This window comes from Lynx canadensis, chromosome E2, assembly GCF_007474595.2.
Source record: "Lynx canadensis isolate LIC74 chromosome E2, mLynCan4.pri.v2, whole genome shotgun sequence".
NCBI lineage: Eukaryota > Metazoa > Chordata > Mammalia > Carnivora > Felidae > Lynx > Lynx canadensis.
Window position 1 is genome coordinate 59591237 of NC_044317.1, and position 72089 is coordinate 59663325.

General features: G+C 45.3%; 1 protein-coding gene across 3 annotated transcripts; it reads right to left on the bottom strand.

The window, feature by feature from the left end:
* Positions 1-6436: 6436 nt before the first annotated feature.
* On the bottom strand, positions 6437-39270 carry PEG3 (paternally expressed 3). Of its 3 annotated transcripts, XM_030297788.1 has the most exons (12): positions 39121-39270; positions 34855-34947; positions 32474-32514; positions 32128-32257; positions 23916-23992; positions 21171-21650; positions 20477-20566; positions 19627-19776; positions 19433-19542; positions 15414-15516; positions 14257-14349; positions 6437-14087 (listed from the first exon to the last, which is right to left on the bottom strand). In XM_030297788.1, the coding sequence occupies exons 6-12, from the start codon at positions 21562-21564 to the stop codon at positions 10063-10065; spliced, it is 4965 nt and encodes a 1654-aa protein (XP_030153648.1). In that variant the 5' UTR covers positions 21565-21650; positions 23916-23992; positions 32128-32257; positions 32474-32514; positions 34855-34947; positions 39121-39270; the 3' UTR covers positions 6437-10062. The 3 variants fall into 3 exon arrangements, with proteins under 3 accessions (XP_030153648.1, XP_030153646.1, XP_030153647.1); XM_030297786.1 differs by lacking the exons at positions 32128-32257; positions 32474-32514; XM_030297787.1 differs by lacking the exons at positions 32128-32257; positions 32474-32514; positions 39121-39270 and adding an exon at positions 37896-38066.
* Positions 39271-72089: the final 32819 nt, after the last annotated feature.

The window sequence follows — 72089 nt, forward strand, 5'->3', positions numbered from 1 at the left end:
AAGTTCATTGATTTTTTTTCTTCTGTTTGCTTAAGCCTGCTTTTGAACTCCACTCACAAATTTCTCAGTAGTTATTGTATTCTTCAGATCCAGTGTTTGGGTGTTTTGTTTGTTTTTATGTCTGCTGATGTTCTGCTTGTTCATGTATTGTCTTCCTGATCTCATTGACCTGTTTATCTGTGTTCTGTTCTCACTAGGCCTTTTTAAAAGTTATTTATTTATTTATTTATTAAATTTTTTTTTTAATGTTTATTTTTGAGAGAGACAGAGACAGAGAGACAGAGAGAGAGAGAGAGAGACAGAGTGCAAGCAGGGGAGGAGCAGAGAGAGAGGGAGACACAGAATCCGAAGCAGGCTCCAGGCTCTGAGCCGTCAGCACAGAGCCCAACACGGGGCTTGAACTCACAAACTGTCAGATCATGACCTGAACCACAGTCGGACGCCTAACCGACTGAGCCACCCAGGCGCCCCCAAAGTTATTTATTTTTAATGTAACTCTCCCCCCGTAGCGTGGGGCTTGAACTCACGGCCCTGAGGTCAAGAGTCACATGCTCCTCTGACTGAGCCAGCCAGGTGTCTCTAACTCACTGAGCTTCTTCAAGATGATTATTTTGAATTCTTCTGTCACCATCAGGAGGTGTCCCACGAGTCTCGGGAGGATGAGGCATGTACTAAGAGCCTCACACCCCCCGCTATAACTAGCATGCACCAGCTGACAGCCAGGGAAGACAGCAGGCCAAGGTGAGATGGCAGAGCCTCCTAGCCCATCCCAAACCGATCCTACGGACACTTATTGTGTGATTTATTGAGGTTTCACGGTTGGTTGTTATGCAGCATTATTGGGATTCATAACTGCTATATATGGTACAGAAGTGGGGCAGCAAGCCCACCGACACTGAGAAGAGGCCGGTAGGCAGCGAAAGAAAAATCGAAATCCGGAATGAGTTTCTCTTCCATTGAGGATAAAACATTGCCCTCTCCATGATGAAAGGGGCTCCACGTGATCCTCCTGCCTCCAGATGTCTGGCTGGTGTGGGGTAGATACAGAACCAGTCCCGGCTTCTCTCTCACTCATGCCTTCCCAGGGCGGGGAGTGACTTAAATCAAAGGAAGGATCTGGAAGGTGCATCTAAGAAGCGCAGAGCCCAGTTCTCAGTAACCTGTTTGCCCACAGACAGCGTGTTATAGTTATGTCTTTTTTTTTCCTTAAGAGAGAGCGTGGGGGAGGAGGGGGGCAGAGGGGGTGAGAGAGAATCTCAAGCAGGTCTCATGTAGCGCAGAGCCTGATGCAGGGCTCCATCCCGTGACCCCAGGATCAAGACCTGACCCCAAATCAAGAGTCTGACGCTCAACCAAGCCACCCAGGTGCCCCAACTTGTTATATCTCAGTTGCTCTTCATGTGGCAATGTTCTGATCCCCAAGAATTAGTTTGTTCAGGTACAATGTCCACTAGTCCTTGGAAGATTTATTTCTTTGTCAACAAATGGATTGTCTGTGTAAATGGCTGCAGGTCCCTTTACAGGAGGCTAGGGGTAAGGCATAAGTGTCATACATAGCAGAGTCCTTCCTCAAAGGTCCTGGGACTCTCCCTTAAGTGTCTATAAATTGACTCAAGGAGGTTGTGACTCCAGTACGGTGGCCCTAGTCCACGTCTTCTTCTTATGAGCCCGTACTTTGGCTTATTTTCTTATATAAATCACTTTTGGGGCATCACACCCAAGTTCCTGTGTTGGAACTCCCCCTGGGATCTCATTACAGCAGCCAGGCCTCCTATGAGAAGTGGCTCCTTCCTTGATCAACACTTGGGTTCCTCCCATCACCATGGAGATCACAGAGCATCTCAACTGCTGCCCCTCCCACAGGCGCCCCCTCAACTCTCTCTTGTGTGGGAGGGAAGTGGTGAAATGAGGAGTGTTTCCAAGTGGTTGGAGCTTCAGCTGTCTCGATCTTTCCAAGTCTCCCACACATCGTCCTTCCGATTGCCAGGATCCTGTTTCCCTAGGGCCACCCTAACTTTCCATGTTACAAATACAGGAAGGCTATCAATGTAGCTGAATAAGTCAGTGGCCTGCAGGATCAAGGTGTTTGTAGAAACCCTCCTATACTTCTGTTCTTGACATTAAAAAAAAAAAATTTTGTTTTGAGAGACAGAGAGAGAATGTGAGCGGGAGAGGGGCAGAGAGAGAGAGAATCCCAAGCAGGGTCCACACTGTCAGCACAGAGCTCAAGGTGGGGCTCGAACTCACGAACCATGAGATCATAACCTGAGCCAAAATCAAGAGTCGGGTGCTTAACCGACTGAGCCACCCAGGCGTCCCTTGACATTTTTCATGGTTTCTGAATTTGTCTATGACAACTATCAAGCCCTTCACCCCAGGAAGGAGATGACTCCAGAAGGCCAACCACAGGCAATAATTAGGTATTTTACTGCCATATGCCTTGATCCTCGAGTTTCCCATCCCAAGGCCTAACATCAAATTCAAAGTATCCTACATTTCCCTCAGGTTTATTATCTCCAATCCATGCTCCGGTATCAACTTCTATTTCAGTTAGGGCTCTTTTGGGTTGCAAATAACTAATGCTGGCCAAGTAAAGCAAATAAGGAATAGATTGGAAGGATACGGGGTAGCCCAGACAATCAATGACTCCTCAAGAAGGACAGTTACCAGAACAGCTATCTCTGTACAGGAACAAATAACAATCAGCGCTACCATTGGAATGACTTCTGCATTACCCTGCTCTGGGAGCCCAGCAGACACCAGGGTCAGCCTTTGGTTGGGGAAAGGGGAGGACACTATGGCATTCACATAAGACAGAGTAGTCTCCAGAAAAGGGAAGGGATTTTTTGTTTTTTAAAGAAGGTGAAAGATACAGGGATTCTTAGGGAACTCAAAAGTAGACAGTTCAGCCAGGATGCACAAGGTACTGGGGTGGGTGAGGCACCATGCGCCAAGTTTCCCTCCAGCTATATGGCCGTATTCCACGCCTGTTTGTCCATCAGCACACCCAGCCCCAACCTATGACCATTCAGGTAGCCCTTAGTCTGAGTCTGACTGCACACTGGGAGCCCAAGAGCACCCATCAGCTGAGACCAGGTGTGTGTGTGTGGGTGGGGGGTGGGGAGAGTCAGATTTCATGGAATAAACATGGCGGCTGGGTGTGGTTACTTCTACACCTGACATGCAGTGGAGGAATTCCTAAACAGTGTAAGTGCTGGTCAGGCAAGCCCAAATGACCTTCACTTAATTACCTTCCTCTACTTCCTTTTGTAATATACTCCTCAGGAAATCAATCTTAAAGAGAACTGACCCTGGCACAAAAACAGACACACAGACCAACGGAATAGAATAGAAACCCCAGAACTAGACCCACAAACGTATGGCCAACTCATCTTTGACAAAGCAGGAAAGAACATCCAATGGAAAAAAGACAGTCTCTTTAACAAATGGTGCTGGGAGAACTGGACAGCAACATGCAGAAGGTTGAAACTAGACCACTTTCTCACACCATTCACAAAAATAAACTCAAAATGGATAAAGGACCTGAATGTGAGACAGGAAACCATCAAAACCTTAGAGGAGAAAGCAGGAAAAGACCTCTCTGACCTCAGCCGTAGCAATCTCTTACTCGACACATCCCTAAAGGCAAGGGAATTAAAAGCAAAAGTGAATTACTGGGACCTTATGAAGATAAAAAGCTTCTGCACAGCAAAGGAAACAACCAACAAAACTAAAAGGCAACCAACAGAATGGGAAAAGATATTTGCAAATGACATATCAGACAAAGGGCTAGTATCCAAAATCTATAAAGAGCTCACCAAACTCCACACCCGAAAAACAACCCAGTGAAGAAATGGGCAGAAAACATGAATAGACACTTCTCTAAAGAAGACATCCAGATGGCCAACAGGCACATGAAAAGATGTTCAACGTCGCTCCTTATCAGGGAAATACAAATCAAAACCACACTCAGATATCACCTCACGCCAGTCAGAGTGGCCAAAATGAACAAATCAGGAGACTATAGATGCTGGCGAGGATGTGGAGAAACGGGAACCCTCTTGCACTGTTGGTGGGAATGCAAATTGGTGCAGCCGCTCTGGAAAGCAGTGTGGAGGTTCCTCAGAAAATTAAAAATAGACCTACCCTATGACCCAGCAATAGCACTGCTAGGAATTTATCCAAGGGATACAGGAGTACTGATGCATAGGGGCACTTGTACCCCAATGTTTATAGCAGCACTCTCAACAATAGCCAAATTATGGAAAGAGCCTAAATGTCCATCAACTGATGAATGGATAAAGAAATTGTGGTTTATATACACAATAGAATACTACGTGGCAATGAGAAAAAATGAAATATGGCCTTTTGTAGCAACGTGGATGGAACTGGAGAGTGTGATGCTAAGTGAAATAAGCCATACAGAGAAAGACAGATACCATATGTTTTCACTCTTATGTGGATCCTGAGAAACTTAACAGAAACCCATGGGAGAGGGGAAGGAAAAAAAAAAACAAAACAGGTTAGAGTGGGAGAGAGCCAAAGCATAAGAGACTCTTAAAAACTGAGAACAAACTGAGGGTTGATGGGGGGTGGGAGGGAGGGGAGGGTGGGTGATGGGTATTGAGGAGGGCACCTTTTGGGATGAGCACTGGGTGTTGTATGGAAACCAATTTGACAATAAATTTCATATATATATATATATAAAAAAAAAAAGAGAGAGAACTGACCCTCTCACCCTGAACTACACTGACCCCTCACATAGAAAGGCCATCAATGCTGTGACCAAGGGGTTAGACGTCACAAGAGATAACCATAGTTCAGTGGGATTTCATTTTAATATAAATAAAAGTTTCTAATAATATGAAATCACCAGGGATTCTGCCACTGTCAAATTCTACAGTTAGAATTAAATGAAAACTGTATTTTTATATCTAACACTAGAATTCAATGATGTGACCTGCAGATTAGAAGGAGTCAAGTATTTAACCATTTTTGTGTCATGGAGTCAGGGACAGCAATTCCAAATTGGGCATAATGCACACCACCATTGTAGCCAGCAGAGATATACCCAGCAACCTGGCCAAAAATCTCTGGTCATGGTGGAATTACAAGGTTCCTCAAAAAGTTAAAAATAGATCTACCCTATGACCCAGCAATAGCACTGCTAGGAATTTACCCAAGGGATACAGGAGTGCTGATGCACAGGGGAACTTGTACCCCAATGTTTACAGCAGCACTTTCAACAACAGCCAAACTATGGAAAGAGCCTAAATGTCCACCAACTGATGAATGGATAAAGATGTGGTTTGTATATATAATGGAATACTACCTGGCAATGAGAAAAAATGAAATCTGGCCATTTGCAGCAACGTGGATGGAACCGGAGGGTATTATGCTAAGTGAAACAAGTCAGGCAGAGAAAGACCGATACCATATGTTTTCACTCATATGTGGATCTTGAGAAACTTAACAGAAGACCATGGGGGAGGGAAAGGGGAAAAAAAAAGTTACAGAGAAGAAGAGAGGCAAACCATAAGAGACTTGTAAGGACTGAGAACTGAGGGCTGATGGGAGTTGGGGGAGAGGGGAAAGTGGGTGATGAGCAGGGAGGAGGGCACTTGTTGGGATGAGCACTGGGTGTTGTACAGAAACCAATCGGACAATAAATTATATTAAAAAAACAAAAACAAAAAAACAAAAAACTCCCAGTTCACCGGGGAATGACACCCTACCAAATGCGTGAGATGTTTTGGGTGGTAAAGTCAGGTTAAAATAAGGGAAGTGACTCCCCTGAAAACTTTTAACCTCAAGGAAGAGTTGGAATAGACACTTTAAAGAGATTCTAAACCATGATATTAACCTTTTTATGTTAAGGGCTCACTCTTGTTTGTGGGGTTTTTTTGTTTGAGAGAATCTCCTATTTGAGATTAAAAATTAAAAATGCTAACTCAAGTAACTGAAATATAGTTGTGGTTATCAAGTTTAAAAAACGCTACTGGAATATATATAAGTGCAGTTAAAAATGTGGACTCAAAGGGATGCCTGGGTGGCTCAGTCAGTTGGGCGTCCGACTTCAGCTCAGGTCATGATCTTGTGGTCTGTGAGTTCAAGCCCCACATCAGGCTCTGCGTTGACAACTGAGCCTGGAGCCTGCTTGAGATTCTGTCTCCATCTCTCTCTGGCCCCTCCCCTGCTCTCTCTCTCTCGCTCTCAAAAATAAAATAAAAACATAGAAAAAAAATTTTTAATGCATAATCATGTACTCTTAAAAAAAGGAATTGTTGAGATATGCAATACTTAAAAATGGAGTAAGATTTGTAAGCCAAACTTAAGGGCCTAAGGAGGCACTGAGCTTTTGGACTTCTGGTCATAACAAAAGACTATATTTACCAACCCCAAACTTGTAAAATGGACAAAAGAGGAGACTGACCAATATCTTATTTTTAACTTTATTTTTATTGTTGACACTATTACAGATAGATAGAACAACCACAACCATATTAACAAACCAAAAACCTGTGCACAGAAACAAGATGAAGAAAATATATCAAGATGTTAACCACAGTCTTTGGATGGTGAAAATATGGGTGAGTTTCTCTTCTACATTTCTGTAACTTCAAAGTTTCTATAATGAACACATACAGTGTTTATAATGGTATATATGTAATAAAGGTGGATTACCAAAACACTATGATAGAGACCATTCGAGGAAACCAAGACAAAATATTTCACCATAATCCCACAACAACCACACAACTATTTAATTGTTTTCCATATTTCTTCCCATCTTTGACTCTATGTATACCTATCATTAACACCCTAATTATCATAGACTGGTGCACAGACCGAGATGTTAACAGCAACTGTTGCTGGGTGTTGGGAATATGGGTGAATTACTTTTCTTCTAGTTTTACTGAATTTTCCAAAGTTTGCTATGAGTATGTATTATATTTGTAATGGAGAAATACATACACAAGATTTAATACCAAAACACCAAAGGTCATTCAAGGAATTTGAGACAAAATATTTAACCATAATCCCACAATGACAACACTATTTTAATTATTTTCAGTATTTTTTTCATTTTAGACTTTATGCATACATATTTAACACTGTTATAATCACAAGCTTGTGCACTAAAACAAGATGGAGGAAATAGATCAAGATGTTAACAGTAGTTGTTGGGTGTTGGGAATATGGGTGACTTTTTCCTCTTTTCTAATTTACTATATTTTCCAAATTTTCCTCTGGGTATGTATTATGCTTGTAATGGAAACAAACATAATAAACTTTGTTATAAGAACACTATCATAAGGAACATTTGAAAACATTAAGATGAAAGTGTTTAACCATAATTCCACAAAGGTAACATAACAGCTATTCTGAATACACGTTTTGACACAGTTATAATCATAAACCTGTGCACAGAAACAAGAATAAACAAGATGTTGAAGAGTGTGTATCTGTCTTTGGAAGGTTGGAATATGGATTTTTTTTCCTCCACTTTTCTGTATTTTCCAAGTGTCTGATGATGTGTTCAAATTATGTTCACAATGGAAACGTGATTATAAACTTTTTAGTAACACTACTATAAAGAACATTCAAAGAATTTAAGAAAATAATGCTCAACTATTAGCCTACAACAACAACAACACAACAGCTTTTGACTATAAGCATACATTTTTAATCAGTTATAACTGTAGTATAAATATAATTCTGTGTCCTGCTTTTTCCACTTAATATTCCGTAAATATATTTCCACGTTGCTACATAACTCTTGATTATCAGTTTTAAGCAGCTGCATACAGTCCATGAATACCTTCACGTAATCGTCCTATTGTTTTGGCATTTATGTCATTCCTAATTTTTCACTAACATGAGATTGGAATGGACACCCTGTCATTTGGCAAGTTGTTTTCTGAAAAGGTTCTACCAATTAATACTGCCAACAGCGATCAACCCAAGTTCACCCTGATAACATAATGGTGGTTCCCATCTAAAGGGTCCCCCTCCTGTGCTGCGGGGCCTCGATTCTCCTGTTTTCTTGGCTGTCCATTCCAACCTCAGGTCCTTCTATGCAGCTGGCCCTCACCTATCCCAAAAAGGCCCCTTCTTCACTGCCCAGGACATCCTGCTCAATTCATTCCCACCAACCTGGGCTTCCCAGCCCTGCTTCCCATTTTTCCTTCTGTCTGCTTCCCCACCCTCCTAGATCTGGCGATGTATTAGGACTTCCTTCTTTGGCTTCCTCATTTCTGCTTCGTGCTCTCAACCCTACAGCCTTCCTCAACTTTGGCATTCCCTGCAGCTCTGACACACATTCCCCAAGCCCTAACCACGCGGATCTAGGAGAGGAAGATTTAGACACGTTCCCCCAGCACATAGGTTAATTTTGCTTGCTCAAATTATCTGCTGTTGTCTTTTGCTCACTTAATCTACAGATCCACTTCTAAGGTTTTTTTTTTTTTAATTTTTTTTCCAGCCAACTCAAAGCCAAAAAATTTAATAGTCATTATGCAAGGGGAGGGGAAGCAAAAGGAGTACAGGTGGTCCACAGAACAGGACACAGGAAACCTCAAGCTATGAGGTCAATTTGTGATTAAATGGAAAACTGAGGTGATCCGACAAATGTGACACTAGTGGATAGATAGCTCGGAAATACTTAGAAGGGCTGCAAGAGGGAGGAACAGATGGTAAGGAAACAAATTAAGGCTGCTGGGGAACCTGAGTCCATGTTAAGCTTAAGTTGACTGTAAAGAAAGCTTTTTTTTGTTGTTTTTTGTTTTTTTTTTTGTTTTTTTTTTTAATTTTTAAAATTTAAGTTAGACATGGGGGAGGAGGGTCAGACAGGTGAAGACAAGAAATCAGGTAAGCGATAGAAAGCTCTAAGGATACTAGCTCCTGGGCACCCAGGGTGCAGACTGACTTGTGGCAGTTCACACTACTGAAGCCACGATGCTACTTGTCACTTAAGGCAGGAAGCGCACAAAGGAAGTGATGGAAGTTGTTAGCCTGCATCCTTATTTACAACACAAAAGTCTCTCCCTCTGGTTCTCAACCGTCAGTAGGCACTACTGTGATCTAGTGATGGTTGCAACCCACTCTTTAAAGGCAAAAACGTAGGATTTATAGGGAAAAGCTTCAGTTTTTGTAAATTCATTATCAAACACACATCAGGTTGGTTAAAAAAAAAAACAAAACTTGTAATATTTTAGCATGAGAACCACTGCAAGGTACAATGTGGCAACCAACCACTTTGGGTCACAAAAGGCCAATCCACATATTGTAAAGGCTTACACAGCATTAGGTTCCAAAGTGTTGGTGTCGACGAAATGGCTGAAAAGGAAGTTCAAAACACTTCTCTTTTCAAACAGCAAAGAATAAAAGACATTTTACCTTTCATGCTTACACTTGTACAGGAATACTTAAGAGTAAGGAATGACACACAATTACTCGAAACGATACCAATGGGGTCCAAATAATGCACAAGAAGTCTTTCTCAGAATCTAAGATGCTTAGAAATATATTCTAATTTGTTGCTCTCTTCCTCCTCCAAAAAAAAAAAAAAAAAAATCCGAGTACCAGGTAAGGTACTTCTGCACAGTAAACTGTAACTGTATATCATATCAAATCCAAAGATATGTGATTACTGTTTTGCTACGATATGCTATTTTATATACACTGCAGGGAGCATTATATATAGGTTGCAGAAATGTCATTTACAGTTGACTGGGGCGATTTCTGTAGTCTCAAAAACCCCTGGGGTTTTCCCTCAATAAGGTCACTCAGATGCAAGGTATGTGCTAGAGCTTTCCCATATGCACACACTGGTGCTGCATGGGAGACCGCAGGTTGGGGGAGAGCTAGATGGGGGAGAGCTGAGACCAAAGCAGTTTCCACCTTTGGTTTCTTTTTAGTCTGAGTTGTCTGATGTTAAAAGTCAGGTGTGTACGTGCCAAGGTAAGTTTCTTCTGACATTGTTATGGATTGGTCTGAAGTCTCTGGTTTAGTAAGGGTCAAGTTCTAAGTGAAGGTTTCCTAACCTTTATACTTATGTTCTCAGCCGGTATGAGTATTCTGGTGTCTAGCGAGGGACAGGCGATCACTGAAAAGCTGCCCACAGACATCACACTTGAAATACTTGTCATCGGCCCTGTCGTTGTCGCTGGTGCTGGTGCTGGCATGTTCAGTGTAGCGGGAGCTTTCCCCATAGACATTTCCAGGCTCAAATATTATCACCCTGGCATGGGTTTTCAGGTGCTCGCCATAGGCAGCGTTGGAGGCAAAGGTTTCTCCGCATTCCCTGCAGTCGTAGTATGGCTCCTCAACCTGAATCTCTTGATCTTCGCCTTCTTCTTCTGGGTCTTCGATCCCTGCCCCGTCTGGCTCATCAGCATCTCCCTCTGGCTCTTCAGCTCTTTCCTCTGGGTCTTCGATCCCTGCCCCGTCTGGTTCATCAGCATCTCCATTGGGCTGTTCGGCCTCTCCGTTGGGCTGTTCGGCTTCCCCATCTGGCTCTGCAGCCTCCCCATCTGGTCCCTCGGCCTCTCCATTGGGCTCGGCGGCCTCCACATTGGGCTCGGCGGCCTCCACCTCGGGCTCGGCGGCCTCCACCTCGGGCTCGGCGGCCTCCACGTTTGACCCCTGGATCCGCAGCACTTCTCGTGGAACAAGGACATTGGCTTCCACCTCCTGGGCTCCTTCTTCTTCCTCTTCTTCAAGATGAAGCTTCTGATGCTTGGTGAGAACGGTGTTATGAATAAAGGACTTCCCACAGTCCTTGCATTCATAGAATGGTGAATCTCTTTTGGGGGGCTCAGTAAGAAATGAAGTATGAACAAAAGAGGCCCCATAATCATAGGGCTCGTCTTTCTCATGAATTCTCATGTGCTCCCTAAGGTCTGACTGATTGAGGAAGGTTTCTCCACACGTTTTACATTCATAGTGTTTCTCTTCGGTTTGACTTCTCTGAAACTCAGTAAGGGCTAAGCCTGGACTCACCGCGTCTTCACTTCTCTGGCCCTGTTCCGGTAAATCCTCTCTGGTGTGAATTCTCATATGCTCACCGAGGACAGAGCCATGAATGAAGTCTTGTCCGCACACGTGGCACTGAAGGGATGTTCCTGCAGTGGGATTCTTCTGTGGGGCACGAGGCCTCCGTGGGTTGATGACCAGGGGCTGCACAAAAGGCTCATCATACCTTCTTTGGCCATAAAATTGATCTTGCTCGTGGATTTTCTGATGCTCAAAAAGGAATGAGCTATGAACGAAGGATTCCCCACATGCCGGGCATTCATAGAGCTGCTCTCCAATGTAATCTTTCTGATACTCGCTGACAGAATGGGTGTGGATTACAGAATGGGTGTACTCACGACTGTCGATGAGATACTCTCTGCCGTGAACTTTCTGATGATCCTTAAGGTCTGCGCGATCTGCGAAGCCTAGCCCACAGTCCTTACAGCCATAGATTGCATCTTCAGGCTCGTCCTGCTCCTCCTGCTCATCTGGCTCATTCTGCCGAGGCTCTTCCGGCCGAGGCCCTTCAAGGCCTATGCCCTGAATAACAGTGTCTCCAAAGAGCTTCCGACCATGGAATTCTTCTCGGGCATAGATTTTCTGATGTGCACCAAGGTCTCCGATGGTGGCAAAGCATTCCCCACACTCCCTGCATCTGTTGCGTACTTGCTGTTCAGCGTAACTTGTCTGCGCTTGCTCCTCGTCATAACTGATTTGTGTCGGTTGCACCATGTAGCTCGTTTGTGCTGCTTGCTGTGTGTAACTCACGTGCCCTGGCTGTACAGCGTAACTCATGTGCATTCCAGAGTAACTCGTCTGCACTGGGTGTTTGGCATAACTCGTTTGCGCTGCTTGGTCAGAGTACCTCATCTGTGATGAGTGTCCAGCATAACTTGTCTGTGGTTGCTGCTCAGCGTAACTCGTCTGAGGATCAGTAGAGACTAAGCTGCGAATTACAGAACGTTCGTAGTTTTTACTTCCAGAGGGCTTCTTTCTATCGTGAATCTTCAGATGCTCAGTGAGGTCGTAGCTACGAACAAAAGATTCTCCACACTCTGGACATTCATAGAATTTCTCTCTAGGGCGAAATGTTTGATGGTCACCAAAACGTAGGGAGTGAATTACAGAGGTCTCATAGTTCCTACGCTCAATGTTTTTCTTCTTCGAACGAGCCTTCTGATGTTCACGGACATTTGAGGTGGGAGTAGATGATTCGCCATCCTTCTTAAGTTCACTGGATCCCTGACTAGTTGGGCTTTTCTGAGATTCCATATGGGATACGCTTTGTATGACAGAGTCCTTGTAGTTGTTATTCTTACCCCCTTCATTAGGGTTCTCTCTGGCAGGAGTTTTCTGTTGCTTATCATGACGGTCTGAAACAGAAGTGGAGGATTCTCCCTTCTCTTCACATTCAATGACTTCATTTCCATTGCAACTTTTGGGAGGTTTGAAAGCAGCTACACTATGGATAACAGACCTCTCGTATTTCTTTCCTTCAGAGGTATTCTCTCCAGCAGGGGCTTTCTGGTGTTCGGTAACACCTGAGCTTTGAATGGTAGACTCTGCAATCACTTTTGGTTTGCTGGGCCCCACTGCACTGTGACTCTTCTCAGCCTTAGCAAAGGCTAAGCTATGAATAACAGACCTCTCATATGGTTTCCTCTCATAGACGTTTTCTTGAGGAGGAACGTTCTGGTTGTCATCAGGGTTAGAGCTGACGGTGAACGCCTTCTGGTCCTCATCATCTTCAGGTGGTCTTGTTATAGTATGACTCTTCTGGGATTCAGTGAAGGGCACGCTATGAATGACAGACTTCTCGTACCCCCTGCCTTCAAAGAGGTTCTTTCTAGAATGAATTATCTGATGCTCACTGAGGTCTGAGCTTTGCCTAAAGGCATCCCCACCATCTGTAAAGTCATACAGCTTCTCTTTTGGGTACGTCTTCTGACGCCTTTTAAGGGACTGACCAGGAATAAATGTTTCCTCACACACTTTACCCTTACTTTCAAAGAGGTTTCCTCTAGTATGGATCTTCTGATGTTCTTTCAGGGATGAGCTGTGATGGAAGGTCTCCCCACACACCTTACATTCATACATTTTCTCTTTACCATACGTTTTCGGAAGATCATTGGGGGGTGGGCTGGGTTTAAAGCCTTCCCCACGCTCATTATCTTTGTCATCTCTACCATGGATTTTCTGGTGGTCAATTAGGGCAGAGCTATGAAGGAAGGTTTCCTTACACACCTTACATTCATAGAATTTATCTTTCCCATATATTTTCTGGAGCTCACTGAAGGTTGGGCTAGGCATGAATGGCTCCTCATACTCCTCATCATTACATTCTGCAAGATGCTCTCTAGCATGAATTTTCCGATGTTCGGCAAGCGCGGCACTCTTATTAAAGGTTTCCCCACACTCCTTACATTCAAAGCGTTTCCCTCCAGCCTGACTTTTCTGAACCTCACTGACAGCCACGCTATGAATAAACGATTCACCATACTCATAGAGATTCTCTCTAGTATGCATGATCTGATGTTCGACAAATTCGGAAATCACACTGAAAGACCTCCCACATTCATCACACACATAGGGCATTGCCCCAAAATCAAGTGGCTGCGACTCAGTGAAGGAGGGGGCGCTAAGGCTGCTCATGCTCATGGCTTTTCTCATTTCACTACATTCAAAAGGTCTCTTCCTTGCATAGCCCTTCTGCTCGTGAGCTGAACCCTTCCCATCTGTGTCAAACTGATAGCGCCTTTTTCTTTCAAGAACTCTCTTTTTGGAAACAAGACTCGAGTTAAAATTAAAGCCTCCCCCAAAGCCATTCCCTTCATAGCCCCTCTCCTGAATCACCGACTCCCTCTTGTTGAACGAAACTTCCTTCCAATCATTGTCTGGCCTTCTGGGGAACCTCTGGGACCGATCGTTAGATTCCCTTGCCCGTCCTGATTTAGAGTTGCGCGAAACGTCCTTGATGAATTTTTCCATGATCACCCCGTGGGAAGATTCATCTTCACAAATTCCCCGCCGATGGGTTGACTTTTTGGTTTCAGGCATAGATTTTAGACCTGAAAAGAAACCCCAAGTGTAAATACTCCCTAATTCCTGTACCTGTTAACATTGAGACTTCTGTGATGATGGTGTGAATATAAAATGTAACAGGTCTACCAATACGTATGTATGGCTCCCATCCCATTAACTCAAATGGCCACTAGGTACAACCTGCCTCGTGCTTACCTCGACTGGTGCTTGGGTAGGCACTTCTCTTTGACCTCGATGAATGGCCCTGTGTCATGTGGGAGTGGCCGTCGTCTTCCGCAAGCTGAACCCCTGTTCACAAGAATGATATGACAGCTTATGCTCAAGCTGGGCACAAGACTCATCACCGTAAGATGGTGCCTACCTTCCTAGGAACCACTAAACAGGAGGTGGCCCACGCCCAACTCCTGGAGTGTCTTCTATGTGCAGTCCCATGTCCTTACTGTCCACTCCTCAGCCCATTCTAGCCTGAATTTTATTTTTTAATATGAAGTTTGTTGTCAAATTGGTTTCCATACAATACCCAGTGCTCATCCCAACAGGTGCCCTCCTCAATGCCGATCACCCACTTTCCCCTCCCTCCCACCCCCCATCAACCCTCAGTTTATTCTCAGTTTTTAAGAGTCTCTTATGGTTTGGCTCCCTCCCTCTCTAACTTTTTTCTTCCTTCCCCTCCACCATGGTCTTCTATTAAGTTTCTCAGGATCCACGTAAGAGTCAAAACATATGGTATCTGTCTTTCTCTGTATGACTTATTACCTGAATTTTAACTAATTCTCCTGATTCCACCTAGAAATCTGCACAGAGACCACTACATGTCCTGAAATTCAGTGCACCTTTTTCAGTCTTCACCTTCCTATACTGAGCACTTAAATCCTGACACCCTCTTTTTCACTGGCTTCCATGATTCTCTTCCTCTTTCTTGGCTCTTTTCCTCAGCTGTTCCCCTAACACCAGAGCTCCTTGAGGCTCCATTGCCTTGCAAAGCTCTCTCCCCTCAGTGCCAGCCAACCGCCCACTATGCTAGCCAACTTCAAGGGAAGTCCAAACTGGAACTCAGGATCCCATTCTAAGTAGGTATTTAAAAATCCTCACTGCCACCTCTCTAGAAAAAGTACCAACTCTTGTGGCAAGAGCCATCTCCCCATTCTCCACGACCTTGTACAATACACTCAATATACCCAAAGCCAGAATGATTTCTCAAAAACACATCTCATCATTTATTTCTCTGCTTAAAATATTCCAAAGGCTTCTTATCACCCTTAAAATCCAAACATATTAACATGGAGTCTAATGTCCTACAGCTTTAAGAGTCAGGTGACAAAAAGCTCCAGTAACTGGGTCTGTCTGCTTACCCAGAGAGAGCAGCTTCCTGTAGTTTTCCATGTTGTCCTGAATCGGGTTCTGAGGCTTCCTGTCCTCGGTCAGGTTCACAACGTCCTGGTATGACACGGCATCCTAAAATACCAAACACAGACCTCTCGATGGAGTCCTTCCATGGGTGCCCAAGAGAGAAGAATGCTGGCAATACGGGCGCTACACACACAGATATGTAGAAAGTGCGCACAGTGTCTGGGGTTCTGAGTGATCCAGGGCGAGTTTTACTACGGACCTACTGCGTACCTACCTTGGTGCTAGACTGTGAGGAAGATCCAAAAGACGTATGACACACATTCCTTGCCCTCATGCAGCTTATAATTTGGTTGGAGAGAAAAGACTCATGAAACAATTAGAGAACAATAAACAATAAAGTGGGGTACAGATAATCAGTGCTAAATGGGTTTGGTAGAGGAACTTCAGTGGGGCCTTAAGTGGGAAGACTCTGACACAGAGAAAGGGGGCAGTGGTGTGAGAGCTTCAACAGGCCAAACATGGACTACGCATGGCATGTGCAGGGACGGAAAACGTGTTTCAGCAGACGTCTGGTCAGGAGGTGGGACTTAAGCCTCCCTCCGCGGTCCCACTGTGTCCTGTGTTCACCTTCACTGCACAACATGGGTACATGCTGTGCTGTTCCAGGTGTGGAGATGTCCCAAATAACCCCGATGGAACCTGAAGCACTGAATGCCTTCATTTTATAGCTGACTTTCCCACCTGCTGAACACGTCTCTAAAAGTCATTTTACAAGTCCCTGAATTACTCGGAAGTCTCCTATGCAGGACCTCACAGTACCTTTTCTTACTGATGCCCTAGGACATCAGCAGTCTCAGGGAAGTGTTGTCCCAGGGACCACGGATGGCACTGAGGCCTGGAGATAGATGTAAGGATGGACATAGCACCGTGGGAAGCCCACAGGTTTTGGAACCAGAGAAAACTCAAGGACCAAAGGAGGACTGTACCATTTCTGAGCCATGCAACCTTGGGAACAGAAATCTTTCTAAGCCTCAGGTTCTTCATCTGTAAAATGGGAGAGTCAGCATCAACCCGCCTTGCGATATTACGGGTGAGGGTTTTCTGCAATGGGACGTGTTGTTCAAACATCAAGAAGAATTACATAAAAAAAAAAAAAAAAAGTAAATTACTAAACTACTATGTAAAGACATTTTGATATTGAATTTATTACAGCTCCTTGCTGGGAAGTGGCACGGACACAGCCATGTGAAATGCGGAAACAAGAGGGCACGCACGACAAGATAAACCAGCACATACACTGGGATTTAGAGGAAGGCGTCATTGATGCAACTCCCAACATCTAGCGATGAAAAGCAAAAGCCACAACCAAAACTGAGCAGAGTTTCAAAACTAGAATTCTTTCTGGGCCTGGGCTGAGAAGGCCTAGAACGACGCACAAGCTACAGAAGCTCAGGAGGCTCTAAAACTCGGGACAGGCACCCTGTAGAGCAAACTGGCATCATTTTTGCTGGTTGCCCAGCCCCTGTCCGGTGGCAAGCTCAAGAGCCAAAGCTCCACTAGGCTCAGGTTTGCGACAGTATGTCCTGAGTCCCAGCACTGGCGTATTCTGCTATGCCAGCAGGGACACAGGACATCCGTAGTGAGAGGAAGGAAACCAGGGCTCCTGACCTGGGGCGTTAGTAGAGAGAGCAGAGGAGGTCAAGAACTTGGGAGGCTCAGGGAGTCAGAAAGGTCACCGTCCCCAGTGCTGAGAGACCCCATGGGCAAAGGCAAAAGGGAAGGGTTATTTTTCACACTCTTCTTTCTGTCTGCCTGAGTAAAATAAGAGCACACTGAATTTTGAACTACGCTGTTCTATGAAAGAAAAACAATGCTTTATTTAAGGTAAAGTTAATCTCCATAAGTGGGCGTCCCTATAGTGGCTCGTCACTTAGTATCTGCAGCCAAAACGGCACCTCAACTTGCAGGAGCGCCCACCGAGTTCCACTCGAATGGGTGACACCTGGAGAGCAGGCAGCTCAGAGAGTTACATGCGGCGCTAAAAGAGGATGAGGACTTCCTGCTCTGGGTGCCTCACAATACCATTCGTCTGCCTGCCGCCAGCCCGGCACGCCGGGTTAGGAGTGACCCGCCGCGGCTAGACTCTCGGCCTACACTGACCAGGAGCCAACCTTCACCGGGGTCGAGGAAAGGCATTTAAAGAGCAAAGTGAGACAAAAGCCAATTAGCAACCTCCTCTCATCTTTATTTCACGACTGTTTCAACACCCCCTAAATAATGGCTCGCATCGCTCATCCCTCTACAGACAAGTGGGAACGGAGCAGGGCTTGCAAGCCGTGCATGCACACTGCACCACATTCTCGGAGGTAAGGGCGCATCACAGAGCCTTTTTGTTTTCAAAAATCAAGCTTAAGAGTGAGTCTGTTTAGTATTTTTGTCTAGATTCCTAAAATTTTGGCCAATTTGGTTTCTTCAAAGAAGATAACAAAATTAGTAGCAAACTAAGTGTGTCACAGACTTAGTTTCCCTGGCACAAGGGACAAGGACATCTGGGCTGGAGGGACAGTCACCTCCGACCCTACCCCCCTTCTTCCGCATCCCTTCCCCTGTAACTGCTGCTTTGGGGTGCTCTGCTTCCAACATCTGGACACTGCCGATTCCTCCCTCTCATACACACCTGCATTCCTTGCTTATCTCCCAGACAGGGGACCGGTGACAGAGATTTCAGGGTGGGATCCGAAGCCTTCCATCGGCTGATGCCAACTTCTGAGTGCCACTGCAGGAGTGCACTGGGGACTGACCTGAGCTCTCTGCTCGGCTGCAGGACACGAGACCCTTGCGGCCAGGCCCAACCCCACCTTGTGGCTGACTCAGCAATTTTGCCCTCGGGGTTCCGGCCTGCCTGGCCTTTCTGTCTGGTTCCTGTCCCCGGGCCTTCGCCGGAGACCTCCTGACCCTACCTTCACCTGGCCTTCAGAAGTCAAGGGTTACTGCCTTCAAGATGCTTCCTTTCAAATCCAAATCCAAACCACTGGGACAACTGCTTCCCAGCGCTCAATTTTTCCTTCCCAGAGCTCTGCGGAAGGCTTCCACGATATCCCACGAAGGCTTATTTGTGGGACTGCTGAATTCCACTCTGTCGTTAAGGCTTGAAGCTTCCAGGGCATGTGGGGACCCAGACGACCTCAGACACCATGGCACTCCCTGACCTGGGCGAGGTCCTTAGTGCTAGAAGGAGATGCAGGCTCCTCGCACTCGGCTCCCCTTCCTCTCAAAGCCCTTTCCACGCTGCGGCTCCCCTTCAGAATGCTGGGTCACGAGTGACCCTACTCCATACAGGTCAGCCCAGATCCCAAGGCCTCTTCCCCTCCACTGATCTCCCCAGCATACCGCCTCCTGAACCTACTGCCAGAACCGCCGACACGCAGGCGGTGCCGACCGCATGCCGGGCATCACATTAAGCCCTCCTTGGATACACATGAGTCACACTCACTCCTCACAGCAGCCCGCTGACCCAGTCACTGCATCCATTCTTCAAACGAGGAAACTGAGGCTCAGCTTAGTCAAGCAAACGGTCCAAGGCTGCACACCTAGCAGGTGGCAGAGCTGGGCCTCACACCCAGCCCTCGCTGGCTCCAGAGCCTTTGCTCTCTCTTGCCTGTGTGCTGTGTGGACGTACAGCCTCCCTGGTTCCCTGCAGTGGGCCAGAAAGACCCCTGCAACGGTTCTGCTTCCCTGGCTCCATAGGGAACCACTGACATGACCGATGTACCACATGTCACAGTTGTGGGATGGCAAAGTGCTCCTCTGACAATGTGGGTCAATCAGAAAGTAGGCAGGAGTCACCCCAGCCACTTGCCACCTCTGCGGACAGGCCTGGGCTCCATGCAGGGCAGAAGTGCCCCTCTGCGCACCCAGGTGGGATTCTAAGGGTGGATGAGCATACCCTCCTGGGAAAGAAAGGCCTCTCTGCCATGAAATAAAGATGGCCTTTCCAGAAAGAGAGGAGACCTAAGCATACCTGGGATCTTGACTCATAATCCATCACAGAATCCCTACGTTTGCGTTCTCTTTCTGTCGCAAAAGTTGTTTTCTCCATCAGAGGAAGGGAAAGGTCCCGTTGAGGAAGTCCTGGGAAGAGACGAGGCGTCACAGAGGGACAGGGTGTGGTGTGGCCCTGCACGCCCACCAGGGAAGTCCGAGCACGGGACATACTGCCTCTGGGGTTCCTGGGGTATGGCCAGCGGTCCCGAGACCCCAGGTCTCTGCTCCTGCCTCTCCGCTCCCGGTCCCGGTCCCAGTCCAGATCCCAGTCCCGGTCTCGCTCCCGGTCCCACTCCTGGTCCCAGTCCCGGTCCCGGTCACCTGAGAAAGCCAGACATGGAGGAGTTAACACGGTTCTGGGCCACGCAGGATGGGGGCCCTAATCCCCCTCCTCCCTTGAGGAGATGGATCCCACACTGAGGTCTCCAGACTCCCATGCATGACCTGGGCTCTTTTGATTACCCTGGACCCAGAACACCACTTCTGGAGGCTTTGCCCAAGTGCCACGGACGGCAAAGCAAGCGCCACAGCGTGGTTTAGAGGCCGGTCCCCTGCAGACACTTCTGTTGTTTGCTGGCTGCCACACCATCAGCCCCACACTCTGGACCATGACTTCGGACCCGCCCGCCAGTCTCAATGTGCACATGACCCTGCTCCAAAGAGACAAAACACGTGCCCTCCCAAAAGCAAGCTTCCTTTTTAAAAGTTCTTGAACGACCTTAAAACAGGTTTTAGAGGCAAAGTAGTGATGAACTCTGCCCCTCCTGGGCCAATTTCAAACAGCTTCAAATACTTTCTCATTATTTAAAAAAAAAATTATATTTCACACCAGACACTGGTGTCTGCTTGGATATAAAAATGTCTCATTCCATCATCAACTGTCCTTCCCCTCAGATCTGCACCGTTGTCTCCACTGATGGTGCCAGGCCCACCATACACTTCTGGGCACTGGGCGGAGCTGGTAGCCGGGGAAGCTGGGCCCAAGTCTGCCCCAATGGCGTAACCTGACACAGTTACTCACTGCAGAATGATGACGCAGAACGTGGCGGTGGGGACTCTGCTCCCTTCCGGCTCATGCTGTCTTCGCTGCGGAGGTCACTGTTGTTGTCATCTGAGAGGACCAGACACTGACTTAATGCTCTATCACCTCTCGCCTGTGTTCTCAAAATAACTCCCCCGAGTGGAGTCTGCCCTTGCCCCAACCGTGCAACCCCCTGCCTCCCCGGGAAGCTGGAGGGATCTGATCCCCACATTCCTCAGCTTCCTACCACGCCTGGGCAGGCTACGTGGCTGCGACCGCCCTCACCTCCTCTCCACACAGCAGCCACACACAGCTCTCTGGGGTAACACACCCTTCGTGTCATGAAAAGGAGCCCAGGCCAGGGTTGTGAGGTGCACAGAGGCTTGTCAGTTCCTTACAGAGGCCCTCACTGAGGTGTGCCTTTCCTACCCACACCACCTTAAGGTGGCGGTTCTTAACTGGGGCGCTCTACTCCCCAGGGACAGGTGGTAACATCACGTCTGGCTGTCACAGCTGGGGAGGGGTGCAACCGGCATCCTGTGGGTAGTAGAGAGGGGCTAGGGGTGTGTCACTGCACATCCTATGACAGGCTGGCACCCCACGAAGAGAGTGACCTGGCCTCGACTACCAATGGTGCTGCGGCTGTGAACCCCAGGGCGATCATGGCTCCCCAACAGCCTCCACCGTGCCTCACCTCCTGGTTCATACATCTCCTTGTAATTTTCCAGCAGAGTAACTAGCTTCTCACAGTTCTCGGGCTTTTTTGCCCGCACCCAAGGCTTGATCTTTTCTGGAAGGATGGTCAGGTACTGCTCAAGGACCAAGAGCTCGATAATCTCCTCCTTGGTGCGAGTCTCTGGCTGCAGCCAATCGAGGCAGAGGTTTCGGAGTTTGAACAGTGTCTTCCGAGGCCCAACAAATTCCACGTAGAGGAAATTCCGAAACCTCTGATGAAAGAATTCAGGGTCAGTTGCACCTTCTCTTATGGTGGCATCCGGCTCCTTAGTCAAGTCACTGTCTAGCTCATGTACATCCGGGGCCCAAGACTTCTTGGGTTTGGTGGCAGACAAGTACTTTGGAGGCAGCATTTTTCTAAGTGAGATTTTCACTGGAGGAACCAAACATGAGTCAACAGGAAAGACGCGGCAGGCTGTGACAGTCAGTACTCAGGGACCTGTAGATCGTAAGGAGATACACACATGTCCCAGAAGTTGAGGATCAGGCAGTAGTGTGGGGCTGCCCTACATGGGCATCAACAACACTTTGTGAACAAACCACGGGGTCAGAGATGTGCACACTCGCAATACACAGATGCATGCGCAGCACACGAACATAGCCTCCCACAGGGGTAACAAGCATGACCTCTGGGCACCATCAAATCTGTTGGAGAGTCACCTCTGCTACTAACGGGTGTCATGACTGTGGACAACTACTCAATGTCCTGGAGTCTGTCCCCTTATCTACACCAGGGAACAACAGCCCTCAACCCTTTTTAAAACTGTGAGATTAAATAAGCTAATATACCTAAAAGGCCTACCAACCCTATGCCTACAATGCTCAAGGTGCCAGGCATTACTAGAAGTGGAGGTTGATTTTTGTTCTCAGCAAAAATGGAAAAGGGGATACAGGGAATGAGGGCCAAACCTACCATTTCTGGTGATTTCTGAACATCTGTATCACTGTGGAAAGTTCTACTGGCCAGAGTGGCAGAGTCTGCAGGTCTGCTCAGGACCCCTTCCCTCAGCACCGCACACCCTTCTGACGAGTGCCTGTCCTGAACCCCAGCCTCGGGCTCTGCTAACACCACCTCCTCCGATAGGTCTCCTGAGCTGCACTATCCATCTCTCAGGTGTTGCAAGCACTCCTCACATGTATTTTTAAATGCTGCAGTTAACCTGCCCCTCTCTGCAGCCTAAACTATAAACTCTACTCGAGGGATTAGAGACTCACTTTTCCAGACCTGTATCCTCTAGTGTCTGCCTGGCACAAAGTCAGGTACCAACAATGGTAGAACAGATTGAAATTAACAGACATAAACCCATTTAAAAACTGGTTTTAGGGGCATCTGGATGGCTCAGTTGGTTAAGTATCGAGCTCTTAGTGTCGGCTCAGGTCATGATCTCACAGTTTCGTGAGTTTGAGCCCCGCATGGTGCTCTGTGCTGACAGCGTGGAGCCTACTTGGAATTTTTTCTCTCTCTCCCTCTCTCTCTCTGCCCCTCCCCTGCTCATGCTGTCTCTTTCTCAAAAATAAATAAACTTTAAAAATAAACGAATAAATAAATAAATAAGTAAACAAACAAATAAATAAATAAATAAAATAAGTTTTAGATGTAGGCACGCATTATTACATGGCTGAAGAAGCACAGCTACGTTTCTGGGGAGAGAGAACATCCTGGATTAACCTCTATGCCCTTGCTTCCAAAGAACATTCTGGTGTGTCACCCACCCTCACCTGCCCACTTTTCTACCAACCCCTCTAGGAAAGAAACAGCTTTGATAATCCTCTGTATTGCTGCATTTATTTCCCTAGTTGTCTTTTTATTATCTGCCCCTTCTTTTTAGAAAAACCTCTTAGACTGAGTTTAAAAGCTGATTTTCATCTTTTTTCTAACATAACCAATTAAGGCTATACATTTCCCGTTACCTAAACCATCTCCCTCTGTGGACAGCCACAAATGGTACAAGAAGGTAGGCAATATGGGAAAGAAATTTAGGTTTGGGTGAGTGAATTAATTCACCTGACAGTTTTGTACTTCTGGCTTTACTTCCAAGGAAGAACAAAACAATATGCAGCAAAAATTCTATGCTTTTGTTTTAAATGGAAAACCAGTAAGTTTAAAATTAAAGTTCTTTCTTTAATGTTTAAAGAGAAAACAAGGTGTTTCATTTATCATTGGGGAATAAATGTAGCAAACTCTGCCATGCCCTTTTCCCCCCTGCAGTGATGGGCTTCGGTTCTGCTCACGCACAAACACCACCCCCACCCATGCTCTCTCCCACCGCCGTCCTCTGAAGCATCAGCACACACACGCACTCGCGCGCGCGCACACACACACACATACACACGTCCATCAGGAAGACCCTCAGCAATCAAGCACTGCCTCCCTGTCTGCCCTGCCCTCCTTGAGGACGGGTGACAACAGAGGAGAGGGCATGAGATGGCACCCTGCCAGGCAGAAGACTTCCAAAGCCAGGGAAGGAAAAGGACAAGTATCCAGTCTCTGAGGACTAGAGCGATGCTTGGCTAAGAGGGACAGAGAGACTGCCCCTGACAAGGCAGAGCTCTCAAACCCAGCAGGCCTGAATGGCAAAGATGAAAGGGCAGGAAGCCCAAGATTGCTCTTTGGCATTCATATCCCAGAGGAAACTCCAGTCCCCTAGAAGACGCTAGTGCAACTTCTCAGAGGTGACAGGATACCTTCAGGTATGTAAATCACCTGTTTGGGAAGAGGATCCTTTCCAGAACTTCAGAACAAGCAGCTCTCCACGGGAACAGAGTCAAAATGCCAGGGACCTGCAGACATTTTAAAGACAAAAATATATGGACAAATAAACATGGAAGAAATGTAAAAAGAGTGTTAGAGAATTAATTCTCCAAATGGCTGTGAATTCAGATAGCATTAGAGGTGAGGACTTATATATCGCCTTCAAGAAAAGGCCAATTCCCAGGTCATAAACCAACAAAGAGAAATAGAAAGTCTTTATGAAATCAGAATAATTTAAAAAGCCAGTACAAAACTAGCATTAACAAACCACAGATCAAGTTCAGTTATAAAAGCAGACAAAAATCTCTGGCACTATCACTGTTGAACACTATTCTTCAGAGTTCCAGCCAATTACGAGGCAAGAAAAATGTGAGGCATAAAGAAAGATCTAAAACTATCATTCTCTTTTATGTAAGAGCATTCACTCAGATTTTGTGAATCAATGGAAGCAGACCTGACAATAATTTAATAAGAAAATCACTTACAACAGGCTCCCTAAATATGTATCAGCAATTAAAAATTTTAAATAGTGGGAAGAGAACTGCCATTATAAAGACAGAAAAGATTTAATGAAAGACAATACCATCCACGTGGATAAGATTACAAATTATAATAATAAAAGGCAGTAAATGGAGAGACACAGGATAATCATGGGAGATGTATGGATCTGGCATATTAAAGCTCTAAAACCTCCCCCAAGTTAATCTATATAATTTAATGGAACTTCAAAGAATATTAATGTTGGGGAACTTGGCGATGGTTCCAAAGTTGACCTGGAAGAGTTCCATTTGGTCAATATTTTGAAAATTCACATATCAAAAGACCAACAATCCATACAAAAAATTTAAGAAATATTTTCACGTAATCTCATGGTAAGAAAGTTCTTTTATAATATGCCTGAAGGAGAAAGACTACATAAAAATAACAATGATGGTTGTTTACACCATCAAAACCTAAGAAATAAAACAACAAAAAGACCCACTTGTAACTTATGATAAGAAAGTGGATTCTCTTAGGAATTGTGGTCTAAGTTGACCACACGTAGTCAAGTATCCGGCAGTGGCATGAAACGTGGCATTTACAGACTAGTAAGGAAGGCACACATTACCTCAGTAAACAGTGGTAGGAAAACTAGCCAATCTTTCACTTGGGGGGAGAAGGTCATACCATACATAAAAATGCTAAAACTAAAATCAAAATAAAATAAATAAAAGATTACTTTTTAGAATTATGGAGCAGGAAAGGGCTCTTCTAACTAGACGATAAAATTGAGAGCTATTAAGGACAACTTTGACTTCACATATGTACTTGTTTACTATGGTAATTTTTCCTCCCAGTACACATATATTTGAAGCATAAACCACCAGCAGGTGAAAACTACATACAGTAACTGTAGGATGAAAAGGTTTGACAGAGAATCAATAATTTTTCTAAGAAAATACAGGCAGGCAAACCTGACTCAGAAAGCAGAGGAAAATCTAGGGAAGAAATTTAAAAAGATGAAATAATTTAAGGAGCAACTTCCATAAAAGTTCCATGAGCAATGAGTTCACCATGTTATAAAAACCCTTGCAGAGCACAGAAAAGAGATGGAGGACATCTTACTCATTAATAATACGACCGTTTGAACACCCTTAAGAATTCGATCACAAGGTACACGCCAACTTCTACACCAAAAATTCACTCATTTCTTTTCTCAAGAAATTCAGGACTAGAGTAAACAAATTTGATGTTCTTTAAATGTGCTCAAGATTTTCTAACAAGGGCAACAGAACAGCCTGTGGTCAGCAAGAACATTATACATACATATGTGTGTATATATATATATTTTTTTTCTTGTTTTTTTTAATTTAACAGGAAAAACTTAAAAAAAAGAATCAGGCCCTAACAACTCCTTCCCACAACTGCAGAGGAAGTTCATTTCAGATCTGAGAGTAAAAAAGGACTTTGAGAACAGAGTAATTGTAAAAATGGACAATGTAAGTATCTGTATGAAAAAGAAATGGGCGTACTCACATAATGCTTATGGCAATGGAGATTTTATGGAGGGCAATTTGGATAACTTCTTGAAATTTTAAATGTACACACCCTGTCCTATAAATTCTATTTCCATGAATTTATTCCAGAAATACATAATCACATATGTCCAAGAATATAGTCACTGAATAGTGCTGACAATGCACAAAATATAGTACATATTCATATAATGATTATGAAACCTTTAAAAATAATGAGCCAATTGTAAATAAATGGATATAAGATGACCTCTAACGTAGTTAAGTACAAAATGGGACACGAAAATGTGTACAGCATTCTAAGAAACTATAAAAACAGACGTATTTACTTAGACAATTTCTGTAAGAATATATATGAGACTAGTAATAGTGATTAATAGTGATCACCCCTGGGGAAGGGAACTGGGGGCCAGGGAAAGAAGGGAAACTTACTTTTTCACTGTATAGTCTCCTTTTGTTTTTTGTTTTTATTTATTTATTTTTTACCATGAGCATGTATTACCTAGTCAAAAAAATAAATTCAAAGTTAAAACAAAACAATAAACAAAAGCACTAGTAGAGAGGCCTTAGAGACTGTGCTGCCCACCGAGTGGGTTCACGCAACCCTGACACCTTAACACTGAGGGGGTCTCCTCCCTTCCCTGCCTATCCCACCCTGCTGGAGTCCAAGGTCATATTCTAAACCAGATGGCAGGCAATTTAGAAACCCCCAAAGAATCAAGTCTGGAACTTCTGAAACCAAGAATCACATAAGGAAATTGCAGCTATAAGTTGAATATACTCCCCAGATCTCCAGCAATTATTAATACATAATTGTAAGGTCATCCCCTATCCTAGGGATCCTGAAACCTAACTGATAGACCTGTCTGCCCATGTGCACAGAGGTACAGATCTCAAGTGTGTTCAGAGAGGCACTGTGTGCAACAGCAAAGAACAGGGACAGGGAGGAGAAGGCCCAAGCATAATTCCAATGCCAGAGCCCACCAAAAGACCACTCACTCACTACTCAGCAGATGGGAAAATAAAAATGGGTACAAATTTTCTGTGCTATAAGACGCAACCAAAATAAAAACAAACCAGAAGAAGAGGGGGGAAATATTTTGCAACATAGACAACAGTTAATATCTCAAATGTGAGAAGCTCTTAGAAACCAATAAGAGAAATGTCTACCCGTGAAAATAAAAAATACAGTTCATAAAATTAGTGATAAGTTCCAACAGTCACATCGGAATCAAAGAAATGTGAAATATTACAGTCAACACCTTTTTGGCCTATCAAATGGGCAGATATTTCAAAAATAATCAAAAAGAAAAACTGACGTTGGTAAGAAGCTGGCTGGTGCAGGCATGAACCATAATTCTGGATGCCATTTCAGCCTATGTTTTAAAAACATTAAAAACGCCCATTCCTTTTGAACCAGCAAGTCTCCACTTAAGGACAGTCAAGTAGGTAAAATATTAGTAAGAAAAAAAAAAGTTATGGGGCGCCTGGGTGGCTCAGTCGGTTAAGCGTCTGACTTCAGCTCAGGTCACGATCTCGCGGTCCGTGAGTTCGAGCCCCGCGTCGGGCTCTGGGCTGACAGCTCAGAGCCTGGAGCCTGCTTCCGATTCTGTGTCTCCCTCTCTCTCTGCCCCTCCCCCATTCGTGCTCTGTCTCTCTCTGTCTCAAAAATAAATAAACGTTAAAAAAAATTTAAAAAAAGAAAAAAAAAAAGCTAAAAAGTCAGGTGCCCACTACAATAAAGTCCTTATATATACACCTAATTTCCAGTTTATAAAAGGTAACACATGCAGCACTAAAGAGCTGCTGCAGTAAATGATGGCAGGTGACGCCATTTTACACATGGAGCCATGGGAAGGGACAAGCACATGTCAGAAAAGTGTTAGGCACATGTCAGAAAAGTGTTATGTTGCTAACGTGTTCTTGTATAACTATGGTCCTAACACGGGGCACAGATCCTGTCTCAAGAGTCAAACTCCGGAAAAGGAGACACTGATCGACATACTCCTACAGCGGTACCTGACAGCAGGTGAGTCTTGTGAGATGAGGTTAGGTGCCATCCTGGCCAAGTGACCCAACCTTTACCCCTTACTCACTCTGTTTACAGACCAAAGGGCAACTCAGAGTGGGGCCAGATGTGCTGTGCTAGTACTTGCCAGGGTCCCATACTCACCTTACCCTCAGGAAGACCCAGATCTCAAGGTGAACTCGTCCTGTGACAGCGCCTCTGGCCAATCAAAAGCATAACTGCTCTACCCACTTCGCCCCCACTTCCCCAGTCCAGCTTCTGCCTCCATGGCAACAGCCACGCCTACCGTTGAAGAAAACAGAAGATACAGGTTTGGAGGTAGCTGAGACGAAAGCATCACAAAGGAGCCGAGTAAAGGTTTGTCTGAAACGATCGCATGAAATGTTGGGGCTGAGGGGGTAGCCTGTCCAAGGACAGACCAGAAAGGCCAACAATAACAATTTACCCATATGATCAGAGATGTGCCTGAAGATGCGTGAACCTAGTAGAACTGAGAGTGCCTGCACTTAAACCCAAAGTCTCTGAGGGCAAAGCCTCTGCTGCCTTTTTCCACCATTGTATTTTTATCTCACAGGACTGGCACATAGGTGTTCAATAAACAGTTTTTTGCACTTAGATGCAAAAATGTTTAATAAATCCAATCTAGAAAAGTCTAGCCCATTCCAGTAATACAAAGGAAGATATCCCAATTCCAGGGGACTGTTCTATACGACGGATCATAAGGGGAAAGGGATCCTGTGAGCATTGTTTCGTGTTAAAAAGCACGTGCAAACTTCAACAGCCTCTCCTTAGAGTGTTCTTAGCAAAGAGTATAACTAGGAGGCCACCTATGAACAATAGAGATTTATCTCAAATAAAAGCAAGCAAGCGTATTAAACACTAAAGGTATTCCAACTAAAAGTGGGGGCCAGGAAGGGAGGACCTCCACCACAACCACCAGGCAACACTATTCTGGAAAAACCTGGCTAACACAACTGAAGAAGAAGAAACGAAAAGCATAACGTGGAAAAAGCATTATTTTGAGCTAAAAAACCTTGTCACTAAATACAAGAAAAGAATCCCATTAATAGCAAAATAAATAAATTCTCATAAATAAATTCAAACTATCTGCAACTCCAAACAAAAATTTTTTAAATGTCTAGGACATAACACAAATCCTAAATACATGAAGACATATGTTTTTGGATGGGAATGTGGAAATTGTTGTCAATCCTTCCTTGAACATACATTAAAATCCAATGAAAGGATGGGAAGCTTTGATAAACTGAGAATCCAGTTCCTCTAAAGAATAAAGGTACAAAACTATCAGGACAATCCTGAGTAAGGTATGTATGTGATGGGGGCAACGTGTTGTCTGTAAAATGACCCAAACATATGGAAACGTACAGTATTCTTTCCAACACAATGACGCAAGTGTCAAGACAAATACACTTAACCGAGCTAACACAGCCCAAAACCTCACTTGCATGAAAGTGTACACACACATGGGACTTAGTTTACAATAAAGAAAGGTCTTTAAATCAAAAAGAGCATTAACTGTTTAAATACAAACTATGAACTCTCTGAGGACTAAGTGGTAAAGAATAATTTTAAGAAAAGTGATGAGAGGGGATGGCCAACACTTTAATTTCTGACCAGTTATTCAAGCATGCATTTCCAAGAAGGTTGGGACAGCCTCTGGCATTAGGAAAGCACCACAAACCAGTGCTGGGGTCTGGCCTCCTGCCAAGCAATTCTGTATGTCAACAACGCATCACTGGAAGCCTAAGGCCACAAAGGCCAATAATCTACTTTGCTCTCATTAAAATAAATCAGTGCCCTCAAAAAACAGCATTCCTCCAAAATTTTCATCAAACAGGAAGGAATGAAAACATAAATATCTTTAATAGAATGCTATGTAGCCATTAAGTCATGTTTTCAAGAAGTTTTTTAACATTATTTTCTGATTGCAAACACAAAAGATAATACAACATTCAAACATTACAAAATATTTAATGTAGAAACCACAAGCCACATCCACTGATCAAATCTGTTGCTATACTAAACCTTTTGACATCCATATATAGAGTAGCATCAAATTTTTACCCAAATAAGATCACATTAGGTGTTCTGCATGTGTGTGCTTTTAACTTTTATTTTTTCCAGTAAACTTTATGCCCAATGTGGGGCTGGAACTCACAACCCCAAAATCAAGACTCGTGTGCTCTGCCGACCCTGCCAGCCAGGCGTCCCTTGTGTATGTATTTTAAAACCTAGTAATTTATGATGGTTACCTTTCTATACTAGTACATATAGATCTACATCATTCTGAAGGCCACATAATATTCCATTCTACAGGTACACTGGTTTATTTAAACTCGGTGAAACCACTAATGTAAAAAAACTTTTAAAGCATTAAATGAAAATAATGGGGCATAAAATTGTACAGCATACGTGGCATTTACATGTATACCTATTTATATGCACACAGAAAATGATGGAAATATCCACACAATGGAATAAGGCAGTTTTTAGAAAGCAAACCTATAGATGGAAGTGTATTTATATGGAAATTCTTGTAGATAGTGCTAAATAGCTACTAAGTAGTATGTGTGCATACACAAAGAAACACACCCACAAAAATGGAGACTAAAAACATAGTGTACACATTATCTGAGCTCTCCAGGTGGCATATGACACCTTCTCCCCGCCCACCAACTACTGTCTCACATCCCAGGAACTTCACTCTTACAGCTTGAGTTTGAAATGTTAATGAACTGGGTATGATCTCATTGTGCTAAAAAAACAAACACACAAGAGCAAACAAGGATATTTAAACATACGGAAATACATATAAACTAAGCCAGAAGAAAATTTCCATATAAACTTGTGTAGATTATTCATAAAAGGGGGAAAATAAAAAAATAAATAATAAAAGATACTACTTCTTTTTGCATTTTAATTTCAAATGTTATTCTAAGTTTATAATTGGAAACAAATTTTTGAATATAAAATTCAAAATAAATTCAATTGCTGTTGGTCTTTCCTTTTCCTTTCTGCCTACTACTGCTAAGCAGCATGCCCTCTGCTGTGGTGGTCCCCGGGATGTGGCCCCTGCTTACGAGGACACTTCATCTTCCCCTCTGGCCGCCTCCCATGGCACCCTCCACTTGCTGCCTGTATCACTTGATGGTGCTCCACACCCACGCCCTCCCCTCTGGCCTCATAGTTCAAACTGAATTCTGGCCACATGGCAAACCCATCACCTTCATTTCCTGACTTGGAGGTGGACCCTCGCATACCCCTACTCAAATTTCCGCATTTCCTTCTGCTCTCTGGAGTACAGATCCCAGTGTGGGTTGAGTAGCAGCCAAGGGCAGGATCTTAAAAGGTCTGACCACATTTGGCAGACAAAGGCAAAGGTGGAGACACAAAGGGACCAAGCCCTGGTCCTAGAGGCCAAGACCATCAATTCCAAGAGGAAGGAAAGAGAGGAGATGAATGACAGAAAGCAGTCTCTCTCTACCCTGGGCAGAGGGCCTTATGGATTTCTAGCGTTCTTTAACCTCCAAATATTGGTTCTTGCATACACTAGACATCTAACCATGAAATGTTATATGCATCATAAACATTTCATGCAGAATAAATTTCACTTGTGAGCTTGACCACTTAAAACTACAGGACAGTGGTGCCGCCTGTACAACAGTGTTGCCACTGTGGTTTCTACCACAGTATTTGCGCCATTCTTTGAATGTTTTATAGCACTTTACTTCTCTATTTCATAAAAAATGAATAGAAAACAAAAGTATGGGCCTCACATTTAATGTAACTGAAACAAGGATGGAATTCATCAGACACCTCTGCTACAAGGTGGGGGGTGGGGAGGTGTCTTTGGCCTCAAACAACTGAACTGGGAAGAAATCAATTAAAGAACACAGATCAGAGGCTTGAAAACATTGAGTGGGACACGTGAGGAGAGCTAACGAAATCCTGTGACCCCACTGTTTCACCTCAGACTCCCCACATCCCATCAGTTGAGAAAGAAGCTCCATGAGAGCTTCTTCAACCCCATTTCTACTTACTTACTTTGGCCCCTCATCATGGTGCACCTAGATTCAGCCCCCTCACTCATTCTACCTACCTCATCCGAGGGGGCTGGAATTGAGAACTTTAAAGTCAGGAAGCGAGGAAGTTACTTTCTTCGTTTCTTGGGGACAGCATGGTGTGCGGTCTCCTCTCTCTTCTCGTTTGCTCCATTCTCCTGCCTCTCTCTGCAGACCGACATTCTCTACTTCAGCATGCACGTGGTAAGCGCTGCCCCAGCCCCAGTCCTACCTCACCTCCCGGTGACACGCCCAGTGCTGACAGCCTCAGCAACCCAAGTTCTCCGAGTCTGCAAGTACACACCGCAGCTCAAGTCCTTCTAGGGTGGTGGTTCTCAAACTTGGGGTGCCAAAAGCCATCTGAGGTACTTGTGAAATACATACCTGCCTTTCTAGATGTGACGATCTAGGAGGCCTGTGGTTCTCTAGGATAAAGAGGCATTCCAATAAGCACCCCAGTAGTTATACTTTGAGAACCACTGCTGTAGGCTTAGGTGTCTGGTCTTGTTCGAATAATCACAAACAGAAGCATACGGACAACAGGGGCTGCTGGGGGGCCAGTTTCATATGGCAATGTCAGCAAAGAGTAAATGACCACTCTCCCTACCATCCTGGCCGCAACCTCCACCCTCTGGTCTTTTAGATGGCTCTTCTCAGATCATCTCCACATCACCCTGGGCTTACCTCTATCACAAAGGCTTAGCACTTACCACACTGCAGCAAAATTTCCTTGTTGGTGTCCATTCTTGTGGGCTTTCCCCAGAAATTTCAGAAGAGAGGAAATAGTATCTAAGAATTTTAGTTTAATGATCAGACCCCAAATAGTTCAAGACGAATAAAGCTACTTTAAAGAGAATGTCTTCTGAGCCAGTATGACTAACCTGGCCATATTTTCACGTCAATTATTAGCTGATCATTTTTTTTCTCCCAAATGAGAAAAAAAACATGAAAAGATAGGCCACAAACGATGTACAGGAAAGGGCTACTCTGGTCAGACCTAATTTGAGTGGAAATTGGGAACAAAGAGGACTGGAGATAGGAGACCTCTGGTGTCCTAGTTACCCTAGCAAGAGCTTCACTGCAACCAGATGCTGGCGCTAGGCTACCTAAAGGCCAGTGCTAGTGAACCTTCACCTTCTCTCATTTTGATTCCATACTCACCAAGCAATCTTTTCATTATGGTTTCATTTCCCATGTAGGTCTGTCTACAGGGAGAGAATCTGTTGATCATACACACTTTTGAGTATTTGGGTCCCTGCTATAGTTATCTCCCACTATAAGCTAACAAGCCAGAATGGAGAAAACAGGAACATTGTACTTCAGTCACACCGGTTTTCAACATAAGCTAATATGTCAGTAGGGTTTACATAGGTTTCCCCAGCTTCATTAATGTGGATCTACTAACACAGGATGAGTCCTTAGATGAAATAAGGTTTCTGAGTGTCCACAGGCTTTAGGACCAGACACTGGATACTTGAGGCACTCACTGAGGCCAGGCATAAACCAATGATTCCCAGGGACCAACGTGAATGGCACATGAGCCTTCCTTCAGATGGTAACACACCGTCAGCACAGCCACCTATTTTGGTAAGCATGTTGTCTTACTCGTCATTTAACTACAGTTCTCACTCAGCAGACGTTGAGGCCAGTGATTATGTCACCCACTTCCAGAGATACAAAGTCTGGCATGGTTCTGTCCCAGAGTGGGCAGTTTCCATGTTTGCTGACGGAATGAACAACTTTTGCTATTTTGCTCACTTCCCCACACGATGTGATTCACTGCACCTGACCTGAAGCAGTCAGCAAGGTGTGAAAGAAGAGTACGGGGCCGACTGAGTCTCTTAGTAGCTCTCTAATATCCAACTACTTCACTTCTCCCCCTGCTCTGACCCTAATCCAAGCTATCATCTCTCACCCAGACCTGAAATGGTTATTGCTGCAGCCACTGTTTCCACCCTCCTCTTCAGAACCCTACAACAGACCGTATTTTTAAAACACAAATCTGATTCTCACATTACTTTTACAGCTAAAACACCTCAATGGTTTCCCACTGTGTTTCATATTGAGCCCATATACTTACCACTCACTGGAAGGCCTTTCACAACACAGCACCAACTGACCTCTTCCCCACCTTGATCAAACGCCACTCAATTCTTTCCTTTGCTCCAGGCATCCTAGACTTTTGGCTCTTCTCTCTGGAGCCCTCAGAAATGCCCCTGTGCCCTCTGCTTCAGACTACTCTTGCCACAACACACTACCATTCTTACTTCTTCAGTGCTCAGCCTGAGCTTCCCTGGCCTTCCAGAAAGGCCCTATGTGGCCTCTTTCAGGTTAACTGTCCACAGTGAATATTCTCTCTCAAAAACATCAATTGTACAATTATTTTTTCAAAGTCTTTCATTACCCAATAGACTATGAGCTCCAGGAATACACTTCTTTTCCCACTCTAGGCCATGTTTGCTAGAAGAACCGATGGACCTCTCATGCTTCTCTAATCACCCAACAAGAGAGAAAAAGTAGGCCTGAAAGTGCAACTGAGTGTTGGGGGGCGGGAAATGAAGGAAACTGAAAAGCATAGCATGAGGCCAAGGAGAATTTCTGGCAAACACGCAATTCACCGGAAGAGTCTGTGAGTTTTCAGAGAGCACAAACGGGTACTTGCATGGCTGTATAGAACACGTATGCAGTAGAAAAGTGTCAGGATGAAGAAGAATGTGTTCATTCTAAGGATGAGTGTGGCAGTGTGAGAAGGGAATTCAGCTCACCTGGACCTGGACCCGGCCACCTAGTGTTTGGACCTAGTTCCTCTTCCTCTGGCCAGGTGTCTCTGAGAAGGGTAGGAGCTCGAGAAGGCAAAGCTGGGGAAGGAAAAGAAAACATGAGATACCAAATTTACTTTGCAAATACCAGATTCCTCAGACTGGAAAGGACTGCACCTTTATCTCCTCCAGTGGCAGAGGTCAAGTCAGACCAGGAGAAAGAGTCTTCCCTCCCAGGATGGAAGGGCCCTGGGCATTGCTCCCTGAGGCAAGAGTTGTACTGTGGACTGTAATTACAGTCTCTTCCCTGTGGGGTTATGCCAATGGCTGTGCAAGTCATTCTCTGAACTTCTTAGAATGTCTTCTAACAAGCAAAGCAAAACAGTAAAGACACAGGGCTTTGGATTTAGAAATCAATTCAAGAACCCAACTTCCCACTTATTAACTATGTGATGCTGGCAGTTCCTCTAAAAGCAAAGGACATGTGTAGGCAAAACTCAGGAAAACAATAGCTGAAGTGGTACTATTATTTATTTACATATTTATGTATTTTACACACCCCATACAATACTTAACAACTTGCTTTTCTTGTCTCTGTTACTCTTCACCACAACACTGTAATCTTCTAAGTATCACTTTATAGAAAAGCAGATGCTCAGAGAACTCAATGTAAGAGCCCATGGCAGACTGGTACAGATGAACCTAATGTCACTGAAAAACAGAACATCTACTGACATTTTCCGTGGAGACCACATGGACTAGAGATACAGGTACCCCATAGAAAAGTGAGTTAAAACTCCAGTTTTGCCATCTAATAGCTAGTGATGCAGGGAAAGAAGTTTAACTGCACTGTAAATTTAAGTACTATGAAAAGATTATCTTCTATTAGGACCTTAGTATTATTGCCATTAGGTAGTTACTTCATTCCTTAACCTTACCCACCATTGTAGAGGTTTTCAACATGCTCCCAAATGGGGGGCTTACGAGATGCTTTGGTGGAGCTAGGACTAGAAGTGCCCCAGCTGGAGTCTGGGATACACATAGGCAAACATGGTGAGAGCTACTTTAGTGCTGGAATCGCGGTAGTCCTCCAGAGGACGCAGCAGCAGTGCCACAAGTGACTCTGCACATGTGCACCCCCGCCACCAGCAGGTAGCCCCACCCAAGAACCAGGGCGGGCCCCCACCCTCCCAAACCACGCCCTGACATGCCTAGAGTACCTCCCCTGGATTGTCTCCCGTGCCACGCCCCTCTCCTGTCTGCAGCCCTGAATTGTCCAGTTCCAGGCTCTTAGACATTTTTCTTTGCGTAAACTCCATATTGACCTCAGAGCCTCCACACCCCAAAACTTATGTCCACAGCACGCGTCCTCTTCCCACAGCACGGGTCCGTCTTCTGGAGACCTCACCTTCCCCAAATCTATTAAAATGCCGACATCTGAACCCCAGTCATTCAAACGGACCCTCAGGGCTGCACAGATGAACCCTGTCCCCACATTCCTGAGACTTGGCTGTGGTGTCCTTCGAGGAAATATCTCGCCTGCCACCCTGTTGAGTGGCCACTGCGGCAAACGCTCTGGGCTGGCCAAACTGGAGCCTACACAGCAAACCTGACTCCTGTTCTTAGCCATGCGAAGGTGGATAGGGCTCCCCAGGACCCCTCAGTCACTCAGGACATGGCAGTCCCACCCTCAAACCACCACCTACAACTCCACGGTCCTTCTTGATGGCGCTTTAGCAACCGCCTACCGGCCAACATGGCACAAGGATGGGCAGGTGTTTGCAGCCCGGTGAATCTGGACCCGACAGCCTCTCCTTACACCCGTCCCCTGCAGCTCGGCCATCACTCAGATTGCGCCTGCGCAGCAAGCCCCAGCTGCCCACTCTGGGCCCGCCCCCTGCAGCCAAGCCGTCATTCAAGATGGCGCCTGCGCAGTAAGCTTCGGCAGCCACCTCTGGGCCCGCCCCCTGCTGCTCCGCTGTCATTCAAGATGGCGCCTGTGCAGTAAGCCTCGGCAGCCACCTACTGGACAACAAACATACTGCTGGGATGGGCAGGGGTCTGCAGGGTCTATTTATCGTTCAGGACAAGACAGCCCCTCCCTCAGGCCCACCCCCTGCAGTTCTGCCATCATTCAAGATGGCGCCTGTGCAATAAGCCTCGAGGGGCCACCCCACGCCAACACAACCCAGGCCTACCCACCCAATGGGTAGGGGTCTGCAGTCTCCTGTTATTCAAAACATGAAAGCCTCTCTCAAGCCTGCTCCCAGCAATACCACCATCACTGATAGTGATACTTGCACAATAAATAAGCTTTAGCTGTCACCTACAGGTCTTAAGATCACTCGAGTGGGTGGGGCTCTGCAGCCCCTCCCTCACCCCGCCCCCTGCAGGACCCCTGTCACTCAAACGGTGGCTGCGCAGTAAGTCTTGGCTGCCACCTGTCGACACAGTAGGCGGAACTCCGCAGCCCCTCCCCTTGGGCTCAGCCCCTGCAGCCAAACCCACGTGCACTCAAGATGGCGCCTGCGCAGTAAGCCTCAGCTGCCACCTGTCGGCCAACAGCGTCAGAGTGGGCCCAACTCTGCAGCCCCGCCCCTTGGTCCAACCCCCTACAGCTAGCCCCACTGTCACTCAAGACAGCGCCTGCGCAGTAAGTCACGGGGAGCTCTGCAGCTCCTCCCCCCCTTGGATCCGCCCCCTGCAGCTCAGCTGTCCTTCAACATGGCGCCTGCACATAAGTCTCGGCTGCCACCTGTCGGCCAACAAACAGTACTACAGTGGGCCGAGCTCTGCAGCGCCTCCTCTCCCCTTGGACCCGCCCCTGCAGCTCCGCTGTCCTTCAAGATGGCGCCTGCGCAGAGAGTCTCGGCAGCCACCTGTCGGCCAACACGAATAGTGCCAGCGTGGGCGGGGCCCGCAGCAGGGTCAGTCCCCCAAACTGCCCGTGGTCCCACCCCCAGCCCCGCTGACAGGGTCTGCGCCACACAGCTAGGCTGCTCCCGTCCCCAGCATTTCCCCTAGCCAAAAGATGGGGCCAGACACACCGCAGGGTGACAACCACAAGGGAAGGCCTCTGCCGCGCCCAGATATCACCAAGGAGTAACAGCCGGTGAGTCCACAGCCTGTAGCTCTGTACCTCAGTACTAACAGTTTCATGGCGGCCGCGACCGCGGCAGCCGCGGCAAACTTAGCACAACGCTTGGCTTCTCCAAACCACATGGACCCAGCCAACAAAACGGTCTCCGGGTCACTAGCCATGGCCCATTCTCAGAAGTCAGAGCTTAGCCCTCAAGCCAGTTGAGGTGGCACCGTCACGGCAAACTTCTGCAGCCAAACCTTCGACTGGCAAAGAAAGTGCGAGGTAGTCAGGACCCTGAAGCCTTCAGAGCATAGAACACGGGGTCACCACGGTTCCACCCCCCCCCCCCCCCCGCCAGCCCTTGGCCCCGCCCCGCCCCGCTGCGGCCAGCCAGCCACCATCGCACCAGCCTGCGCGGCAGACCTTAGCCACCCCCATCAAAGATGGCGCCAAGGTAGGCGGGATTCAATGATATCGTCACAGCCCAGGCTAGCCGCAGTCTCAACCGCCCTTGGCCCCGCCCCAATCCGCGGCCAACCAATCAGGATAGCGCCTTTACAGCAAACTTCACCGCCCACACCAAATATGGCGCCAGGTGGGCGGGGCTCCCCAATCACTCACAGCCCTGAGAAAATACCCACAGGCGTGAAGCCCTCGGCCCCGCCCCTCACGACTTGTAGCTCCTCCCGCCGCCACTGCGGCAAAACAAGCCCCGCCCCCAATGTCTGGCAAGGATGCTGAGACAGCCTGAGGGACCTGGCTGTCAGGGACGCCGTGGGACAGACGTAGTGATCTGTAGCCCCCAGACCCGGCCAGCCCACCACTTCCCCAGCACCCACCCTGGCGGGCTCGCCTGACAGAAGTCCGCGGTCATCCCGTCCCCGCTAACCCTAACCCCCACCTCCACTAGGCAAGATGGCGCGGCAGCCCCCCGGCTCCGCGGCCACCTCAAAGGGGCAGCCGGTCCCTGAAACCCCGGCCAGACACGCAAGATGGCGTCCGCGGCAAGCGCGGCAACCCGAGCACCGGACCCGTTGAGAACCCCACCAGGCGGTGTCCGCCGGCTGCCTTCCCCCTTCCCCATCTGACCAGGGTCCCAGAGTGCAGCGTGTGACGGCCGTGCTGCCTCACGCGGCATCCGGACACCGTCCTGACACAGACGTGTAGCGCGGGGGTCCGGCCGGACTCACCTCCCCTCACCACACTGCCTCGGGCCCCACGGCTCGGCCCAGGAGCAGCCCGTGTGCACAGTCTAGCACGCCCACAGGGCCCCTGGCGCCCGGCGGCGCCACCAGCCCAGGGTGGACATGTCCGCTCCTCAGCTCCGACCTCGTCCTCCCCGCGGCTCCCAGCGTCTGCACCGAGCCTCTGCGCGCGACTCCTTGTCAGGCTCTCCGCAGAGGCGGGGCTGCAGCGCAGGCCAATGAGAGGCCGAGCTGCCCACCCCGGGCCCCCTCGCCACGCCTCTGAACGCTGCCAATCAGGCTGCGGTTGCCGTGGCGATGGCTTGGCGCGAAGGCAGGAGGTTGACGTCAACCCAGCCAACACCAGGGGCCCCTGACAGGGGTCTCGATAAGGGGGTGTGGGGGTGTGTGAGACCCCCACACAAAGAAACGGGGGTGACACGCAGAAGGGCTGACCAACAGCTCCCAAACACAAAACCAATGAAGAAAAAAAAATACATTTGTCCCAAAAGTGGAAGTCCTGCGGGCAAAACCATGTACGTTGAAGTGTGAAGAACGAGAAAGTGGGAGACGACACTTTTGCGTCCAGGACACGCGAGAGACGCGGGGCTAGTCCCTCCGTAAGCCAGGCTCTCTCGGGCCCCGGGCGGTACAGGCCGAACCGCGCCAGAAACCCGGGCAGCGAGGGAGGAGGCCGGCACCTCACGGGAGCGCACTGGCGCTGGCGGACCCGCTGTGGAGAGTCACGCGCGGACTGCACGCCGGGCCAGGCGGACCCCGCCGCAGCCCGCACAGATCCCGACACGGATCCCCACACAGACCCCGCCGCGGCCCGCACGGAACCCGCACAGATCCCACCGCGGATCCCCGCAGCATCCCACACAGATCCCACAGCCACCCCGTCAGCACCCGCACAGATCCCCGCAGCCACCCTGTTAGCACCCGCACAGCTCTCGACACGGATCCCCACAGCCGCCCCACACAGACCCCGCAATCTGTCCGGTAGCACCCCGCACAGACCCCGCGGCGCCCTCATACAGATCCCACCAGCGCCCGCACGCAGCCCCCCACCACGCCCGGGGCACGGACCCCGCAGTGCCCCGAGGACTTCCGCGAGCCGCCCCACACGTGGCCCTGCACAGGCCCCTCGCAGTGCCGCGCACGTGGCCCGGCCCAGACCCCGCGGACCCCCCACAGTGCCGGTGGGCACACGGCGGACCACAGAGGACACCGGGGAACCGTAGCCCGGGACAGCAGCGAGGGGCGGCTGTCCGGGACTAGGGACAAATTGCTCACGTTTGTAGGAATGAGCTGGTAAGTGTTTTCATTTGTTTGTTAAGGATGCACACGTTTGCAGGTAAAACTTGCGCAAAAGAATACAGGAAATCGCAAGCTGGTTACCTTGAAGGAAAAGGAATTGCGGGTGAGGGGAGGAGGATGAAGGGAGGAATTTTTCCCCTGCTCCAACCCATACTGTTTGTTATAAATACGAATTTCTTTTCTAGCAGTAAAAGCAATGAATTATACAAAGTTCATTAACATACCATTGATCCAACTGTTCCGTGAAAGCAGAGATAGGCAGCGAACGAAAGATTATATGCAAGCATGTTCATGGAGCATCATTTTTTATTCGAAAAGTGTACCCTGCAGAAGAATTAAGCTGTATTCTGGTCAATCCGTACACTGAAACTTTACCGTGGCCAATAAAAAATGTAGGATTTTAATTTTCAAGGAACAAATTCATTAGATGGTTAATTACAATAAGCAGGTTACTTACTAGCGCACAGAACGTGGTGCCGAAAATTAAGTGTTCTGTTCATACGTAATAAGTATAAATAGAAATCAGTGGTTGCTTGCTACCTTAAGAAGCTACCGGCTTGGGGTGGGGGGTGTTTTAAGCTCCCCAAGTCTTCCACGGTCTCCTCTCAGCCAGCAGCGCCACAGTGAACTTAAAATCTGAATGAAAACACTGTGCGTGCTGTGCACCTCCGAAACCTATCGCCCAGCAGCCTCTCGGGAAATTCGAGAGGCATGACTGCAAGTGAGCGCTGCGACCCTTAGGTCAGAGGTTTTCCCGTCTGGCTACACCTCAGGATCAGCCGGGGAGCTGTTCAACCCTGGAGCTGCCCAGGGCCCCGCAGACGCGGTGGTTTTGGAGCTCCCCAGCTGATGCTGATGTCTGCACATGGTGCAGGAGGTGATGACTTTAACACATTCTACGACCCCGTTCTCTCTCCTCAAAGGCCTCTGCCTGCAGTACAGGTGTCTCTCTGGATCCTGGATCACTCATCCCCTTCAGATACCACATGCCCTCGGGGCTCCCGCAGGGACTACCCCTTTCCCCAGTGCTCCCTCCCCTTCTCCCTCCAAACCGCTCTTGATAGAGTGGTCTGTCACTAACTCACCGGCCTCACTGCACATCCTCTCCCCCTACCATGCCACCCGATGAAACTGCTGAGCAATTCCCTATGCAGCTAGGAAACTTGACCTTAATCTCGCTTGATCCTTCAGTAACAGTCAACATCCTCATTAAAAGAAACCATAACAAACAAAAACGCAGGCTGTCTTATTTTTCCGTGACACGACACGACACCACCCTGGTTTTCAATGGCCTCTTCTCCCTCCTCTTGGCTCACTTTTGCTCTGTTCAACCTCTAAACGCTCACAACTCGGTCACTAGACTTCTCCATCAACATGCGCTCCCTAGGCATGGTTTAAATACCACCTAGACGCCAACAGCTCCCAAATTTAAATCCTCTGCCTCAGAACTTTCCACAGAAGCTCCTGTATCTGACTGCTCCACCTGCATATTCAACAGGAACTGAAAGCATTTTAAATAAATATTTAATTTCCCTTTTCCTCATTCTATAATTCTATATATTTCTATAAGCAGTACCCGTTGCTATAGCCAAAAATCTCACAGTTGCTCTTGATTCTTCTTTTCCTCACTGTCACCATCTAAATCATCAGCAAGTCCTGCTGACCCTACATCCAAGACATCCCAAATTTGTCCAGTGTTTTCCCTCTTCGTGACAGTCCTAATCACCGTGACTTCCCCTGGTTATTAGCCTACTCACTGGATCACCTGCTTCCACTCCAAACCCTCCCCTCCCAAGATTCTCTACACAGCACCAGGGTGGTCTTTGAAGGTGCATAAGATGTCATGGACCAGCTTGAATTACCCCCTGTCCCCTACCCCTGTCGCACTTAAATATAAGTCTAAAACATGTACCATAAACAAGTCAAGGGGCGCCTGGGTGGCGCAGTCGGTTAAGCGTCCGACTTCAGCCAGGTCACGATCTCGCGGTCCGTGAGTTCGAGCCCCGCGTCGGGCTCTGGGCTGATGGCTCAGAGCCTGGAGCCTGCTTCCGATTCTGTGTCTCCCTCTCTCTCTGCCCCTCCCCCGTTCATGCTCTGTCTCTCTCTGTCCCAAAAATAAATAAACGTTGAAAAAAAAAAAAATTAAAAAAAAAAAACAACAAAAAAAAAACAAGTCAAAAGAAAAGCCATCGATATCCTTTGTTATGGAAGTGTTAAATACTGGTGCTGTAAAATTTAACAGTCTTTTCCTTCATATTTCTGCTTTTTATTCCTTAAGAAATCCCTACCCACACAGAAGTCAGAAAGATACTCTAATAGCCTTGGTTGTTGTTGTTTTTTAATGTTAACTTTTCTGTATGTTTTGTGGTAAGGATCTAATTTCTCTCCTGATGTATGTTTCTGCATATGAGTAGGCCTGTCCCACTAGTCTGTCCCACTGGCCCATTTGTCTATCTCTGTGTGTTAACACATCATAGTAATTATTACAGCTTTTGGTATCTTGATATCTGAAAGGGCATCTGCCCTACTTTGCTTTCAAAAGTGTCTTTGGCTATTCTTAGCCCTCCATCTCCAAATGACTTTTAGAATTAGCTTGTCAAGTTTGATGAAATATGCTATCAAGGGGGAACCTGACTGGCTCAGTCAGTGGAGCATGCGATCCCTCAGATCCCTCGGGGTAGTGAGTGCGCATTGAGTGAAGAGATAACTAAAAAAGAAAAACAACTGAAAAAAGATATCCCATTGGTATTTCAATTTGATTTTAGAAAGTCTTTTTTCCTATTACTTATCCAATCTGTTATTTGGGGTTACAACATGGTATAGTTGTTTTTTTGGTTTTTTTTAAAGGTATAGTTGTTTTGTGTTTTTTTTTTTAAATAACTTCAGGTATACAGGAAATTTGCAAAGATAGGATAAATATTCCTTACCCAGTTTCTCCTGATGTTAACATCTTACACAACCTCGGTACACTGTGAAAATGAAGGAATTACCTTAGTACAGAACTATTAATTAAATTACAGACTGTATTTGAATTTTACCTGTTTCTATAAATCTCTTCCTTCTGTTCTAGGATCCTAGCCAGGATACATTATTATTTCTTCTTAGGCAACTCTGGGCCATGATAGCCCCTCAATATTTCCTTGTTTTTCATGACTTTAGCAGTTTTGAGGTACTAGTCAGGTTATTTTATAGAATGTCTCTCAATGAGTTGATCTAATATTTTCTCACGATTTGTCTTGGATTGGGAGTTTTTGAGAAGAATTATCTGCTCTTCCTTTTTATATGCTGATTTTGTATCCAGTGAATTTGCTTACCCGTTTTATTAGTTCTAATACTTGTTAGTTTGTCTATAGATTTTCCTGGATTTTTTTGTAATGTTAACATCTTTATTAATGATAGTTTTTTACTCTAACAGTCAGAACTCCTATCATGAGCATTAATGCATTGACTAGGACCTCTGAGGTGGGGATACTTCTTATCTTTCACCAACAAGTAAAAATGTTCACAAGCTTTTTTGCAGAACCTCTTTATTGGGGGCTAAGGAAATTCCCTTAAGTTCTAGTTTTCTGAAAACTTTAGCATGAATAAGATTAATTTTATACAATGACTTTTCTATGTCTATTGGGAAGATTCAACTTTGTTATTTTATGCAATCTGTTAATATGGAGAATTAAGGCAAATTTTCTGTTGTTGAAACATGTTTGCATTCCTAAACCATACTTGACCATGATTACGAGGGTCTGATTTATATACACATACTGCTGTATACTACTGGTTTATATTCCATGTTTGTTTTTTACATCTAAATTCTTTATTATACTATCCGTGCCTGGTTTTAGTATCAAGGTTATACCGGCCTTATAAAATGACTTGGATTATTTTGCTGTTATATTCTCCACAATTGTTTATAAAAAATAGGGTTCTCTGCTTTTTGAAAGTTTAGTATAACTCACTGTAAAATCCAGATCTGATGTCTTTTTACATGGAATATTTTGGACTTCATTTCCTCGTAAGTTTGGGACTTATATTTGTCTTGAGTCATTTTGGTCATTTATATTTTACAAGAAAACTGTCGATTTCACTTAAATTTATTAGCATAGAATTGTTCACAGCATTCTCTTTGATTTTTAATCTCTTCTGCATTTGTAATATGTCACCTTTTCTAGTACCAATATCATTTATTCTTGTGTTCATCAGTTTTATTAAAGATTTGACAATTTTATGTTTTTTAAATGGCTTTTGGCTTTTTGACCATATTCTTCTTTTCCATTTAATTAATTTCTGTTCATTTTATTATTTCCTTCCTCCTACTTATTTGGGTTTCTCTTCCAAGCGTCTTGAGTTGCATATTTACCTAATTTATTTTTAATCTTTTGTGATTTTTAACAGATACACTTAAGGCCATAACTTTCTCTCCGAGTATCACTTGAACCGCTATCCATGTATTTCTGTTGTTCGGTACTGAGTTATACTGTTTCCATTAGATTTCCTCTTCATGACATTAAAGACTGCATGCATTCAGGTTCCCAAGTTCTTCAAAAGTCTTTTGATTATAGATTTCTAATTTAACTGCATCACAGCCAAATGATATCGTCTATAGGTTATTTCATAGTTGTTAAAACTTCTTTTGCGATCTTAGGATGTAATCAATTCTTAATTGTTCAATGTGTTAGAAAAGAATGAGTATTCTGTGATTGTTAGCTACCAATTTTATTTGTGTTCATGAGATCTGGCTTATTAACTATGTGTTTACATTTTCAGAATTCTTACTAATTTTCTCTCTGCTTAACGTATCAGATCTAAATAGTTATAATAATATCACCTATTATGCCTTTGGTTTTATCCACTGCTCCTGATATTTCTTTTAGCTTTTGCTTTATGTTTCAAGGCCATATTTTTCGGTAGAAACAAGTCCATGATTTCCTCTTTTAAGGTGAACATCTAAGAAATTAATCTGGTGGTTTACTTTTAACAGAAGAGTTAATCTTTCCCCATTTTAAATTTCTGATGTATTTGCTTGTTGAATGTGCCTTTTCCTTTGCTTATTTTCTCCTTTCTTGCCTTCTACCGAGTAGATCAATTTTTCTTTACTCCTTTTTCCCCTCTGCTAATGTGGAAACTCTCAGTTATATTTCAGTTACTTTATTGTCTATCTTTAAAGTCCTAATTTATACACAAGTGTGTATATATACTTTTTTTTCAAGTATATATATATTTTTAACAAAGCATAAAATAATAAAGGATATTCTGGAATAACTTAGCAATTTATTGAATTTCCTATTCCCCCTTCCTAGTTATTATCTAGAATTTTAGCTATACTTTTTATTTTAAAAAAATTTTTTAGGTTTATTTTTTTATTTTGAGAGAGAGAGAGCGAGAGAGAGCGAGAGAGAGAACACGCAGGAGAAGGGCAGAGAGAGAGGTAGACAAAGAATCCCAAGCAGGCTCCGCACTGTTAGCACAGAGCCTAACATGGGGCTTGATCCCACAACCCTGGGATCATGATCTGAGCTGAAATCAAGGGCCAGACATTCAACCAACTGAGCCATCCAGGTGCCCCTTAGCTATACTTTAAAGAAAAAGAAAATTTGAGACTCAATAATTGATTATATTTGTCCCTATTTTGATAATTTATTCATTCTGATTTCTTAAATTTCACTCCTTCTCTCTAGATTCATCTGTTTTATCACTGAAAAAAATCCTTTAATAAGTCTTTTAGTTATGGTATAAGGTAGTCTATTTGTATTTCTAAAAATGGCTTTAAAAGACATTTCTAAATGACAGTTTATCTAGGTATGGAATTCTAAGGTGACCCTCATATTCTCCCCTTATCTTGAAAATTATTTTTTCTAATGTCTTCAGACACTTCTGAGGTCTGCTGTCAATTGAAATGTCCCACTGGAGCTTTTAGAATAGGTAGTATTGTGGATTCATTTTTATCCTGCTCAGGACTTGTGTGCCTGATGAAGGTTTTCTTTCCCTTCTGAAGAATTCACACCCAGTATGTCTTGGCCAAAATAGCTTTTTTTTCCATTCCAATTATATTCTCTTATTCTCAGCCTACTGGAGTATATTGGCCCTTCTTCATCTATCTTCCATTTATCTTCTCTATTTCTTGTATTCTTTTCTAAGTTGCTGAGTAATTCCTCTTCTTTAAAAAAAAAATATATATATACCATATATGATATATGTATGAGATATATATGTATATATACATTTACATATATACACATACACACATAACACACACATTTTATTAAATCAATTCTATGCCCAATGTGGGACTTGAACTCATGACCCCGGGATCAAGAGTCGTATGCTCTACCAACTCAGTCAGCCAGGCACTTCTGTAATTCCTCTTTTTAACTGCATCCAATAGAGTGTTTCCCTTGTTGTGTTTTACAATGGCTATATTTTTTTCATGTCTAAGATTTTCAATTGGTACTTTTTTATACCCACCTTTTCTCAAATGGATGAACATTTTATGAATACTGTTCCTTATCTTTCAAGAATCTTAAAGTCACACTAAAACTATCTGATTTGAATTGCATTTTGTCAGTGAATTCATGTCCTACCTGTTGATTTTGTTGTCTTGCTTATTATAGGTTTTCCTAAGTTTAATGCAGTGCTTTGCAATTTTGGTTTCTAAGTGTTTCTCCTATGGTATATCTTTATCCCCTTTTCCCCTTCTCTCAGAACTTCACTTTCTTCCACGCCTAGCTTTTTTTTTTTTTTTTTTTTTTTCTTATTTTTTGGTTATCTCTACCTGCCCATGAGAAACTTACTCCTAAGACAAGTTTTATATTGTCAACTGGGGCTTCTGTGCCATGTGATAAGAGAATATATTATCCACTGAGCAAGATTTAAGCTTACTTAGGCTGGGTCCTCTCTACATGGCTGTCTTTTTACCTACTGCCACTACTCACAATATCAGCTGGGGCCCTGAGTAACTATCACTAGTTTCTTCCAGCCTTATTTCATGTCAGGAGAATCCCAGCCCAGCCCATTTGACACCAGGATCCTGGGGCCTCAAGATGCATCGGGGACTTCTGGACCTTGTTACTCTTCAACAGTCCAATTGTGAACTTCCTCTATTTCAAGATCAAAAGTCCTGAAGGTTTATGTCTTTGAGCCACACATATCCTTGCATTTTTCTGTTCAGTTTTTTGATCTACAGAGATGTCATAAACATCACTGCAAGTTAATATTAAAAAGAGATTGAAGTGTGCATGCGAAAGTTCACAGCACCATCTCAAAAACAGTATTTTCTAAATTATCTACAGCAGTAATCTCATTTCTTTCCCAAGTGTGCAGTGGCATTCTCCTGAAGCTGACAGAATGCTGAGGCAGAGGAGGATTTAGTTATTTTCATTTAAGCCAGATGTTGAAGAGATTTGCAAAAATATAAAACAATGCTGCTCTCCTCAGTCATCTTTTGTTTTGGGAATTAAGACATTTTCAGGAAAAAAAAATGTTACTTACATTAAAATGTAATGGATTTACTACTGTTATTTTCATTAAAAAAATTTTTTAATGTTTATTTATTTTTGAGAGAGAGAGAGAGAGAGAGAGAGACAGAGTGCAAGAAAGGGAGGGGGAAAGAGAGAGGAGACACAGAATCCGAAGCAGGCTTCAGGCTCTGAGCTGTCAGCACAGAGCCCAACGCAGAGCTCAACCCCACGAACCATGAGATCATGACCTGAGCCGAAGTCGGACACTCAACCAACTGAGCCACCCAAGCGCCCCTTACTACTGTTAATTTCAATGAACTAATATATGTTTATAATTTTCATTTTAATTTCTAAAACTACATAGATAGAGTGATAGATACAATTCACATAAACAGAATTTTTGCAGTCCTCAGTCATTTTCAAGAGTATAAATGGGTCTTAAGATCAAGAAGTTTGAGAACATTTGGTCTACAATAAATCTGTAATAGATTGGGCTGTTGGGTGTTATGATCCCATGGTTTATCCCAGAGCTTAATACATGGAAGTCTCTCAGTAAATACTTATTCATTCATTCTTTCAACACATATTTGAGTGCCTACTACATATAAGGGCCAATGCTGAGGCCAGGTTCATGGTTCACTGTGAATGACACTGAAATGGCCCCTGCCCTAATTCATTTATTTGATAAATATTTCTTCAAGCTTCACTCTAGCTAGGAAGATACATACAGTAAGTTAGTTGACAAAATGAACCTTTAAAAATCGTGGTGAGTGCTTTGAAGAAAAAAACCAGGATGTGGAAACGACGAGGGGTATGTTTGTGGTAGTTACAGAGTAGTCAGGGAAGGTGTCTCTGAAAGAAAAGCAAAGACCAAATGGTAAGAAAGAGCAAGCCCTGGAAAAAGCAAAGGGAATAATAATTTAGACAGACAATGTACAAAGCAATGCACAAAAATCATAAAGGAAAAAGAGGAGGACACCAGGAAAAAGATAAGAGGACATCAGAATGGGTGGAGGACAGCAAAACTGGGATTGAGGGGCACAAAACAAGGTTGTCCAGGTATATAAGAGCCAGCTCTTTAGGACCGTAGGCCAAGATGATCTTGAACTGAATCCCAAATGTGACGGGGATTTGTTAAAGACTTATACACAAGGTCTGACTTAATCCACTGTAAGATGATTCATGTTGCTGTGTGAAGCAGTGGAGATTCGGGGAACAGAGGAGTCAGCTGTCCAGGCAGAGGAGGACGGTGCTCTGAACTAACATGGTGGCAGTAGACACAGGCAGAGATGAACAAACAGAGGATGTATTTTGGAGACGGAACAGAGACATCTTGCTGATAGAATCTGTGTGTGTGGCAAGGGAAAAAAGTATCAGAAATGATTCCTGTGTTTCTCGTTTGGGCAACTGGGTAGATGGAAGTATTATTTAGTGAGTCTTTGAATCACATGTTTGGTGGGGGAAGAGCCTAAAATCAAGAGCTCTCTTTTGGATGTGTTACATTTGAAATGCTTATATTCAGATCAAGGATAAGGAGAGGCTGAGTAGGGATTCTGGAAAGGTCTCTGCTGCAGCTTTAACTCTGGAAGTCCTCTGCACAGAGCTGGGTTGTTGCAGAAATGGGTTAAAATCAACACTTTGCGAAATAAAGAAAGAAAATCAGTTTTTCAGTGTTTACAACTTTTATGTATATATTCACTGCTGAATAGGTAAATATTTTAGTATACAAATTTGTATAAAGTTCCTCAGTGATGCAGATCTAACCAATTTTCCTTAAGAGTAAACTTACTTTTATTTTTTAACTCTCTCAAGGAATTTTGGGACAACAGAAAACCAAACATTTATATTAAAGGCAACCAACTCTTTCACATAAACTGCTCCTAAATTCAAACATTAAAATAATAGGACCCCCAAGCAGTTAAATTACATATAAGATGAGGGCTAGGCAAAGGACAACCCTGTCATAAATCAGAGGTAGTAAGAGGAAACCATGTCAAGTCTGGCAGACAGTGTTATGGTCCAGAACTATGAGAGTTCCTGTATGCCAAGAAGGCTCACCCGCCATCCAGTGTTCTCACATGTCCCCAGCCAAGAGGGCACTGGGCACCTTCTCTCATCAGAGGCAAAAGCATTCAGAAGTCAATTATCACATGCTAATCAAAATACTTATTTGGAAAACGCAGGGTTATTCACACACTTTTCTTGTGAATTGGTTTATCAGCCAGAAAGCTCTAATCCTGACCTGGGAAAATGGCAGATGCTCATCTATTCAACCGTTTGCGAAATAGGTGTGGAATTTCAACTACGTCCAGACGCTAGCGATACAGCAAAAAAAGAAATAGTCTCTGCCTGAGTGGGACATACATCCACAGATGAAACCCAACAATCAAATACCCACACAATGTGAGGGACAAGCAGTAAGTGTGCTAAAGACGCACACGTACGCTGCGAGTGTGACCCAGAGCTGGTGCTGAGGAAAGACGGCCGATGCCTAATTAAAAGTGTGTACAAAGGTTAGGAGGCAGAGAGGAATATGGGAGCCACAGAACGGGAATACAAAGTGGCATAAGCCAGATGCTGCAGAGAGAAGTCAGACCCTGCAGGGTCCCGAAGGCCATTTAAGGACCGGAGATCCCTGGCAATCATGATCTCCAGGACACAGCAGGAATTCCTCCTAGGGACGACCACCACTCAAATCTCACCCAAGTCTCCTGGAAAACGGCACAAGTGCCACACATACTCACATGCTGACACCTCAGGACGTGACCAAGATGATATGGAGAGGTGATCCGGCTTTCACAGTGCAGATAGGCCAGGAGAGGAAAATGCATTCTTACCTGGCTGGTTTTGCCAAAGGCCCATCACGAGATATTATCTGAAGAGAACAAGAAAAAGGCAATCATTCAGATAAAAGTAAAAAAATGACTCATAAAGCAGAAAAAAGCTGGAGATAAGAGATACAGATTTTACAAATTCTATGTATTACATATAATACAAAATTCCCAAAGAATGAGAAATAGCTCATGGAATGATCTCCAAGATACACTGTTAAGTGAAAAGCCAAGGAGTTAAACACTTCATTGGTTAAATTAAAAGGCAAACAAATATATACCTATATTTGCTTTTTTTTTTGAGAGAGAGACAGAGTGAGTGAGCAAGCGCATGCATGTGTGCGAGTGGGGAAGGGGCAGAGAAAGAGGAAGAGAAATCTTAAGCAGGCTCCACACTGTGAGCGGAGCTCAATCCCACGACCTGAGATCATGAGTTGAGCCGAAACTACGAGTCGGACCTTTAACCGACTGAGCCACCCAGGTGCCCCCTACGTTTGCTTCTGTATGCATGGAATAACTTTGGAAAGATTATTCACAAAACTAGTGACACTGGCTGTCAATAGGGAGGGAAGGGAGCTGGTGGCTGGAGACTGCATATGGGAAGGAAATTTTCACTCCATACCCCTTTCTCCTTTTTGAATTTTGAGTCACATAAATATATTACCTATTAAAAGCTACAGCAAACACATTAATATTAAATCAGATTTGACTAACACATATGAAAATTTAATGAGAAGGAACATTTTCAAGGAAAATAAAAGTGACCAAAACCGACTATCAAAGGGATAGGAAAAAAGAAGTTAGGAAAAATCTTTTCACAAAGAATTTCTATGTGTTAAGATCTCCCAATACATTTTAATAACCTAGCACTGGGATTTTAAACCGCACGATCTCTAGGAGATTAAAAACTAATACTTATTGAGCACCTTTCTTGTGCTACGGACTGCATTAAGCGTTACGTGTTTTTTGTAGCTCATCCTTCAAACAGGCGAGACAGGTGTCCTCATCTGCTTTACATACAAGGAAACTAAGGTTCACGGAGTCTCACTCAAACTTGCAAGCCTTGTAAATGACTCCAGAGGTCAGACTCTTCAACCACTACGCTACGTGATTCTATGCTAACAAATTGGAAAACCTGAAAGAAATGCATCATTTTCTAGGGAAGCAGAAAATAACGTGAAATCTCGGTTGACTGGAAGTGTCCTACAAATGCCCGAGGACTAATTACTCTTGGTCTGCACAAATTGTTACAGGGCATTAAAAAAGGCAGATGGCTTGCCAATTCCTTTAACTAAGTTGGGAGAGTGGCTTTCAGGAACATTTTTCTTACAATGACAATGTGTTACCAGAGCAGCTATCTTGTTGTGGTACTTGCTCTGTGTCAGCCACCAGGTTAAGCACTTTAAAAAATGATCTGGGAGCCACTTGGAAAACAGTCTGGCAGTTCCTTAAAAGGTTAAACAGTTACCAGAGGACCCGGCAATTCCATTTCTAGATGAAATGAAGCCATACGCCCACATAAAAACTTACACATGAATGTTCACGGCAGCATTATTATAATAGCCAAAATGTGGAAACAACCCAAAAGTCCCTCAGCGGATGAATAGATAAATAAAATGTGGTCTACCCATACAACAGACTGTTTGGCAGTAAAAGAGAATGAAGTGCTGATACATGCCACAACATGGGTCAACTTTGAAAACATTATGCTAAATAAAGGAGCCAGTCATAATAGCTTGCACATTGTATGCTTCCATTCATATCAACTGCCCAGAACAGGCGCATCCGTAGAGATAGAAAGATTAATGGTTGCCTAGGGCTGGGGAAGAGAGGAGTGGAGTGAGGGTTTCTTTTCAGGGTAATGAAAAATGTTCTAGGGGGCACGTGGGTGGCTTAGTCGGTTAAGCGTATGACTCTTGATTTTGGCTCAGATCATGATCGTATGGTTTATGAGTTTGAGCCCTGTGTTGGGCTTTGTGTGTGCCTGCTTGGGAATCTCAGTCTCCCTCTCTCTCTGCCCCCCCCCCCCCCCGCTCACACCTGCTTTCTCTCTCTAAAAAATAAAAATATGTTTTATAATGTTCTAAAATTGCTTGTGGTGATTGTTCCACAATTCTGTGAATATATTAAACACCACTGAATTGTACACTATAAATGGGTGAATTGTACGTTTTGTGAATTATATCTAGATAAAGTTATTAGAAAAAATATGTATCTGGATGAATTCTCCCACTAATCTTAATGAAATCAGAACTAATATATTTTATAGATGAGAAATTTGCAGCTCATCAAAAGATGTCATCTCCTCTAAGTCACGATCTAATTGGCTGAGAAAGCCCGATTCAAACCTAGGTCTTTCGGTCTACACCCCTTACTACTTCCCAATACAATCCTCTTCAAATACAGTGAAGATCTCCAAGAAATGGCCCCCTTTATTGAGAACAAATAAACTGATGACTAACGGATTCACAAAGGCAATCTCCTCAGAACAAATAATTCCTACAGTACTAAGCATTCCAAACCTAGAGTAGGAGGGAAGGCTGCCCATTTAAGAACCTAGCAAATGTTTTTCATTCTCAAATGGGTCTTCCTTTAAGAGTGCCCTGGAGAATACTAAAAGAAATAGCTATCATTTATTCAACCCTTACAATGGGCAGGGCCTGGCACCAAGCCTTTCTGTGCATTATGATGTTAAATCCGCACAACTCCATGAGGCAGATACTATTATTATCCAAGTCTTATAGTTCAGAGGCAAGCCTTGAGAGTTGAGAGGTTAGTTATCTCATCCCAGGTACATGCTAGTAGGCGATAGAGTCAGGAATCAACCCCAAATCTGTGAGATGCCTGAGCTCCCAGCCACCATGGGCTACATCGCCAGGCTATTAAATTTGAAAGCCATGATGAAATGTTATTCTTGAAAGGAAGGCAGATGATAAAAACTTGGCAAATGTCAAGGAACTGCTTTCTTGAAATAGTTCTCTGAACCCTTGCCATTTTCAGGCAACTTTCTTCACACTTCCAAGGAGGAAATAAATTTCTCTGCTTTGAAAATTGTACCACTTCAGTGAAGTCAAAAATCTCACATTTTAACAACACAGCACAGGGGTTTTCAACCCAAATGTATCTTATTGTGAGATAATAATAGCAAATATTAATTGAGAATGTGTGCCAGCAATTTTTCTAAGCACTTTATAAAGTGTTAGCTTATTCAATTTTTTAGACAACTGTCTAAAGTGGGTACAATTATAATCTCTGTTTTAGGGACGAGGAAAGGGAGGGAGGGTGGTTGAGTGACCAGCCCAAAGTCATAATAAGTGGCCAGAATTTAAACCCAAGTCACCTAGTGCCACCCTCTAACCCTTAATTGTATTCAACTAACTCGCAGAAAAGAGCGTGAGATACCTAATACGTGATTCACTAGACTCCCGACACTGAGCAAGACCTTCCACATGTATTATGTCAACCTAACAGCCCAAGGAAGTAGGTATGTCAGTAACAACGCCTACCTGCACGATGAGGAACATGAGGCTTGGAGGGTAACCTGCCCAAATACATACAGTGAATGCGTGTCAGAACCAAGTCTTTCCGACTCCAGATCACACCACGGTCACTATGCCATGAAATTCTGTGGTGGAGTCAGCAAACTACAGCCTGCAGGCCAAATCCGGCCCTCCGTCTGTTTTTGTACAGTCCACAAACAGCACGGTTGAATTTGAAAGTGGTTAAATGGTTTTTAAAAAAAATCTAACGAATAGTGTTTCTTGACACATGAAAATTACATGCAATCCAAATTTCAGTGTCCATAAATAACATCCTCTTGGACACAGCCACACCCATATTTACATACTATCTACGGCTGCTTTCATATTATAGTGGCTGAGTAATTTCAACGGACACCACATACCCCACAAAGCGTGAAATATTTACTATTTGGCCCTTTACAAAGACGGTTTGCTGACCTCGTTCTTTAGTATTACATTTAAAACTCTTAGCAAGGGGCGCGTGGGTGGCTCAGGCGGTTGAGTGTCTGACTCTTGATTTCAGCTCAGGTCACGATCTCATGGTTTTGAGAGTTCAAGCCCCACGTTGGGCTCTGCACACTGACTGTGCGGAGCCTGCTTGGGATTCTCCCTCTCTCTCTCTGCCCCTCTCAAATAAATAAACTTTAAATAAAAACATAACTTAGCAAAATGGAAGGGGAGAGTATAAACAGTGCCTCCCAAAGGAAAGAAAAAGCATGACCCCGAAGGGTGACCAGAGTAGGAACAGAAACTTCCTTCCAACTTTCAAGGAGCAAGTAATTTCTCTGTTCCATAATGTGTTCCAGGGCCTAGAGAACAGTGGAGGGCTTCCCAGCTCCTTTTAATTAACTAGTTCACAGAGATTTACAATCCCCAAGCTGTTTTAATTGGAAGGAATGCTACAGAATGAAAATAACAACAGCTGATAGTTATGGAACTTTCTCTATGCTGCCAGGTGCTGTGTTAAGTCAAAGATGGCCATTTAATCCTCTTGACAACAAGGGAAGGTAGAGTGCTATCGTTGCTCACTTCTGTGCGTGAAGTTAGAGCCTCAGGAGGTCAAGTGCACCGCTCAAGGCACCCAAGTTGGTCACAGCTCAGGCCTCTAATCTTGTTTCCACCTTTAGAGACTACACTCTTAACACCACACCATTTAATTTTAAGCTAATAAATCTGCAAATATTAGGAAATGTACAATTTCCTGAAAAAATATAAGGCACCCAAACTAAAAAAATAACATTGGGGGGGGGGGGTTTATAAACTTCCTACCAACTCCCAGGGAGCAAAGAATTATGAGCCACAAAATGGTCTGAGTCATAAAAAACAGGTTTCCCAATGAATTTTATGCCCTAGTCTGTGGGTTGCAATAGCATCCATTTCTTGACCTATCATCTTCTCTGTCCCCAAAAAGAATCCCTACAAGTTAATAATAGCTAACGTTTTTATCTGGACTTTGCGCCAAGGCACCAAGACTTTCTATGCAGTAACTCCAACCTAGGAACAATGATCTACAAGGAGACACAGAAAGGCTGAGCGGTTGTGCACAGACTCACAACTTGCAAGTGAGAGGACTTGGATCCAAGGCCAAAGCAGGCAGTAAACAAAGTCAGCATCTTTTTTAAATTTTTTTAAAAAATGTTTATTCATTTTTAAGAGGGAGGGGAGAAAGAGAGAGAGAGAGAGAGAGAGAGAGAGAGAGAGAGAGAGAAGGGGAGGGACAGAGAAAGAGAGGGAGACACAGGATATGAATGAAGCAAGCTCCAGGCTCTGAGCTGTCAGCACAGAGCCCAACGGGGCTCGAACCCAGTAACTGTGAGATCATGACCTGAGCCGAATTCGGAGGCTTAACCAACTGAGCCACCCAGGCACCCCCAAAGTCAGCATCTTTAATACACTTCCTATGATCCTATGGTAATGAATCTGAAGAAAATCCTATCGGTGGCATTCCCACCACGCCTGAACAAGTCTGGACAATTCCTTTAAACTCCCAACAGAGCAGTTCGGGACCCAAAAGATCTTCCTTGAAAAGAGGTGGGATCCCACGCCCGGTAAACGCTAGAACCCTAACAGCACTACATCAAAGACCACGCGTTGCACGACCCTGTTTGCACGGAAGGCCCGGGGGAGGGACACGTAAAGAGACAGCAAGGACTGCAGCGGCTGCGAGGGGCTGAGGGCCGCTGCCGAAGGAGGTGCACGGGGTGCGAGGGGGTCCTGCGAGGGGTGTCGGAGTCGGCCTAAAACGGGATCTGGGGGAGGGCTGCACAACTTTGGACACGTGCTCTCAAGCGGGGCTGCGCACTTACAGGGGGTGGGTTTTCACGCACGGACACACCCATCTCTGCGAAAGCATCCTCGCGGCCGCTCATGCTCATCCAGGACCCCGCACCCAGGCTTGCTCTCCCTCGGGTCTGCGACGCTCACGGGAAATCCCCAGTGCAGAGAGCACGCGGGCCTGGGCAGGGCGCAAGACCGGCCGGCCTTCGGCAGCTGCTCCGGAAGCCGCTCAGGGGACGCCTCAGGAGTCGCCGCTGGAAGAGGAAACCCTGGGTCCAAGCGGCCTCGCGGGCTCGAAGTAGACGCCCAGAGCGAAGGCCCTAGAAGGCGCCACCCCCAACCCAGGGCCTGACTCTCTGCGCATGCGTCCTGGGGTAGGCCCAAGCCAGGCCGTGGGAGTCCCCCGCATTCGCCCGTGGCTACGGAGAACAGGCAGTAGAACCACGTACCCGTCTTGTTGTGGTCTTACAGTTGCCGGCCTCCAGGCGCTTCCCCGGCTCGTAGAGGAGGACCAGGTGGGGCCCAGGGAATAGGCATTTCCCGGTCAGGCCATGGGTACTGAGTGCGCACGCGCGCCCTGCCACCCCGGCGCAAGGGCACCTGGGAAGCCCTCGGTGGCGGGAGAACAGCCCTGCGGCGGAGGGACTCTCAGCTGGGACAGTGGGACGTCCGTCGTTGTGCCCGGGGGCCTCAGGTGGTGTGTTTTCAGTCGCCTTACCTTTACGTCATGATCTAAGCACTGCGCTAATCGATACAAAGTAAGTTCCGGTTTAAGAATTTTTACCGTATCCATTCTATTCCGGCGGAAAAGATAACTGATTCCAGCAGTTAACTAAAATCACAGCCCTGTCAGGGCGAGTGTCCACGGTGCCTGGCGCAGAACCGATGCTGCCTGACTGCTCCCCGAACGGCTGGATGAAGTCCCCCCCAAACGGGCATGCTGTGTCTGGACCCAGTTGCTGGTAAGCGAACCATCTGTTAGATGGGCCGATAAAACCAACTTTTCGTTTGTCGCAGAGTAGCCTGGGGTGAGAGGTAGGGTTGCGGGATTCAGCGAATGCAAACGGAATAACCCAGTTAAATCTGAATTTCGGGTAGATGACAATCTTTGTAGGATTAGGTAGGTCCCACTTGGGCACACTGGGTTTCCTATACTTTTATCTGGAACCCTAGTGAGAAGGCAACGTGGTCAGGTGGGGAGGGAAGACGACTGCATTCCTTTTAGACAACTGAAGAAGGAAACGAAAATGGGTATCTGTAATTTATAAATAATTACTGAGCAGGTCTGAAGACCATCCTTGAGAAGCTTTGATTTATAAAGTGCCTGGCTCTCTGCTAAGGGTTGTATTTATGTTATCTTAAATGTTTGTTTATTTTTGAGAGAGAGAGGGTGAGTGAGTGGGGGAGGTACAGCAAGAGAGGGGGACTGAGGATCCGAAGCAGGTTCTGTGCTGACAACAGAGGGCCTGATAGGGCTGGAACTCGAGAACCGTGAGATCATGACCTGAGCCAAAGTCAGATGCTCAACCAACTGAGCCACCCAGGCGCCCCCTACGTTATTTTAATTGAAATTTCGTTCGCAGTGGGGTAATTCTTCTTACTTTACCAATGAGAAAAGAAGCTCCGAGATAGAAAGTCACTTGTACGTTCCCACATTTTTATTCAGTCACCCCCAAAATATTTACTGAGAACTGAGTGCTGATCTGGTGTTTTGATTCCACACACAGTCAGCCTCCTGAGCTGGAAAATTCCATTCCCTGCCCACTCCTCAGCCTCCCTCCCTTTCCCCACTCCAGCTGCAGTTTCCATGGTAACAGGCAGAATCTGCCTCCATAGCTAACAAGAGCTGAGAGCTCTTGAGGGGGAACAAGCCAGAACCATTGACGTCAACCTAGCCTGGCTGGGGGATGGGGAGGACTGCCTGAAGCCTTAAAGCCTCCTCCATCAGTGATTTATGCAAGACTCTTATATGTGTGAAAAATCTGTCCTTGGATGGGGGGGGGGGGTTCTCTGCAGAAGAACAAAATTTTGGCTATGTGAGCCTCTGCGGAGTCCACACGGTTGTGGGTTTTCAGTTCAGAAGCTGCTGCAAGCAGCAGTGACGTTAACATGCGTGTATACCATTTATTAATTCATTTAGTCTGTCATTCAACCAGTAGTAATTGGTGGGGTGGTGGCATTCTATGTGTCAGGCATTCTGTTGCTAGATCCTGAAGATATGATTGCTGTCACCACATTCATGGTTGGGGTGCCTGGGTGGCTCAGTCAGTTAAGCGTCTGACTTTGGCTCAGGTCGTGATCTCATAGATGGTGGTTTGGGCCACATCCGGCTCTGCCCACTTTGGATCCTCTGTCTCCCACGCTCTGCCCCTCCCCCACTTGCTCGCGCGTGCTCTCTCTCTCTCTCTCTGTCCCTCCCTCCATCCCTCCCTCAAAAATAAATATACATAAACACACACACAAAACCCAAAAAGCCGTTCGTGGTCTCTACCTTCCTGTTGCTTACAGTCTAGCAGGAGAAACATGTATTTATTTGCTCATTCTTCAGTATATTCTGAGAGGCCATTATGTGTGAGGCATAGATTAGAATCTGGAGGACACGGAGGTGAGTTTTAAAAACAAAACAGGGGCACCTGGGTGGCTCAGTTGGTTAAGTGTCCAGCTTCGGCTCAGGTCATGATCTTGCGGTCCGTGAGTTTGAGCCCCGCGTCGGGCTCTGTGCTGACAGCTCAGAGCCTGGAGTCTGCTGTGGATTTTGTGTCTCCCTCTCTCTCTACCCCTCCCCCGCTCATGGTCTCTCTCTCTCTCTCTCTCTCTCTCTCTCTCTCTCTCAAAAATGAATAAATGTTAAAAAAATTTTTTTTAAATAAAACACTGTACTGCATGGAAATGACTGATGGGATCGACATCAGATGTTAAACAGATCTTCGCAAACACAGCAAATATTTACTGGGCACCTCCTATGGTGTCAGGCACTGTTTTCGGTAAAGGGGCTATAGCAGTGAACACAATAGACTTGGTATCTATTCTTATGGAGCCTACATTATGGTAGAAAAAGACAGAAAATATGTAAATGAATCAGTGTTCTTTCTTACAACAAATAGGATACTCAACTTAAATTGACTTAAATAAAAATGATTTATTGGCCCAATTAATTGGAAATGCCAGAGATATAGATGGCCTCATCAATATTTATAAACATGATTTATATTATTGCAGACATTTATATTTTTCCTGCCCAGTACTCTTTCTCCCTGCTTCTTGCCACAGCCCTCCTTTGTATGGGGAACTGATGGGTATCTGACCCAGGTCTGGTCAGTCACTCTGCTCCATTGCTGTGCCTGTAGTGATTGGTTCAGGGATGAGTACGTGACTCTAGATGAGCCACTCAGAGACTTACCTGGAAGTGTTCCCTGGGAGCTATGAGGAATGACATTCTCCTTGCTAGGGTGTGCACCTGGGCTATGGCCATCTTGTCTGCCTCTCAGGGAATAAAGCAAGAGAGTTAGAGTCCCCTGCTCTCTTCTGCTGCTTAGGTTAGAAAATGTATGTACTGTGCTTAGCACAACGTAAGCTCTCAATGCACGTTAGCCAGTGTTGTTAGTGAGTTACAAAAGGGAGCAGCGAGAGGAAATTCTTTGTAGGGACTGGAAGACTGTGGGTTTGTTGACCACTTCAAAGTAAATGCAAACCAGGTCTCTGGGAGGGCATGGAACGAAAATGAATGGAGGTACACAGTGTAGAGGAATGTGTTGTCCAGGCTGTGGTGAGGTTTTGTGAGCTATCCCGGATTCACTGCATAGCCCAATTCCCTGGATTCAGAATGCTTGGACCAACCCATCAAACTTTCACTGACACGGCCTTGGTACGTCCAGACTGCTGTAATGGAAGTGTCATAAACTGCATGGCTTGTAAACAACAAGTATTTATTTCCCACAGTTATGGTGGCTAAGAAGTCCACGATCATGGTGATGGCATATTTGGTGTGTGATGAAAGCCAACCGAAGGGTACAGTTTGACCCACAACAGCAAGTGTACCGCCCTCTTTGCTGGTTCCCCTGCTTCCACTTTTCCTTCCTTCTTCCATTCACTTCCCAGCCTAGGCCAGTGTGAACTTTCTAAAATGCAGATAGGACCAGAGGCCTGCTGTGAGTTTGGAGGCTCATCTGGGCCTGTTTTTTTCTTTTTTCTTCCTGTATTTCAGGAAATAAGGCAGAGCCACCTTAGTCACTCTCTGCCCTCTTTTTGGATGGTGAATGTGGAAGCCTTGAGAAGGATGGAGCCTTGAGTCAGAATGCTTCAGTTAGCACTTGTCTCCTTTCTCCTCTCCTAGCAGTTTTCCTCCCCTTATTTCTCAAGGACCCAGTTCTTCTTGGAGAGGGGAGCACAAGGTAGAGGGGAGGAAATGTATTCCCAACACCATCTGCCTCAGTTGGCCTTTTTCTCTCTCAGTCAGGGCCGGTGTAGGGGGTATAATGGTGGCCCGCCCCCAGAAAGATACATCTTCATCCAAATCCAGAGAACCTGTGAATGTTACCTTATTTGGAAAAAGGCTGTTTTTGCTGGTGTGATTAAATTAAGAGTTTTGACGTGAGATCATTATGGATCACTCGAGTGGACCCTACCAATGACCAGTGTCCTTATAACACTGAGGCAGAGAGGGGCACCTGGGTGACTGTTGGTTAAGCATCCAACTCTTGGTTTCAGCTCAGGTCACGATCTCACGGTCTGTGAGTTTGAGCCCCACGCTGGGCTCTGCTGTGACAGCATGGAGCCTGCTTGGGATTCTATCTCCCTCGCTTTCTGCCCCTTCCCCCGCCCTTCAAAATAAATAAACATTTAAAAAGAGCGAGGCAGAGAGGTTAGGTGGAAGAGAAGGCAGTGCGGAGGTGGAGGCAGGTGCATCGAGTGGGCGACTGACTGACGGGGGCAGGACTCTGACCCCACCTGATTCAGGCCTCTGGGAATTGCTTATCCACCCACTGTTGGTATGTGACAGGGGAATACTTGGTTTGCTTCCCTGCCCTGACCTGGGTGTGACGCCTCACTCTCAAGGAACCTAGCAGCTAGTGAGCTCTGCATACGTATCTGAATTCATTGCCTAGGATGCTCTGCACTCACCACACAACCGTCCCTGTGCAAGGAAGCATGGCATGAATTAGCAAAGGAAAAACACCAGGGCAGGTCATGAGGGAGACCATGGAAGGAAGGAAGAAGCACTATACAGGTTTGTGCCTTCCACGTGCCTTTTTTCCTAGTCTTGAACAATTTTCATTTTGCACTGGGCCCTGCAAACTGCAGCCAGTCCTGCCTTCGGGAGTTAATACTTTCCCCCCAGTGGGTGTATACGATCAACTCTACCTCTTTCGGGAACTCCTCTGCAGAAATATGCACCTAAACATGATCCTGGTCTTGCAGAGGACTAGCCGTCTGCCTGTGGTGAAGCACAGCTCTTCTCGGAGGCCAGGGCAAAAACTTGGCCTGTGTCCTTGTCAGTCTCCCCAGCACACCTGATACAGCCCATCAGTCACCAGCCCTGCCAATCCGGCCTCCTGAAATAGCTCTTTTCCTCAGGCCTGATCTCATTGTTTCCAGTACAGAGAGGGCCACCACTACCACCGCTTGGATCCTGCAATCAAGTCCTAATCCCTTTGCATTTTTACCTCTTCGAATCCATTCTCCATGCCTTTTAAAAATGAAAATCAGACCATCATTCCTCTACCTAAAATCCTCCAAAAGATTCCTGCGGCTCTTTGGCTGAAGACCCACCTCCCCTCCAAGGCTCGTGTGGAGTGGAGACTCCCAAGTTCTGTTTGGAAAGTCCGTGGAGTGGCAGTTTTGGCTTAGAAAACAGAACGTGTCTGGGAGCTATATTTGCATCACCTTATGAACAACTACATCATATTACTGTTCTAAGAAAATAGACAACGTTCATCAATACATACTTGCATTTTGGGATGTGTGTGTGTGTGTGTGTGTGTGTGTGTATGCGTATACCTTGATATAGATACAGGGAGGTGACACATAGTAACAGTAAAAATATTCCCATTCTCTTATGGTTACATTCCAGATATATTTTGGAATTTTGGAATTTAGTTCATTGGACAGTAATCAGGGCCTTTCTCCGTAATAGCCATTGTGAAGGGGATTCAGGACACTGAACGGTTTTATTAGAGCATGAACGGGGGTAGACAATCAGCCCCAAGATCCAGGGTTAATCAGTGGGAAAGATCATTACCAGGGACATGTTTGTCTGGTTTTGAAATGTGGATGGAACATTGGAAGATTGGAAGTTCCAGTCCCTGTCCCCCACACCCACACATCCCATAGACTGCACTGCATATATTGCGTGGTCCCTGCCTGGCCTTCAGCTCAGGAATCAAGGGAACATTCTGAGGTGGGGCATTGGTGGGAGGCCCTGTGTGAACTTTTGAAGCTCACTTTCCTCAGCACAGGCTTCGGCCAGAAATCTCCCTCTCAACCTGTCTCCAAATTTCTGTACCTGTTCAACAGTTGATCACTTCCCACCATCTCAGAACCTGTCAACTGGGTCCTTTTGTATCTGTTCCATCACCATGTCTATGTTGCCAGCTTGTCTCTCTGGACAACTGTCTCCTACATGTGCTCCCTCCTCCTGTCACCTTCCACCCATTCCACCAAACATCCAGAGTGGCTTCCATGGCCCTTACGATAAATTCCAAGTCCCTCAACCTGGGTCACATGAATACCTCTGACCTGGCTCTTTGTCCCAGACTTCGGCTTCCTCTTCATCCTTGTCTCCTAGCTCCCCCTGCCTCCAGCCGTAATGACCTTTTTTTCTGTTCTCTGTGGAGCCCACGCTTTCTCTCCAGATTTGTCTGGGCTCATTGCCCATGCTTTGTTCCTCGCCTTCTATTTTGTATTAACCATGTTTCCAGCTTCTGTAAATGTGATGCTGTCATATCTGCCCTACATGCCTATACTGGACAAGCCAGTATCTTATTTTCTGGATAAGCCAGTAGTGTGCCTATGTCTCCTTGCCATGGCCTCCTGCCTCCCTCACTGTACCCCCCTCCTCAGGAGAAGCCTTCTTCCTGGGGGTGTGCTTTTTTTTCAAATGCAGATTCATCAATCCCCAGTCCATACATTCCTGACCACACCACCTTTTGTCAGCTTCTCACACTCTGGACCACCATTCCTGTGCTTTAGTTACCCCAGAGCCAGGCACCAGAGGACTAGGGACATCACCTGTGCCCCACAACCCACTGAAATTCAGTGTAGCGAATCCTAACCTGACTTATTCTACCTCACCTGTTCCTTTTTTTCAGAAACCACAATAAAGGATCTTACCCACATTTCTCCCCCGCTCCCTCTGCCTCCTGACTGGCCCTTATAGACCTGCAGGGCATGGTGTGCCCTTCTTGGGAATTGTAACAAACTATCTTTTTTTTAAAGCTTGCTTGCTTGATTGATTGTAATTGCTACACCCAACAATGGGGCTCAAACTCAACCCCAAGATCAAGAGTTGCATGTTCCTCCAACTGGGCCAGCCAGGTGCCCCAACAAACTATCTTTTTAATGACAGTCATCTTCTGATCTGTTGGCCTTGCTGCACCTCACATTTCCTGTTGATATACTATATTTTAGAACACATTCTCACACCAGTTCCTTCTAAATAGGCTTCCATTCACCCCACACCCCTGAAATTGCTCTGCTCAAAACCTACTATGTTGTTAGATCTAGTGGTCACTTCTGTGTCCTCAGGTTATGTGGCTTCACCATGGCCATCTACACAATTGACCTCTTTGTCTTTCTTAAAAACACTTTCTTCTAGTGCCTTCTTTAACCCTCTGTTCCCTTGGTTTCCTGGCCCCACTTTCTCCTTCTAGCTTGTCTTCTTTTGCTTTTAGATATCAAAGCTGAAGATGTGCACATCCTTTGACTAGGCCATTCTCCCATTCTCGTTCAAGGAGCCTAGATGGTGACTCCCAGGAAGGCATACTGAGCGAGGAATAATAATCGTCTCCAACATTTATTGAGTATTTCATCTATACCAGTCGTGTTCTAGACACCAGAATGCATTTAGATGAGCAATTCAGATCATGTTCCTCTTTTCATTGAGCTGACAGTCTTGTGGGGCCAGAGTCATCATCAAACAAGTTGAGAATAAGGAAGTTCCCACAAGTTGGGAAAAGACACGTTGGTCCCCAGCCAGGGAAACAAACAGCTACCAGAATCAGTTTTAAACCCATTCAACCGATCGGTGAAAACTCGCCTCAGAGAATGCACTTTTTGCAAGCCAAACAATCAGTGTCAGCACTTTGCTTTGGAAAGTCAGCCACTGAAAGAGCTCATCAAGGATGGACTCACTCTGATAAACACGCCTATAAGTGCCAACCAATCAATAGGGGTCTCACTTGAGAGACCACGGTCCTGTAGATGATGTCAACCTGGTTGTGTCCCAGAAGGCCTGCCAAACCCTGAGCTCCAAATTCTGTATAAAGTCAGTCGATTCTGTACAGAGGTGACCCAACCAGCCTTGTACTCCCTCATTATGGTAAAAAAAAAAAAATGAGTTCAGCATTGACCTTTTATTTCACATACTGAGTTGTATTCGTCTGCTAGGGTTGCCATAACAGAGCACCACCGTGGTAGAAATCTATTTTTGTGCAATTCTGGAGACTAGAAGTCCAAGATCAAGGTGTCTACAGGGTCAGTTTCTCTTGAGGCCTCCTTTCTCCTTGGCCTGTAGATAGTTGTCTTTCCCCTGTCCCTGTGTATATGCAAATTTCCTCTTATAGGGATAGTAGGCAGATTGGATTAGGGTTTACTCTAATGACCTCATTTTACCTTAACTGTCTCTTGAAGGGTCCTATCTTCCAATACAGTTTCATTCTAAGATACTGGGGTTAGGACTTCAACATATGAACTCAGGGGATATAATTCAGCCCATAACAGAGTAGTAGTCTTATTGTGGGAGTGTGTGTGTGTGTGTGTGTGTGTGTGTGTGTGTGTGTGTGTTTAGTTTTTTAATGTTTATTTATTTTTGAAAGAGAGAGAGAGACAGAGCATGAGTGGGGGAGGGGCAGAGAGGGAGGAAGACCCAGAATCTAAAGCAGGCTCCAAGCTCCGAGCTGTCAGCACAGAGCCTGATGCTGGGCTAGAACTCAGGAACCATGAGATCATGACCTGAATTGAAGTTGGACGCTCAACCGACTGAGCCACCCTGGCACCCCTATTCCTGCATTTCTAAGTTTTCTGTGCTTTCCTCGGAATATGTCTCTTTCCTCCAGTAGGAGTGACAAAGTCTTTATTACCCCTGGTTTTTGGACACATGCCACAAGTTCTCCCTATGAGCAAAATTCATTTCACCTAAGTCTTTATATTCTGGGGTGCCTGGGTGGCTCAATTGGTTGAGTGTCTGACTCTTAATGTAGGCTGAGGTCGTGATCACATGGTTTGTGGGATTGAGCCCCACGTGGGCTCTGCGCTGACATTGTGGAGCCTACTTGGGATTCTCTGCGCTGACATTGTGGAGCCTACTTGGGATTCTCTCTTTCCCTCTATCTGCACCTCCCCTGCTCATGCTGGCTTTCTCTTAAATAAATGAACATTAAAGAAAGAAAAAGAAAGAAAGAAAGAAAGAAAGAAAGAAAGAAAGAAAGAAAGAAAGAAAGAAAGATTGATTGTAAAAAAAATTCTCTATATTCCAGATTGCCCATTCATTGCTTGCCTGCCCCTCCTACCTAACACAGTATCAACTTGGGGAATTTAATGTTCCTTGAGCAGAGGTAGACTGGAGAATAGTGAACCTATGGTGAAATCATGCGGTAGTAGCCTTTGCCTCAGGATGTAATTAGCCTCAGATTGTTTCTCCCTACTGTCCTGTCCTCTCCCTTGGAAAGTAAACACCAATATGGTGAATTGCATATGGCCAGAACCAGTGCTTTCCACTTCACACAGCCTCAGGGTCTAGGCTTGCATAAGGTGAATCCCCCAAAATTTAAGGAGACACCAAAAAACTCAGTGCCAAAGATAAATAATGTTTGAATGCAACGTTTTATTTAGTTTTTTAAACAAAGTTTTTTTTAAGTTTATTTATTTATTTGGGGGGGTGGGCAGAAAGAGAGAGAAAATCCCAAGAAAGTTCTGCATCCTGACACAGGGCTCGAACTCATGAACCACGAGATAGTGACCTGAGCCAAAACCAAGAGTCAGACGCTTAACCGACTGAGCCATCCAGGTGCCCCTGAATGCAACATTTTAAAGAATCAAAATGAATGCAAAACAATCTGTGATGAACGGTACCAACATTTTAAATGAGGCCATCTGGCATTGCTGATTTTTCCGTTACCCTCAAGCTCTGACATAAGGTGGCATGGCACTGTTACTGACACTGTCTTTAGAATTCTTTTTAAAAAATTAAGTTTTAAAATCACAAATCAAAATTTTTAATTAAATTAAATATTAGAATCAAAAATTTAAATGAAATTAAAAATTTTAAATCTAGAATTTTAGTGAAATTAAGATTTTAAAAATCTAAAAGTTTTGTATTTTGTTCACCATGGATTCTTTGGCATTCATTTTGATTTTTTAAAAAACAATCCACTAAAATGTTCTTTATCTCAATTCCTGAACTTTCAGCCTATGAGGGCAATGCCTCACTCACCTCACCCTAATCCAAGCTTTGCTCATCCTCTCCCATCCTCTCCCATGGCCGCCTCTTTCTCCAGCCCAGACCTCTGATCAGAGTTAGTTGACTCCTGGGCCTTGGTGCTTGGATGGCATTGAGCACCTGAAGTGCAAAGCTTGTAAGAAATCTGATCAGGTCTTTTTCAGACAGGACCTTCTTCCAGCAATTCCCAGCTCAGCAAATGGGCCACCATCCATCCAGTTTCCAAGCCACAGAGCCAGAAACATCTCAACATCTCTGACTACTCCTCACACCTCTTATACCAGAAAATTTATGGGCTCCACCTTCAAATACACCTTCTTCCGTCTGGCCTCCTCCCCTCTGCTTCTCTCTAAGCACCCCCTTTTTCTTCATCCCCAGCTTTTCTCATCCTTTGTCAACTCTTTGTTTTTAATACTTTGTATTTTATTCTTTCCAGTTTTGTTGAGATATGTAAAAAATCCTAAGACTCCACCAAAAAACTGTTAGAACAGATTAACAAAGTCAGTAAAGTTGTGGGATATAAAATCAATATACAAAAGTCAGTGGCATTTCTGTATACTAACGATGAATTATCTGAAGAAGAAAGAAAATAATCCCATTTGTGATAGCGTCAAAACCAATAAAATACTTAGAAATACATTTAACAAGGCAAGTGAAAGTTCTCTACACTGAAAACCGTAGACATAAACCATAGAAGACACAAATGAATGGAGAAATATCCCACATTCATGGATCGGAAGAATTAATATTGTTAAAATGTCCGTATGACCCAAAACAATCTACAGAGTCAACGCACTTCCTTTGCCAACTCTTGGCCTCCTCAACAAGGCTTGTCCTGACTTCCCTGTTCAAAAATGCAGCACCTTCTCCCTTCCACCGATGAGGCCCCTTCCTTGACCTAACTCTACTCAGGCTTCCTGACTGGGTTCCCCAGCCTTCCACTCTGTCCTTGGCCTGAGTCAGTTTGGCAAAACTTCCCTGTCATTGGTCTGATCACTTTCAGACTTGTATCACCCTGGCCTACCTTCAGCAAGAATCCTAATAGGTCAGTTTAGTAAAGAATTAACCTACTTCTTCATAATTTTTCACCCATCCCTGGCTGTAAATCTCCACTTTTCCTTGTTATATTCAGAGTTGATCCTGATCTCTCTCCCCAACTGTAGTAGCCCATTGTGTAGTAGCCCCTACTTTGAAAGCCCATTGTAGTAGCTCTCTTGAATAAAATCTTCTTTACCATCTTTGGGGTGCCTGGGTGGCTCAGTCGGTTGAGAGTCCCAACTCTTGATTTCGGCTCAGGTCATGATCTCATGGTTCATGAGATTGAGCCCCCACGTCAGGCCCCATGCGCTGACAGCAGGGAGCCTGCTTGGGATTCTCTCTCTCTCGCTGTCTTTTCCAAAATAAACAAATAAACTTAAAAAAATATATGTCCTATAAAAAATCTTTACCGTCTTTAACAAGTGTCATGAAGGGTGGAGGTGTTAGCTGTGCTGGTAATCATGTTGAAGTATATAAATGTATCAAATCCGCACATCGTACACCTTACACAATGTTATACGTCAATTATATCTCAATAAAACTGGAAAAAAGTGCCCTGAATAATTTTTCCTTTAACGCTGCCTAGCATTCTGTACCATCTTTAACAGGCTCACATATCACTTGCTAGAACACGGTATAATTTCCTGAATGATTCCATTTATCTTTTTTGGCTGTCCTCTCCTGTTAGTCCTAAATCCTGTTAGAACAAGGATTTTCGACTTGAGGCAGTGTTCTGCCTGCGGGACATTTGACAATGTGTGGAGGCATTTTTGGTTGTCGGAACTTGGGGGTGGGGGATGCTGCTGGTGGAGACCAGGGGCGCTGCTGAACACCCTACAAAGCACAGAGCGGACCCCTACAACGAAGATCATCCAGTCCCTCCAGGTTGAGAAAAGCCACGCTAGAATGTGAGTTCCGTGAGGGCAGAAATTTCAGTGTGTTTTGTTCGCTGAGTTAGAACAGCGCAAGGGCAAGGAGAACGTTTTCCATTAGTGAATCACCTCCGTAGTGGTCTCCCTGCCTCTGTGTAGCCTCCCTCCAGCCCAGTCTTCAACATCAGCCGGGATGCCCGGGTACAGAGCTGACCAACGGCATGGCAGAAATCCCCCGGTAGTTCAAGTCCAGGTGGCTTGGCGTCAGGAACCTGGCCCCTTTTGTGACCCGGGGAATAGAGGGGTAGCCCGGGCTCGCGTTTCCAGGAGAGATTTGTTCCTGCCCATTTCCGGTATTCTCCCCAAATGTGCCTTCTGGAGGCCCTAATCCTCCTTCAGTAGGGGAGTTTAGGGGAAGGAAAGGAGTAGAAATGACCCCACACTGCTCCCGAACCTGTCCTGGCTGATCTGGCCTTCTTTCCCTGGAAGGAAGTGATGTTTTTACTCAGGAGTAAAATCTTGGCAGGTCATTAGCCTACACATCTCTTGGGAAGGGAAATGCCTATCATGGTTGTAAGGCAGAAGCATGGATATCAGTGCACCTGTCCCCCTGACCACAGTCCCCGTATACCACAAGCCACAAAGTCCTGTCCATTATGCCTCAAAACACCTTCTTCAGACAAGATCTCTCCACTTCCTTTGCGGGGCCCTCTGGCCCATTCCACCCTCATCTTTCTCCTGGATTATGTCATCAGTCTCCTGATGGTATCCCTGCTTCCATTCCTGCCCACCGTCCGATTGATTCCCCACACAAGTAAGATTTTACCACTCCCTTACTTCAAACCGACCAACACCCCCCACTCCAATTGCTATTAGAAAAAAAAGAAGAAGAAGAAGAAGAAGAAGAAGAAGAAGAAGAAGAAGAAGAAGCAGCTCCATTATTAAAAACCATTAGGCTTTGAGGCAGAAGAGGTTCTTTAATTTCCACTTAGGAGGGTTTAGGGGAACAATAAACCCTCCATAGTACGAGGTGAAGAGAGGCAATTGGACTCAGCTTAAAGCTGTGTTTGTACATTTTTCCAACTATGATACAGTATAACTCACTGTGAGTTATAAACAGATGATGGCTAAGAATATTGTGGGTGTGTACGTTTAGGTACCTACAGAGCTGGGTTTCCCAACATCAGTGCCTCTGACACTGACGTCTGATTATTCTTTGGTGTGTCAGCAGCATCCCTGGCCTCCGCTTGTTAAGTGCCAGGAGCACTGCCCTTTAAATGCCAGGAGCACTGGCCACCCCCAGTTGTGTGGCCAAACTCTTCCCCAGACGTTGCCAGATGTCTGCCCAGGGGCGGGGTTGGGGGGGGTGGGGAGCGCAAGGTGTTTGGTGAGAACAGGGGCATGTGTTCCTGAAAAAGGAAAAAGTGGGAAGCACAAAGTGGACACAGTGCATAATGTCAACTCCACAAAGCCAGGGGCTCAATTTTTGCTGTTTTGTAAGCCGTGGTATCCCTAGCACCTGAAACAGTGCTTTGCACAAGTAGGCACTCTGGTAAAAATTGCCGAATGAATAGTATCCTCACAATTTCATGACAAGTGGTTTTATGAATACATTTTCACTGGGAAGGTAATGTGTGAAAATATTCCAAAATGTTTCCAAGACTCATCTCTGGTTACTCTTGTGGGTAGTTTTAATTTTTTTCCACGTATGTACATATGTACATATGTGTGCATGCAATTTCCAAAGTAGTTGCAGTGGGCGCATATTCCGTTTAGCATGGGAAGAATAGAACAATCTTCTGTAAAAGAGACAAGAGATAGGCCAGCCTGGACAACATATTCCTTTCAAAGCCAGAACAACTGTGGCGGATTAAGTCCAGGCTCTGTTCTTCCTGCCCCTAGCCCTGTCCGCCCCCACAGCTGTCATTTGATCCAAGGACACATCTGCAGGCTCAGCAAATGGGGTAACACGTGGCTGGCCCTCCCTTGAGGAGATCCCTGCCCAGCAACTGCTAACCATCCCTATGTAAATGCGGTCCCATTTTTAGGGAAGGGTCACGGGTCAGCCATGTGGCTATACGCAAGGTGGGAACTGGGGAGCCCGGATCTTGTACATTGAGTTGTGCCCAACTGTCCACGCCCATGTCTTTCAAACCATTCCTCTTCTCCCCCGTCTCTGTGACCACACATTAACTCCAAGTCACTTTGGACTTGAGTGGCATCTGATGCACTTTGCTTACAGTCAGAAGGGTCTTCACTGGAGAAAAATCTGTTAACATCGCCCTCCTTGCTGAAAAGCAGTCAGCAGCCCTTGGGATGAAGACCACCCCCCTCAGCATTTATTGGACGTTCCAGTAGAGCCAGGCTCTGCCCATAAATCCTGTTTCTTTTGCGGCCCCTCCACTCCAGTGGTCTCACTTCTCTGAACCCCCGTGGAATGGGCACCCTGGCAGGTCCTACTTTAAATGAGGTAACTTCTATGGAGTTCTTGGTGGATGCTGGATGCACAGTGCCAGCGTAGGAGGGTTCTTCCTAAGACCTTTTTCTAGGCTTGGTTCGGTATCTCCCAAGACCCTTGTGCGTGCCAGACATTTTGCTGGGGCAAGAGTAATGTGAGAAACAGGCTGGGTCTCTACCCACCCATTCTACTTCTGGCTATAGACCCAAAAGGATTAAAAGTAGTGTCTCAGACATTTGCACACCAATGTTCTCAGCAATATCACTCACAAAATCAAGAGTCAGAAGCAACCCAAGTGTCCGTTGATGAATGGATAGAGAAACAAAATGTAGTCTGTCCGTACAAATGGAATACTCTCCAGCCTTCCAAAGGAGGGAAATTCTAGCAGGTGCTACAATGTGAATGGACCCGGAGGACATCACGCTGAGAGAAATAAGCCAGTCACAAAAAAGACAAATACTGCATGAGCCCACTTTTAGGAGGTACCTGGAGGAGTCACATTCGTAGAGACAGAAAGTAGGATGGCAGGCACCAGGGGCTGGGGCAGGGGGAA

What these genes read in the sequence shown, in the direction of transcription:
- PEG3 (XM_030297786.1), bottom strand. Translation starts at nt 21,564, where the DNA reads ATGCTGCCTCCAAAGTACTTGTCTGCCACCAAACCCAAGAAGTCTTGG. An exon ending in GGAGATGTATGAACCAGGAG is followed by an intron (nt 20,567 to 21,170) that starts GTGAGGCACGGT and finishes TGGTCCTCTCAG; the next exon opens with ATGACAACAACAGTGACCTC. An exon ending in ATTATGAGTCAAGATCCCAG is followed by an intron (nt 15,517 to 19,432) that starts GTATGCTTAGGT and finishes TTGGTATTTTAG; the next exon opens with GATGCCGTGTCATACCAGGA.